Source organism: Oncorhynchus kisutch, linkage group LG22, assembly GCF_002021735.2.
Source record: "Oncorhynchus kisutch isolate 150728-3 linkage group LG22, Okis_V2, whole genome shotgun sequence".
NCBI classification, from domain to species: domain Eukaryota; kingdom Metazoa; phylum Chordata; class Actinopteri; order Salmoniformes; family Salmonidae; genus Oncorhynchus; species Oncorhynchus kisutch.
Window position 1 is genome coordinate 202,831 of NC_034195.2, and position 72,089 is coordinate 274,919.

General features: G+C 43.1%; 2 protein-coding genes across 2 annotated transcripts; both read right to left on the minus strand.

Annotated features, from left to right (window-relative positions):
• Positions 1 to 24,546: 24,546 nt before the first annotated feature.
• On the minus strand, positions 24,547 to 39,065 carry LOC109867625 (mucin-17). Its single transcript, XM_031801954.1, has 10 exons — positions 38,945 to 39,065; positions 37,083 to 37,145; positions 36,743 to 36,904; positions 36,338 to 36,427; positions 36,019 to 36,137; positions 35,706 to 35,856; positions 35,252 to 35,578; positions 25,934 to 30,454; positions 25,714 to 25,789; positions 24,547 to 25,583 (listed from the first exon to the last, which is right to left on the minus strand). Exons 3-10 carry the CDS (start codon positions 36,860 to 36,862, stop codon positions 25,477 to 25,479), a joined length of 5,511 nt encoding a protein of 1,836 aa, XP_031657814.1. The 5' UTR covers positions 36,863 to 36,904; positions 37,083 to 37,145; positions 38,945 to 39,065; the 3' UTR covers positions 24,547 to 25,476.
• A 7,242-nt stretch (positions 39,066 to 46,307) lies between these two features.
• LOC109867626 (formin-binding protein 4) lies at positions 46,308 to 59,305 on the minus strand. The gene is made up of 17 exons (XM_031801636.1): positions 59,111 to 59,305; positions 58,467 to 58,538; positions 57,293 to 57,414; positions 56,647 to 56,827; positions 56,351 to 56,501; positions 56,103 to 56,202; positions 55,679 to 56,005; positions 52,090 to 52,282; positions 51,778 to 51,887; positions 51,540 to 51,644; positions 50,967 to 51,100; positions 49,813 to 49,985; positions 49,219 to 49,490; positions 48,810 to 48,936; positions 48,379 to 48,578; positions 48,009 to 48,166; positions 46,308 to 47,525 (listed from the first exon to the last, which is right to left on the minus strand). Exons 1-17 carry the CDS (start codon positions 59,217 to 59,219, stop codon positions 47,432 to 47,434), a joined length of 2,628 nt encoding a protein of 875 aa, XP_031657496.1. The 5' UTR covers positions 59,220 to 59,305; the 3' UTR covers positions 46,308 to 47,431.
• Between the last annotated feature and the right edge of the window lie 12,784 nt (positions 59,306 to 72,089).

Genomic DNA, 72,089 nt, shown 5'->3' on the forward strand with positions numbered 1-72,089 from the left:
TGTGAAATAATGGAACATTTCTTTGCTGCTAATGAAATAACTGATGCCGCTATACAGAAATCCATACTCATAAGCGTTGTCGGTGCACAGACGTACAGCTTAATGAGAAACCTGTTGAGCCCAGATAAACCAGGAGAAAAGTCATTCATAGATTTAGTCGATCTATTAAAAAAATCACTTCAATCCCAAACCCAGTGAGATAGTACAAAGATTCAAGTTTGATTCACGCATGAGAGAACCTACCGAATCAGTGGGGGAATATGTGGCTGAGTTGAGAACTAGCATTGGACTGTAACTATGGGAATACATTATCGCAAATGCTACGCGATCGGCTGGTGTGTGGGATTAATGATGACAGGATACAAATACGATTGTTATCAGAGCCTAATCTCACATTTGAGAATGCACTCAAACTGGCCCAGGCCATGGAGTCCGCAAATAGAAATGCACTGGATTTGCAGGCAAGGGGCGCAACTGCGTGCCATACAGTAAAAGAGAGCAGCTCTGAGCGCGTTGAATTTCAAAGAACGGAAAGCCGTGGTGCAGCAGCCAATAGAGACTGTTATCATTGCAAAGGCAAACACACAGCGTTTGACTGTAAATTCAAACATGAAAAGTGTTATGCATGTAGGATAATAGGCCACATTGCGAGGGCGTGCAGCAATAAAAAAAAGCCATGGGCAGCAGAAAAGAGAAGGGACAGAAAACCGAATACCTCCAGACGCTCTAGCTATCGCTCTAATCAAGTGATAGAAAGTGAAAGTGAGGGCGCAGATGCAGAGCAAGCCTTCTCAATGTACAGTGTACAGGGGGCGAATATGAAGAAGGTGAAGCCTTTCATTGTGGAAATGGGAATAAATGGATTAAAGGTATCGTTTGAACTAGACACAGGCTGTAGTGTCACGCTGATGAACAGGTCCCAATTCTATAGCAAGTGGAAAACCGTTGAATTGCCTAAACTGAGAGACACCCCCATTAAACTCAAAACGTACACAGGGGAGAAGATAACTGATTGGAGTTGCTGATGTTCAAGTGGAATATCATGGACAAAAGAAAAGTCTGCCTCTCTCAGTAGTGGAAGGTACTGGTCCCAGCTTACTAGGAAGAGGGTGGTTAGAGGAAATAAAATTGAACTGGGATGAAATCAAACATGTCACCACAGAGACATTGACACTACAGCAGGTGCTTCCAAAGCATGAGGGTGTTTATAAAGAGGAGCTAGGGACATTAAAAGGGATCCAAGCTACCATTCATGTTGCTGCTGATGCTACTCCCAGATTCTATAGGCCAAGATCAGTTCCATATGCCATGAAGCCTAAAGTGGATGTGGAAATTGACAGACTCTTAGCAGAGGATTTAACTTGTACCTGTCAAGTTGAGTGGGCAGCACCAGTTGTACCCATACTAAAACCAGATGGTTCAATCAGATTATGCGGTGACTATAAACTGACTGTAAATAGAGTTTCCTCACTGGAGCAGTACCCCATACCCAAAGTGGAGGATTTGCTTTCAACGTTAACCGGAGGGCAACAGTTTACAAAACTGGACATGAGTCACGCATATCAGCAAGTGCTAATGGGTAAAGCTTCACAGAAGTACCTGACCATAAACACCCACAGAGGGATGTTTACCTATAAACGCTTACCTTTTGGGGTGTCTTCTGAATCAGCTATCTTCCAAAGAACTATGAAGGGAATTCTGCAGGGGATACCCAAGGTAGCGGTTTACCTCGACGACATTCTTGTCATGGGCGTCACAAAGGAAGAACATCTCAGAAACTTAGGTGAAGTTTGGAGGAGGATGGAGGATGCCGGTCTCTGGCTGAAGAGGGGCAAGTATACACTGTTAGCTGATGAAGTGCAGTACCTGGGTCACAAGGTGGATGCCAAGGGGTTACACACTGTCAAAGCTAAAGTGAGGGCTGTTGTGGAAGCTCCAGCTCCGACAAACGTTACAGAGCTGAAAGCCTATCTAGGCTTACTGAATTATTATAATCGCTTCCTCCCGAACCTCTCTACCCTCTTAACTCCTCTGCATCAACTTCTAAGGAAGGATGTGGCCTGGAAATGGTCAGAAAGACAGGAAGAAGCTTTTGCAAAGTCAAAGGTGTTACTGCAATCAGCTGAAGTGCTACTGCACTACTCAGCAGACAGAGATCTCATCTTATCGTGTGATGCCTCATCGTATGGTGTGGGGGCGGTGCTATCCCATCGGATGGAGAATGGTGTAGAGAAACCTATCGGGTTCATGTCAAGAACGTTGACAACAGCGGAGAAAAAGTACTGTCATATTCGGAATACAGAGATTCCACAAGTACTTGTACGGGAGAACATTCACTATCGTGACCGACCATAAGCCTCTGATCTCTCTGTTCCACGAACAAAAGCCAGTACCACAAATGGTCTCTCCAAGAGTTCAACGTTGGGCTGTGTGAAAATGACCAGGTTTTGATGATCGATGTGTTGGATGATGCACCGGTGAACACAGCCCAAATCAGGCAATGGACTTCAAAGGATGTGACGCTATCACAAGTACATGAATTTATCCTGAGAGGATGGCCTACAGTGACCGAGCCTCAGATCATGCCTTACTACACTCGCCGCTTGGCATTGAGTGTTCGAGATGGATGTGTTCTGTGGGGTTCAAGAGTAGTTATCCCACCACAAGGGCAGGGTTTGCTACTGAATTTGTTGCATCAGTCGCATCCAGGTATGTCGAGAATGAAAGGCCTAGCAAGGTCATATGTCTGGTGGCCAAAGATGGACCACGATGTGGAAAATGAGGTTAGCCGGTGTGCAGATTGTCAGAGTAACAGGAAGTCACCCCCCACCGCGCCATTACATCCATGGGAATGGGCAGAAAAAACATGGACACGACTACATGTGGACTATGCTGGACCTTACCTAGGAAAAATGTTCCTTGTGTTCATTGATTCTCATTCAAAGTGGATAGATGTTTACCTCATGAACACATCAACATCGTACGCTACGATTGAGAAGTTGAGACAAAGCTTCAGTGTTATGGGATTGCCGCAAATGTTGGTTAGTGACAATGCTACTTGTTTTACAAACACTGAATTCACAAGTTTAATGAAACAAAACGGAATTCAGCATGTAACGTCGGCCCCTTTTCACCCATCTTCAAACGGATTAGCAGAACGTGCGGTTCAGACCTTGAAGGAGGGGATGAGGAAGATGCAAGGGCCCAGCATTGAAACAAAGGTGTCAAGATTCTTGTTTAGCTACAGAATTACTCCTCAAGCAACAACTGGGTTGTCACCTGCAGAAATGTTGATGTCAAGGAAGTTAAGGTCAACCTTGGATCTCATCAGACCAGATCTGAAAATGAAAATACAACAAAAGCAATGAAATCAAAAATGTAATCATAACACCCGAGCCAAAATCAGAAGTTTCTCACTTGGAGATGATGTCTATACAAGAAACTATGGGTTTGGTCCTAAATGGATTCCAGCTAACATTGAGGATTGCTCAGGACCAGTATCTTATACTGTGATCATCGGAAGTGGACAAAGACTAAGGAGACACGTGGATCAGATCCGAGCTTGAATTCCAGTTCCATCCGGAGATTTGGATCAATTCTTAAACGAGCAGGACAGGACATTGGAACGTTCCCCAGAGTTGTAGTTGGACAATCCACCTGAGACCAACAATGCTCAACTTCCTGAGACCACCAGTCCGGCACGACCTCCTCCTGTGAAGTCTCCACAAAAGGACTTTGATTCACCATCAAGGGGTGAAGATCTGGAGGCACCAGCTACACCACCTCTGAGACGCTCTATTAGAGAGAGAGGTCCGCCAGACTTTTTCAGATCCTAAAGGAGGTCATTTTTGAAAAAAAAGTTTAAAAAAAAAATTTGCATAGCTCAGAATGGAATTACCGGTGTATATTATTGTTCATGTAGAGGCGGTGATGGATATCATTGTCCGGCTACGGTCTCTGATTGTTCCTCGGACCCAGGATAAACTGGCCAGCTGGACCCTAGTTGAGGATGTGACCAACAAGCTCAGTTGGTGCTGTCTGTGCATAGAAAGTTGATGCAACGCTATGGCACAGAGGAAGCCCTACAGAAGATACTGTGCCACAAGGCACCCAAGCTGCACAAGGACATTGTCTGTCTTGTCACGAACGGAATTATGGATGCACCATCCAAACTTCAAGGCACCAAAAATCTGGAATCTACACTCAACTTGAAAGAATTGACAGCCTTGTTTAATGAAATGACAACCCGTCAATCTTTGAATAAGAAAGCTGAGCAGAGCAGCATCAAGACTGAGATTGAACAGCCAGAGTGGTCCACTGTGGAACAAGTGACATCCGGTTCCACCAGCTTCATAAGGGAGCTTATATTAGAAGAAGTCCTGATGAAGCTTGTCAAGAAGATATGCCGTATGCCAAAAAGGACCAACAAGCGTCAGCGCATCCAGATCAGTGATCTGGAGACTGAGCTGATCCGATTGTTCGATGAGGAGGTGGCCAAATATCTGATTGAGGAAATGGAAAGCCAGCAAAAAAGTTTCAATTCTAAGATGACATCGTAGCTGGCAGATGCCATCTACACTGACCTTGGGAAGGTCAAGCGTTTGAAACACTCCTTGAAAATTTATGATTTATTTGAGGATCAGGAGATGCTTTCCATTGTCTCTGTCATTGTTTCCCACAAGCTACTGGCCATCTTAAAACCCTCAGTTTCCAACCCATATGACCGTGAGACCTCAGACCTTGAAGACTCATGCAGTGATGATGTGGAGGATTTGAAATCTGAGGGGGTGCATTATGCCACCGGCAGAAAGGTAAGACAAACTTTTTAATGGTTGTTTTAATAAAGCATTTGTATTGCAGATTTGGATTCATATTTTATCTTTCATAATTTTTAATTTAGGTATTCATTTGATGACATGGGACTAAAGCGTAGTTTATACCCTACATACATACACAAGAAATAACTACAAGCAGCTACACAAAAAAACCTTTACACAAGAACGCAGGATCAGCATTTTGTGAAGCGTTCTTGTGTTGCACACGAAGGGTATGACCTAGGCTTAGTCATTTTATGACTTCTATAAGGGTATATAATGGTATCCATAGTGCAGTATTAAGATATTCATTGTGGAGCTTTATATTATAGTAGAAATAATGTAAATGAATAAAAGTGAATTGATGTATGTCAACTTGATGGCGATATTTGCTTGCTCAACAAAAGCTATATTGGTGTTAGACGGTCTGAAGTTGCATGACATTCACGTATTTATTTATTTGGCACGGCCTTGAAAGGAGGTAGAAAAGGCCTCAATATGATGACAAATATCTTCTGTCAGACAATCTAATCAATGTATTTATCACATGCGCTGAGAAGAACAGGTGAAATGCATAAGGAGATCCAGACTGCATTTCAAATGGCACCCTATTCACTATACAATGCATTACTTTTGACCAGGGCCCATAGGGGTCTAGTCAAAAGTAGTGCACTGTATAGAGTGCCATTTGGAATGCAAGTTCAGACTCAGCTTTAATAAGGGGATTAGGTCTGCTAGCCAGTGTTCCGTCTCTCTCTCTCTCCTGCAGGCATGCTCATGTACAATAAGGTGTTTTCGGGGCATGATGACTCAGCTCATCGGTGACCAAACTCACCTTTTGTAGTGTGGTGTTTATACTGCTGCTACACCTTAATCAGGACCTCATCCCCCGGCTATTTAAGTATCTGGTGAACGAGATGACCTTAATCATAACTTGTGGGCCAGTATGTTGTGTGGCAACCCTGCCTGTTAGTAGTTTGACACACATAATGCTTTACTTGAAGGCCACCTACATTAGGACCTCATAACACATGAATCACCCATTTATACAACGGGTGCGAATAGTCCGGGAATGCTGATTGGTTAAAAGCCATTCCAGCCGGTGTCTATTCCACAAGTTACCACCAGCTAAATCTGACGTTAAAATGCTTATGCACTCCGTTCCATCTTTCTCATCAGCCCAGGCAGGGAAGTTATAAACTTGATCTCCACTATAAAAAGCATCTAGACATTATCTCACATTTCTTTAGACTAACATTTAGTTTTCAACAGCGGAGATTTGTATAAACATTAGTCTCTCTCCGACATCTGCAACATTGTTTCAAATATTCAAATTCAATCTCCAACTGTCCCATAGTAATGAACGTGCAGGGATCGGGAGTCGGACGAGAAAGAGAGATGCCAGTTTCTCAGCCAGTCGAAATCATGAATCAGCTGGCATAATTTTTTATGGATATATACAAAGAAAGGTCAATTGAAAAAAGGTAAAACGAAAGGAAGGACAACTAGTTTGCAGTCTTTCCAGCTCCAGTTTGAAGTTATTGTGTTAGCTGTGTTGTTGGCTAGCTCCTCTGAACAACAGTGTCCTAACAAGAGCAATTTTTTTTATGCCGGGTGAAATCGTAACTGATTAGCTCATTGTTATTGATGTATCCTCGAAGCCGGTGTTTGGAGGATATTGTCACGCCTGCTCCCACTCCCCCTCCGCGCCAGGCTACCTGTTTGTACATGCCCCTGTCACCATCACTACAATATCTCCAGCACAACGCTGGAAATGTGTCCCCATCCACAGAAACTAGTCCCATCATTCTATGACGAACACAGATGGTTTTATATCAAATTCAGAGAGAGAGGCAGAGAGACTCTGAAACAGATGTACTGCCAGTTCCTTGTTGGTTTGGCTGTACTCTGAGTATACAAAACATTAAGAACACCTTCCTAATCTTCCATTGCACCCCTTTTGCCCTCAGAACAACCTTGTCGAGGCATGGACTCTACAAGGTGTCAAAAGCGTCCCATAGGGATACTGGCCCATGTTGATTCCAATTCTTCCCACAGTTGTGTCCAGTTGGCTGGATGTGCTTTGGGTGGTACACACAGGAAACCATTAGCTCCTACTACCATACCTCGTTCAAAGGCAATTCAATCTTAAATCTGTTGTCTTGCCCATTCACCCTCTGAACGGCACACAATCCATGTATCAATTGTCTCTTCTTCTTCTGTATTATGGTGGTCCACAAATAAATGTCATAGGTGCATGCTGCTGTATTGGCTGTGTATCAGTCTACTATTCTATAGTATGAATTCATTACACTTTGTGAATAAAAAAACAACTAAATATAAAAACTAAAACTAAACTTACCAACTAACCAACTTTACATTCTATTCCTGCGGTACAATTGACAACCATGACCATGAACGGCAAAAAACAAACCTAGGAAGAAAACACATACACACTCGCACACCAAAGCTGGTGTTTGGAGGATACCCGTGCCAATATATCCTCCGAACACCGGCTTCTCTGACATTATCACTTAAATAAACCACATTCATATGCAATACATAAGCAAACAAAAATATTAACTTGGGGTTGTTGTGAAAAGCGGACAAGCATTTATGAAAATAAAATCTATTTATTATATATTTTGGTAATGAAGCACAGATTAGATGTTTTTGAGACAAGAATTTGGTGCAATGCCATAGGCCTATGTTTACTGGCCAGATTGAATAGGCAAAGGTACAGTATAACTATAAAATACTGTTAGATAAAAAACATTTCTCTCTCTCATGTATATATAAAGTCAGCAAAAAAAGAAACGTCCCTTTTTTAGGACCCCATCTTTCAAAGATAATTCATAAAAATCCAAGTAACTTCACAGATCTTCATTGTAAAGGGTTTAAACACTATTTCCCATGATTGTTAAATGAACCATACTGCCCTCCCAAGCAAAAAGGCAGTAACTGCTCATTTGGTCCAAAATGAGTTCATGTCATTTTTTGTTACATTTAATGCATGCTTAATCATGTGGACATGTTTGGCGAGTCAGTGGACAAGTATCCTGCCTCTATTGTACTGTGTTTTGGAGAAACTGGGGGTCGTATTAGCAGTAACTGCAAAAAGTTACTGTGAAACCAAGGTAAATGGCAGTAACTGAACTTCCTGCCTTTTAGCTTGGTTTCAACCTGCCCTTGGCTGCAGTTACTGCGTTTAACCTTTGTATCATATCATTCTATTCTGATAGTGATGCAATCGAACCTGTATGACACTGACTGACAGCTACACACACATACATTGCTAATCTAGGGATACAACACCATGGCACAGCATTCCCGGGGGGAAATGATGGTTTAACTTGCTCTGAAACGCTGACATCCAGACACTGGTAAGAACTAGCTAGCTAAGTACATCTGACATCAAAATAAATTAGCTAGCTAGCAAGCTAACTAGCTAGCGAGCATACACTAACAATGCTACCTGCTCTCATAAGAGATCTGCAATTGATACTAACGTCAATCTATTATCCATATAATCAATTATATTCTGAAATATCATCTGATGGTTTCTTTGAATCAGTACACCATACACACGATTACTAGCCAGTGACAGCCACCTCGCTAAAACTGACGTGCCCCTACCAAAACGTCAAAACCTACCTAGCTAGCATTAGCATGAAACAATAGATTTGTGCTACATGTTCCCATAAGAGACGATCAACAGTTTATACTAGCTTCAATCTATTATACCTGGATTTAATATTATCCTTTTAGTTGTATTCTGACATTCAATGGGTTATTTGAATCCGTAACGTTACACCACACACACGATCTCTAGCCATTTGACGGTCAGTTGGACGTGCACCCCATACTGAATTGTCAAAAGCCATGCACACTCGTTTTCCAGATGAGCGCACACACAGCATTGCTAGCTCATTAATAATATATTAATAATATATCTACTCACATGTTCAGGGTTTCTGGTTGTCTTTTATATTCCAGTATTGCGTGACTATACTGGTCAGGAAAGTTAAAATCCCAAATTGTATCCATCACCTTTGCTGAGCCCGTGGACACAACTCCAGAACACCTATCAAACAAGACATCCAAGATTCCACCAATGGGTAAGCCGTGTGGTCCCAAATGCAAGAGGCAATGTACTCAGAATATTTCAGAGGTTAGGTGATAGGAAATATGAGAAAAGTATTGGGAGATGAAGTATAAGGAGAAGAGGACATGGATCTTCCACACGGTGGCACAGCAATCTAAGAAAAATGTTACAGTTGGTGCTGACAGTCGACGCAGCAGGTCGTTTCTGTACCATCTTCTAAACCAGAGCGGTTCTGCACAACAGGTGTGCAAAGTGTTTTTTTCTGACAACATTGGGCTACCACCCCAAAAATTACAGGTTGATTGTCACAGTCACCACCAAACTGATTCCACCAAAGGATCAGAGGGGAAAGAAAGCTTCAGCGAGCAAATTGAACATGAATCCAATCCTGCAACACATTGAGTCCTTACATCCCCAAATCAGGCACTACAGACGAGAGCATGCCCCACATCGCCTCTACCTCCCTAGTGACGTCAATATTCGGTTCATGCATAATGACTACAAGGAGAAGAACAAAGATGCCAGCTGCGGTTATGAAACCTATTGCAAGGTAGTAAAGGGAAGGAACATCAGCTTTGTGAAGCTTGGAGAGGAGGAGGGCGAGCTCTGTTTGGTGTAGGGTCATCATCTGAAGATGGAGCACAGGGAGAATGAGGCCATGGAAACCCAAGCCTGCCAAGACAACAGCCATGCAGCACCTGAATTCACCATCACCAACCCAGACTGCATGCAATGTAGAAAATATGAGGAACATCAGAAGTCTGCAGGGCTGATGCACAGAAAGATTGGCCTGAGGACTGGTCTGTGAGGAGCGTTGATATGCCAGAAGTAAGCATGCTCCCTCACATGCCAGGTGTGAAAACAGCATTGTTCACAAGAAGAATCGTTGCCTATCACGAGACATTCGCCACCATTGGAAAGAAGTCTCAAAAGAAGAAGTAAACAATCTCAGTGGTATGGCAGGAAGGAACAGCTGTTCGGAAGGCAGAGGAGATTACTTCATCTTACGTAACAGCACTGGAGAGTGAGAGAGATGTCAAGCATGCAGTGTATTGGGTGGATAACTGCACTTCTCAAAACAAAAACTGGTGCCTCCTAACATCACTGGTGAGCGTTGTCAATGCTGTCTCAACTTTGATGGAGGACATCACCCTCAAGTTCTTCGAGCCAGGACGCACCTTCATAAGTGCAAACAGTTTCCACCATGGCGTGGAACAGGAAATGAAAGCTCGACCTGGAGGTGTGGTGTACGACCTCGGGGACTTCCTCCATGTGGTCTACTTCCAATGCAGGCAAGGTGGAGGTGGCCGGAATAAAAAAGGAAAACATCCTGGCATGGAAAGCTGGCCATTCCATCATCAAACTGAAGAAGGCAACAGCGCCAAAGCTGGCAGAGATGGCTGAGATCCAATTGAGGAGTGGATCCAGGAGCCTCTTCTACAAAGTCTCCCATGAAGAAAAGGACTTCACAGAGTTTGACTTCATCATGAAGAAAGTCACTCTAGAGACACCCTCGACACTACGTATACAGGATAAAGGGACAGAAGAGTCCAAGAAGATGGACATAATCACCAAGATGTGTGTCCTCTGATGCCTGCAAATCGAAGGCAGTTCTGCAATGACTTGGCTGTGAAGATCATTGCTGAGGATGAGGAGTGATATGGAAGAGCACTGAAGAAGTTTTACGTAAAAATGAAATGTTACTTAAAAATGAAATGTAACGAAAGCCCAAAACACACAGCACAGGTACTCACGCGCACCAACGGACATTGTAATAATAATCAAAAGTCCATTGTAAACCAAAGGGCACACTTATACAAGTCCTAATCAGTGGGAATAGGGGACAGGTGGGCGTAATGAAAGTTCCGGCGGGATCCCTGACATCCGCGAAGCGCAAGAAGCATGAATGCTCTGACTTCTGCGGCCAATGCAGAATTCAGATTGACCATGCAGAGTCCGTAATAATAATAGTAGTAATAATAGTAATAATAATAAGAGTAGGAATAATAACAACAGTAATAATAGTAATAATAATAATAGTAGGAATAATAACAACAGTAATAATAGTAATAATAATAAGAGTAGGAATAATAACAACAGTAATAATAGTAATAATAATACTAGTAATACTAATCAGAATAATAATAGTTATAATAGAAATGATTATCATAAAAATAGTAATAATAACAATAGTAATAATTATAATTATAGTAATAATAGTAGTAATAGTATTGATAATAATACTAGTAGTAGTAATAATACTAATATATGGCATTTCTGTAGCGCTTTTCATAGATTCTCAAAGCGCTTCAACAACAAAAAACAAACAAGCAATATATCAGGACAGGTCAACCAATAGAGGCCAAGTCTTTGAAAGCTGCATCCTCCGAAGATGGAGGGTCCGTTCATGGCTTGAGCGGAGAGAGCTGGTCAGAGAATGGTAGATGATGGTGATGGAGTTTGCTGATGATCTTGTAGAGGGCAAGTCTGGGAACCAGACTGAGTCTTATAGCCACTGGATTTCTCTTCCACTCTGGGTAGCACCCACTTGGGTGATGCCTCAGCGTTTCTGGGCACCAGAAAGCTCACCTCACAAAGTTCCAAATAGTAGCCAGTCATCCTTACTACGAAACACCCCACTGCACCTCTCTGATTCAGAGGGGTTGAGTTAAATGCAGGAGACACATTTCAGTTGAATGCATTCAGTTGTGCAACTGACTAGGTATCTTCTTTCTTTACCTTTCCATCCCAGCATGTTCTGTAGTATTCATAGTATATTCATAGTATATTCATAGTATATTCATAGTATACTCATAGTATATTCATAGTATATTGTGTAAATATTCCTACTACCCTTCCTCCTTTTTAAAATATGTTTCTATTACTTGGTTGTATTTATGTCTGTGTGTGTGTGTGTGTGTGTGTGTTGCATTGTTGAGGAGAGCCTGTGAGTAAGCATTTCGCTGCAACATTTACGTCCTGTATTCTGGGAATGTGACCAATATATTTTGATTTGATGATAGCCAGGCACTAATTAGCCAAATAAATATAAGGTATTATGAGCCAATGGTGACCTATTAGGCATTTATTCTGTATTTTTTCTTCTTTATCTAATACATTTGTTTATTCATTCACAACTAAGATGTTGCTGGGTCAGTATAGGCATTGTGGTCCCGTGGTCTACTGGTACCAGAGCTGAGAGAAAGTATGATAGGTCTAGCAGAGACGGCTCAGTGGGCGGTAGTGTCACGTCCTGACCTTAGATATCTCTGTTTTTATATATATTCTGGTTAAGTCAGGGTGTGATGAAGGTGGGTACTCTAGTTTTTTGTATGTCTAAAGGTTTTGTTTATCTTTGTTGGCCTGATATTGTTCCCAATCAGAGACCGCTGTTTATCGTTGTCTCTGATTGGGGATCATATTTAGGTAGCCCTTTTTCCCACTTTCTGGTGTGGGATCTTGACTATGTGTAGTTGCCTGTCTGCACTATATTGTATAGCTTCATGTTTAGTTTGTTATTTTGTTAGTTTGTTCGGTGTTAATTATTTTAATAAAGAGAATGTACGCATACCACGCTGCGCCTTGGTCTCCTTCATACGACGATCGTGACAGGTAGGTGCAGTGGCGGTAGGAAGAAAACAGAAAGAGACACACAAATGTAATGCCAATTCCATAATATGTAATAGTGATTACCACTAGGGTATGATGTGTTGCTAAATTGCCAGGGCTGAATTTTTGTCCCAGTCAGCCAATGCTTGCCATAACAAATGGGTGTCAATACTTTCTGAAAGCACTGTACATATTGGTATGTTTAATCACAGAAATACAGTAGATACATTCTATTATGGTTTTCTTTGTAGCCTATTGGTTTCGTGGTTGTAAATGGAATAGTACATATTGGAAACCTATTTATGGTAGGCTGGCATTGCTTAATTGATTATGTGGGTCTAATTTGATCCACAGAAGTGTATTGTATCATATCACAACGTGTTGCTGAACCCCTGAGCAGCACGACTTTCCATGTTTGAAGCGGGCCTGTTGTTTTGGCAAGACAGCTGTGCATGGCTGCATCTCACTGTAGCAGGCTGTAGACTTGGTTGTTTGCCTTTTGTTTGCTGCATTCGTCTACTGTTAATGTAACTAGCCTTAAAATTTTGTAGATTGTGTCATATCTTTATCAATCTTACATTTTGTTTACTAGTCATACTACTTGGTACCGCTGTTCACGTTTATTCGTTGCATTCACAGTTGTGTCAGTAGGCTATTCCAAGCCAAACTGCTTTTCAGTAGCCTATTTTTGTTTGCATGCATGAATAACTAGGCTACTAGGCTACTTTCAGTATTTTCTTTTGTATTATTTTGTACAGCTGCATTCACATAGGCTGTTTGTAATAAGTGAATTACCCTATCTATCTTGTAGCCTATATTCATTACCAAACGGCCTTGCTTTAGTGTGTAGGGCACTGTCCATGGTGCTGATACGCAGCGGAAATACTACAGATTTTGCACCAACCTACCTTACTTCAAATGCACTCAATGATCTCTGAGTCTCAGCATTTGAACTTTATGTTTGTGATATAAGCAGAATTCAATATAATTCCAATGCAAGAGCCCCCCCCCCCCCCCCCCCAAAAATGTGCTCCCTCATCGATTTCGACTGCCCGCTTAGTAAATGTTTCCTTGCACCGGGTGTGCGTGAGAGGCCTCGGGCATACGGGTCTGATTAGATGGCAATTCCTAACACACAATGATCTAAGCCAAATCGATCCATTTTATAGACTCCATGCTGTCGACAGGGGATTTACACATAACCTCAGACATGCACCGATCTTTTTGTGTCGGTAAAATTAATTATGCGAGAAATGGTGGTGGAAACGCCTTTATGCGCAAATATTTATATAATAACCATCATATCGAAGTAAACTTAGAGTCACGCAATGATATTGTGTGGTCCTCCCACTATGACTCGAGAAAGCATGCAGTTTATTAGGCTACAGATGAAATAAGTTACGATGAACTTGATGATCTTGATGCTCCTTTCCAATAAATATCAAGGGTCTTATTCTGATGGCATGATGATCGATGCTTGGCTGCCGTTTGACAAGTAAAATCATTCTGTATAGGCTATACCCGCAAATTATCAGCGAGCTGTGCAGGCCACACAGTGCAGAATGATTTTCCAGTGGTTGTAAATTAATAATGTAATTTATATTTTAGCACAGTGGTCACATCACAATGTCAGGTGTCATCAGATAAAATAAAATGTTATTTGTCACATGCGCTGAATACAACTGGTGTAGTTGACCTTACAGTGAAATGCTTACTTACCCCAACTTGACTCCAACTTTATATAGTTGTATTGCTATTTAGGAAGGGGCACACTTGGATCTTCTTTAACCCTCATTTTAAGATGGAATTCAGTCAAGACTACCTCTGACTGAAATGAAAGATTGTCTGCTCAGAATAATTTTGAGGCAAAATCCTTTCTAAAACATTTCAAAGCCTTATCAGTGCCCCTTTCCAGTTTAATTTGGTTTGTTTTTGTGCTGTTCATTTCTCTCTCTCTCTCTCTCTCTCTCTCTCTCTCTCTCTCTCTCTCTCTCTCTCTCTCTCTCTCTCTCTCTCTCTCTCTGTTGACAATGAGTTCAGCAAGGCCTGCTACTACAATTAATACGTCTGTCTGGCACTGACAGGAAGTTTCCAAATTGTCATCAGTGGCACTGTTATCAAGTGATTGAGTCTCTCATAACTCACTAGGTTGTCTTATTGGGACATTTGTGCATATCTCAAACTGTCTTATCTGTGGTTACATCCCAAATGCACCCTATTCCCTGTATAGTGCTCTACCCTGGTCGAAGGTAGTGCACAATATAGGGAATAGGGTGCCATTTGCGATGCTCAATGCAACCTGTGAGTATGGCTCTATTGGAGGATTCATGTCAAATCTTCCCATTTGATCTCAATTTCAAATAGAATCCCACCCTGGTAGGAATATCAGATTGAAAGGGCTTCATTGTTGTTTATTCATTCATCATCACAGGGACGGTTTTCAGAAAGTTGGGGAATCTATTGATAACAATTCAGACAAATCCTGTTCACTGCATCAGCAGAAGTGTGATAGTCATTTACTGTGAGACATATTGTTTTATTTGACATAATTACATCATAATAGAATATATAAAGGAAAAGACAAAGGTTAAGAAAAAGGCTAATAGGATTTTAGGGTCATTTAGATTATGTGCTTTACTGTTCTAAACTACTGTAACACAGTTAGTAACACTATATTACCATTTAGAGCCCACTGCTGTGGGAGTCTGTTCTTAAGTCTGACTTTAAGCCCCTTTCATCCCATTTTCTACTTGCCTCAATAAACATACCATATCTCATATCACTGACTTTACCCGACAATGAATAATGTCACAGTATAATTGTAGTCCGCTTATATACAATAGGCAGCTTAATTCAATACATTCCTTCTGGTCATTAGTGTCATATGACATAATATTAATCTCTTTCCTTAAATCATGTTTATTCATGCTTTCCAGACATGAAGGAGACATCAGCTTTCTAATGCTTACCCGCTGAAGCAGAAAGCAATTTAGAGCCACTGTGCTCTAGTGGAGTAATAGGTTCACATATGGATTTTTCTCAGTTGGGCTCTGGAGTGTGTGTTCAGACTATAGCTGAATCTCCTCTATCTCTCATTAGGTGCTGTGAGGCAGATGAGGGAGAAAAAAGAGCCACAAGTTCTCAGGGAATACATGTACAGTATTTGTAACCCTGACCCATGACACATACATATAGGGAGATGTACACTTGTCAGTCACATCTCTAACTATACTGCATTCAACACATGCATTTGTCTGGCAAGGAGACTGCTCTCTTTGTGATGTAGCATTGGTTAAAACATGACAACAGACAATGAAAAAGGAATCTTGAACCTCTTTTCAACCTTTGGATAAAAGCGTCTGCTAAATGGCGTACTTGATATTGAGCAACTCAGGGTATAGAATGACAAAAGGAACAGAGGTGGCTTTGTACACTGACCATCAGTGCCGGTTCCAGGCATAAGCAACATAAGCAGTTGCATAGGGCCCCCGACTGCTAGAGGGCTCCCCGACCAAAAATAAAGAAATAAACGTACCCCCCAAAACTTTAACTCAGTAAAATGTGGTTGTGCATATACATGAAGTATGTGGACACCCCTTCAAATTAGTGGATTCGGCTATTTCAGCCACACCTGTTGCTGACAGGTATATAAAATCAAGCACACAGCCATTTCCATAGGCCTTACTGAAGAGCTCAGTGACTTTCAACATGGCATCGTTATAGAATGCCACCTTTCCAACAAGTCAGTTTGTAAAATTTCAGCCCTGCTAGAGCTGCCCTAGTCAACTGTAAGTGCTGTTATTGTGAAGTGCAAATGTTCAGGAGAAACAACGGCTCAACCGCAATGTGGTAGGTCACACAATCTCACAGAACGGGACCGCCGAGTGCTGAAGAGTGTAACTCGTAAATATTTTCTGTCCTCAGTTGCAACACTCACTACCGCATTCCAAACTGAGTCTGGGAGCAACGTCAGGACAAGAACTGGTTGTCGGGAGCCTCATGAAATGGGTTTCCATGGCCGAGCAGCCGCACACAAGGCTTAAATCCACATGCACAATGTCAAGCCTCGGCTAGAGTGGTGTAAAGCTCGCCGCAGTGGAAACACTTTCTCTGGAGTGGACAAAACAGAGATGCTTGTTCTAGGTCCCAAGAAACAAAGAGATCTTCTGTTGAATCTGACAATTAATCTTAATGGTTGTACAGTCGTCTCAAATAAAACTGTGAAGGACCTCGGCGTTACTCTGGACCCTGATCTTTCTTTTGAAGAACATATCAAGACCATTTCAAGGACAGCTTTTTTCCATCTACGTAACATTGCAAAAATCAGAAACTTTCTGTCCAAAAATGATGCAGAAAAATGTATCCATGCTTTTGTCACTTCTAGGTTAGACTACTGCAATGCTCTACTTTCCGGCTACCCGGATAAAGCACTAAATAAACTTCAGTTGGTGCTAAATACGGCTGCTAGAATCCTGACTAGAACCAAAAAATTTGATCATATTACTCCAGTGCTAGCCTCTCTACACTGGCTTCCTGTCAAAGCAAGGGCTGGTTTCAAGGTTTTACTGCTAACCTACAAAGCATTACATGGGCTTGCTCCTACCTATCTCTCTGATTTGGTCCTGCCGTACATACCTACACGTACGCTACGGTCACAAGACGCAGGCCTCCTAATTGTCCCTAGAATTTCTAAGCAAACAGCTGGAGGCAGGGCTTTCTCCTATAAAGCTCCATTTTTATGGAACGGTCTGCCTACCCATGTCAGAGACGTAAACTCGGTCTCCACCTTTAAGTCTTTACTGAAGACTCATCTCTTCAGTGGGTCATATGATTGAGTGTAGTCTGGCCCAGGAGTGGGAAGGTGAACGGAAAGGCTCTGGAGCAACGAACCGCCCTTGCTGTCTCTGCCTGGCCGGTTCCGCTCTTTCCACTGGGATTCTCTGCCTCTAACCCTATTACAGGGGCTGAGTCACTGGCTTACTGGGGCTCTCTCATGCCGTCCCTGGAAGGGGTGCGTCACCTGAGTGGGTTGATTCACTGATGTGGTCATCCTGTCTGGGTTGGCGCCCCCCCTTGGGTTGTGCTATGGCGGAGATCTTTGTGGGCTATACTCGGCCCTGTCTCAGGATGGTAAGTTGGTGGTTGAAGATATCCCTCTAGTGGTGTGGGGGCTGTGCTTTGGCAAAGTGGGTGGGGTTATATCCTTCCTGTTTGGCCCTGTCCGGGGGTGTCCTCGGATGGGTCCACAGTGTCTCCTGACCCCTCCTGTCTCAGCCTCTAGTATTTATGCTGCAGTAGTTTATGTGTCGGGGGGCTAGGGTCAGTTTGTTATATCTGGAGTACTTCTCCTGTCCTATTCGGTGTCCTGTGTGAATCTAAGTGTGCGTTCTCTAATTCTCTCATTCTCTCTCTCGGAGGACCTGAGCCCTAGGACCATGCCCCAGGACTACCTAACATGATGACTCCTTGCTGTCCCCAGTCCATCTGACCGTGCTGCTGCTCCAGTTTCAACTGTCCTGCCTTATTATTATATGACCATGCTTGTCATTTATGAACATTTGAACATCTTGGCCATGTTCTGTTATAATCTCCACCCGGCACAGCCAGAAGAGGACTGGCCACCCCACATAGCCTGGTTCCTCTCTAGGTTTCTTCCTAGGTTTTGGCCTTTCTAGGGAGTTTTTCCTAGCCACCGTGCTTCTACACCTGCATTGCTTGCTGTTTGGGGTTTTAGGCTGGGTTTCTGTACAGCACTTTGAGATATCACCTGATGTACGAAGGGCTATATAAATAAATTTGATTTGATTTGATTTGGAGTGATGATTCAAGCCTCACCATCTGGAACGACAGATGATTCTGGGTCTGGCGAATGCCAGGAGAATGCTACCTGCCCCAATGCATACTGCCAACTGCAAAGTTTGTTAGAGGAGGAATAATCGTTCAGGCTGGGCCCCTTAGTTCCAGTGAAAGGAAATCTTAACACTACAGCATACAATGCCATTCTAGATGATTCTGTGCTTTTAACTTTGTGACAACAGTGTGGGGAAGGTCCTGTTTCAGCTTGACAATTCCCCCATGCACAAATCGAGGTCTATACAGAAATGGTTTGTCGAGATCGGTGTGGAAGAACTTGACTCACCTGAACAGAGCCCTGACCTCAACCCCATCGAACACCTTTGGGATGAATTGGAACGCTGACAGCGAGCCAGGCCTAATCGCCCTGACCTCCAGAGGGCACCCATTAATTTTGTTAGTCATTCACACTCAGATATCTTATTAAGATGGCATAAGTCATTACAAAATGTGTAGAATTGCAGGAAATTTGCTTTAAATCTGCAAACATTTCTATCCACCCCATGGCAAAATGTGTAAAATTGAAGGAAAAAAACTGTAAAACTGCACATTTTTTATCTGTGCCCCAAGGCATACTGAGTATAATTGCATGACATTTGTTATAAAAAGTTCTCGCTGTCCCATAGCAAAATATGTAGAAATGCGGAGTTACAAGATGTTTTGAATGATGATATCCCATCCTCCCAGGCTGCTGGCCTGGAGTAGTATCAGATAGGGCCAAAGTAGTGGAATTGTGGTGAGGTTTTAATGGGATCAGGGTTAGTTGGTAAAGCAATTGTTTTTGTATTTAGTTTTAGTTTTTATATTTCTGGTTTTTTATTCACAAAGTGTAATGAATTCATACTATAGAATAGTAGACTGATACACAGCCAATACAGCAGCATGCACCTATGACATTTATTTGTGGACCACCATAATACAGAAGAAGAAGAGACAATTGATACATGGATTGTGTGCCGTTCAGAGGGTGAATGGGCAAGACAACAGATTTAAGATTGAATTGCCTTTGAACGAGGTATGGTAGTAGGAGCTAATGGTTTCCTGTGTGTACCACCCAAAGCACATCCAGCCAACTGGACACAACTGTGGGAAGAATTGGAATCAACATGGGCCAGTATCCCTATGGGACGCTTTTGACACCTTGTAGAGTCCATGCCTCGACAAGGTTGTTCTGAGGGCAAAAGGGGTGCAATGGAAGATTAGGAAGGTGTTCTTAGGTGTTCCCATAGCAACGATTAAAACATTCCCAAACCAGAAACCGTGGATTGATGGCAGCATTCGCGTGAAACTTAAAGCTTTTAATCAGGGCAAGGTGACTGGAAACATGACCGAATACAAACAGTGTAACTATTCCCTCCGCAAGGCAATCAAACAAGCTAAGCGTCAGTATAGAGACAAAGTAGAATCTCAATTCAACGGCTCAGACACAAGAGGTATGTGGCAGGGTCTACAGTCAATCACGGATTACAAAAAGAAAACCAGCACCGTCACGGACCAGGATGTCTTGCTCCCAGGCAGACTAAATAACTTTTTTGCCCGCTTTGAGGACAATACAGTGCCACTTGCACTGCCCGCAACTAAAAAATGCGGACTCTCCTTCACTGCAGCCGACGTGAGGAAAACATTTAAACGTGTCAACCCTCGCAAGGCTGCAGGCCCAGACGGCATCCCCAGCCGCGCCCTCAGAGCATGCGCAGACCAGCTGGCTGGTGTGTTTACGGACATATTCAATCAATCCCTATCCCAGTCTGTTGTTCCCACATGCTTCAAGAGGGCCACCATTGTTCCTGTTCCCAAGAAAGCTAAGGTAACTGAGCTAAACGACTCAATTCTGTCATCATGAAGTGCTTTGAGAGACTAGTCAAGGACCATATCACCTCCACCCTACCTGACACCCTAGACCCACTCCAATTTGCTTACCGCCCAAATAGGTCCACAGACGATGCAATCTCAACCACACTGCACACTGCCCTAACCCATCTGAACAAGAGGAATACCTATGTGAGAATGCTGTTCATCGACTACAGCTCGGCATTTAACACCATAGTGCCCTCCAAGCTCGTTATCAAGCAGGGTCTCGACCCCGCCCTGTGCAACTGGGTACTGGACTTCCTGACGGGCCGCCCCCAGGTGGTGAGGGTAGGCAACAACATCTCCACCCCGCTGATCCTCAACACTGGGGCCCCACAAGGGTGCGTTCTGAGCCCTCTCCTGTACTCCCTGTTCACCCACGACTGCGTGGCCACGCACGCCTCCAACTCAATCATCAAGTTTGCGGACGACACAACAGTGGTAGGCTTGATTACCAACAACGACGAGACGGCCTACAGGGAGGAGGTGAGGGCCCTCGGAGTGTGGTGTCAGGAAAATAACCTCACACTCAACGTCAACAAAACTAAGGAGATGATTGTGGACTTCAGGAAACAGCAGAGGGAACACCCCCCTATCCACATCGATGGAACTGTAGTGGAGAGGGTAGTAAGTTTTAAGTTCCTCGGCGTACACATCACAGTCAAACTGAATTGGTCCACCCACACAGACAGCATCGTGAAGAAGGCGCAGCAGCGCCTCTTCAACCTCAGGAGGCTGAAGAAATTTGGCTTGTCACCAAAAGCACTCACAAACTTCTACAGATGCACAATCGAGAGCATCCTGTCGGGCTGTATCACCGCCTGGTACGGCAACTGCTCCGCCCACAACCGTAAGGCTCTCCAGAGGGTAGTGAGGTCTGCACAACGCATCACCGGGGGCAAACTACCTGCCCTCCAGGACACCTACACCACCCGATATCACAGGAAGGCCATAAAGATCATCAAGGACAACAACCACCCGAGCCACTGCATGGTCACCCCGCTATCATCCAGAAGGCGAAGTCAGTACAGGTGCATCAAAGCTGGGACCGAGAGACTGAAAAATAGCTTCTATCTCAAGGCCATCAGACTGTTAAACAGCCACCACTAACATTGAGTGGCTGCTGCCAACACACTGACTCAACTCCAGCCACTTTAATAATGGGAATTGATGGGAAATGATGTAAAATATATCACTAGCCACTTTAAACAATGCTACCTAATATAATGTTTACATACCCTACATTATTCATCTCATATGTATACGTATATACTGTACTCTATATCATCTACTGCATCCTTATGTAATACATGTATCACTAGCCACTTTAACTATGCCACTTTGTTTACATACTCATCTCATATGTATATACTGCACTCAATACCATCTACTGTATCTTGCCTATGCCGCTCTGTACCATCACTCATTCATATATCTTATGTACATATTCTTTATCCCCTTACACTTGTGTCTATAAGGTAGTAGTTTTGGAATTGTTAGCTAGATTACTTGTTGGTTATTACTGCATTGTCGGAACTAGAAGCACAAGCATTTCGCTACACTCGCACTAACATCTGCTAACCATGTGTATGTGACAAATAAAATTTGATTTGATGTTTTGTATACTCAGAGTACAGCCAAACCAACAAGGAACTGGCAGTACATCTGTGTCAGAGTCTCTCTACCGCTCTCTGTGAATTTGATATAAAACCATCTGTGTTTGTCATAGAACGATGGGAGTAGTTTCTGTGGATGCAGACAGATTTCCAGCGTTGTGCTTTGTTTGAAGCAAGCAGTGACGGGCCCTCTGATGAGCAAATTCAATTTTAGGTGGGACTTTCCAGCCTCCAATGGCTGTGGATATTTAAGTGGTAATGCCGGAGAAGCTGGTGTTTGGAGGATATATTGGCACGGGTGTTTATAGGCCTGAGACGAAGTGCCAATACAGGTACAGGGAGTGAAGGTTTAATAACTGAAAGACATTAAACAGAACAGGAACAGCGTCTGGACAGGAACACACAACACCAAGTAAAGCGTACACAGGGAACACCACGAGGAACAGATAGATATACAGGGGCAATCAACCACGTGAAGGAGTCCATGTGAGTCCACTGATTCGCTCAATGTTAATGATGTATCCTCGAAGCCGGTGTTTGGAGGATACATCATTAACATTGAGCGAATCAGTTACGATTTCACCCGGCATAAAAAAAATGTGCTCTTGTTAGGACACTATTGTTCAGAGGAGCTAGCCAACAACACAGCTAACACAATAACTTCAAACTGGAGCTGGAAAGACTGCAAGCTAGCTGCCCTTCCTTTCGTTTTACCTTTTTTCAATTGACATTTCTTTGTATATATCCATAAAAATCATGTCAGCTGATTCATGATTTCGACTGGCTGAGAAACTGGCATCTCTCTTTCTCGTCCGACTCCCGATCCCTGCACGTTCATTACTATGGGACAGTTGGAGATTGAATTTGAATATTTGAAACAATGTTGCAGATGTCGGAGAGAGACTCATGTTTATACAAATCTCCGCTGTTGAAAACGAAATGTTAGTCTAAAGAAATGTGAGATAATGTCTAGATGCTTTTTATAGTGGAGATCAAGTTTATAACTTCCCTGCCTGGGCTGATGAGAAAGATGGAACGGAGTGCATAAGCATTTTAACGTCAGATTTAGCTGGTGGTAACTTGTGGAAAAGACACCGGCTGGAATGACCTTTTAACCAATCAGCATTCCGGATTATACCCACCCGTTGTATAAATTTGTGATTCATGTGTTATGAGGTCTTAATGTAGGTAGCCCTCAAGTAAAGCATTATGTGTGTCAAACTACTAACAGGCAGGGTTGCCACACAACATACTGGCCCACAAGTTATGATTAAGGTAATCTCGTTCACCAGATACTTAATTAGCTGGGGGATGAGGTCCTGATTAAGGTGTAGCAGCAGTATAAACACCACACTACAAAAGGTGAGTTAGGTCACCGATGAGCTGAGTCATCATGCCCCGAAAACACCTTATTGTACATGGGCATGCCTGCAGGAGAGGGAGAGAGAGAGAGAGAGACGGAACACTAGCTAGCAGACCTAATCCCCTTATTAAAGCTGAGTCTGAACTTGCATCCCAAATGGCACTCTATACAGTGCACTACTTTTGACTAGACCCCTATGGGCCCTGTTCAAAAGTAATATATTGTATAGTGAATAAGGTGCCATTTGAAATTCAGTCTGGATCTCATCAACACAATTATACAGATGAGTTTCCCCCGTTCCACTGTGCCTGAGGTTACGGTAAAGCCACTCACATGGAGTGGGCTTACGACTGCTCCTCTTTGCCTCAGCCTCTTAGAGAGGGGCTTCCCTGCTAGTATGAATGGGCCATGATAAAGTCTTCTTTTTCAATATGTGTAAATCCTCTTCTGAAAGTAAGTATTACTTTCTTTGTCTCCCCAAGTTAGGCAAACAGAGTAGTCACACAAACATGTGGTGCATAAATATCATATGTCAAATCATACTAAACTCGCTTGCCAGGCTTCACGGTTCCGGATGCAGAATACATGCAAGAATATGGCAGCTGGCCGTAAGACTCGCATGCTCCGGTAACTTCAAATATATACAACCTGAAGTATATACACTGAGTGCACAAAACATCAGGAACACCTTCCTAATATTTAGTTGCACCCTTTTCCCCCCTCAGATCAGCCTCAATTCGTCGGGGCATGGACTCAAAGTGTCAAAAGCATTCCACTGGGATGCTGGTCCATGTTGACTCCAATGCTTCCCACAGTTGTGTCAAGTTGGCTGGGTGTCCTTTGGTTGGTGGACCATTATTGATACACACGGGACACTGTTGCGTGTCAAAAACCCAGCAACTACACTGTGACATCAATAAAGGATCATAGCTTTCACCTGGATTCACCTGGGCCATCTATGTCATGGGAAGAGCACTCATGTTTTGTACACTCAGTGTATATTACACTGCTTTAATACTGCTAATTATTTTGGCAGACAGCAATGTTGTATTTCACACTAGAAACTCTGAATTCAATATACTGTAAATGATTCATCAAGCCCTTCTCTGTCAAGGCAGAGTTAGAGGAAGATGTAAGTATGCATTTCACCTATTCGACTCAGCGCATGTGATAAATACATTGATAGGATTTGACAGAAGATATTTGTCGCCATCTTGAGGCCTTTTCTACCTCTTTCAGGGCCGTGACAATTAAATAAATAAGTGAAAGTCATACAACTTCAGACCGTCTAACACCAATATAGCTTTTGTTGAGCAAGCAAATATCGCCATCAAGTTGACATACATCAATTCACTTTTATTCATTTACATTATTTCTACTATAATATAAAGCTCCACAATGAATATCTTAATACTGCACTATGGATACCATTATATACCCTTATAGAAGTCATAAAATGACTAAGCCTAGGTCATACCCTTCGTGTGCAACACAAGAACGCTTCACAAAATGCTGATCCTGCGTTCTTGTGTAAAGGTTTTTTTGTGTAGCTGCTTGTAGTTATTTCTTGTGTATGTATGTAGGGTATAAACTACGCTTTAGTCCCATGTCATCAAATGAATACCTAAATTAAAATGAAAAATTATGAAAGATAAAATATGAATCCAAATCTGCAATACAAATGCTTTATTAAAACAACCATTAAAAAGTATGTAAGTGATTGAAAAATAAAATGCATAGTTCCTCAAAGCCCAAAAAGTTTAGCACCACTTTCCTAATCGTAAGAGTAGAAGCTGCTGTTGGCCTTCCCTCCTTGTCATTTTTTAATTTAGGCTAAATATCTACATCCAATTTAGAGGCTGCAATGGATGTGGATCAATGATTACAATAGGGAGAGGGCATCAGATGTACAGCACATCTAGTCAATTGGTTGGGCTTCTTAGCTTATCTTCCTAGTCACAGGAGAAGCTGTAGATGTCTGAATGACATTTAGAAGCTCACATTCCTAGTTACAGGAGTGGGAGCTAATAAGGGATCAAAAGACCCAGATGGAATTTTGGTGTTGACTAGCCTATAGTGGATCTTCCTTAAGGAGTATAAACTAATGGTAAGCTAGTCCACTGACAGCCTGGTTCAAATATAGCAGCATTAAGGGACTCAAAATTCAATGAACTAAAATACAAATGTTGTATTGAGGCCAGTTGTGGTGTCCTCCTCAGATGTAGCCTGGCAAAAGCAATTGACATGGGCTGCACGTCATCCAGGCTACCCATCAGAGGACCCAGAGGACTTGCAGGTGACCAAGCGTTTCCAGGCCTTCTGGACTCCCCAGAAGAAGTCCCGGATGCCTTTCCTCATCTTGGATAATTTAACTGGCAAGAAGATGAAAATATGTAAGAATTTCAGATGGACAATTGTCTGATAAAACAATAATTTATTACTTCTATATATATATATATAAATAATTGTCCCATAAGAACATTTCCCCCCAGGAATACTCACTCATAGGTGGAGAATCCACAGCAATGTACATCTCTGGCTGGTTTGTAGTGTCTGTAAGGACGATGCTCACGTTGGACTGTGATCAGAATTCAAGAATGCACAATTAAACTTCAATTTCACTTCCTTTACATATTCCTATAATTATACAACTATACTTACTGGTACCGATATCAAAAAGCACAACCAATGACCATTCAAGAGTAATCTGAGCTTGTCTTACCTTTCTGCCGGTGGCATAATGCACCCCCTCAGATTCCGCATCCTCCAAATCATTACTGCATGAGTCTTCAAGGTCTGAGGTCTCACGGTCATATGGGTTGGAAACTGAGGGTTTCAAGATGGCCAGTAGCTTGTGGGAAACAATGACAGAGACAACGGAAAGCATCTCCTGATCCTCAAATAAATCGTCAATTTTCAAGGAGCGTTTCAAACGCTTGACCTTCCCAAGGTCAGTGTAGATGGCATCTGCCAGCTTCGATGTCATCTTAGAATTGAAACTTTTTTGCTGGCTTTCCATTTCCTCAATCAGATATTTGGCCACCTCATCGTCGAACAATCGGATCAGCTCAGTCACCAGATCACTGATCTGGATGTGCTGACGCTTGTTGGTCCTTTTTGGCATACGGCATATCTTCTTGACAAGCTTCATCAGGACTTCTTCTAAAATAAGCTCCCTAATGAAGCTGGTGGAACCGGATGTCACTTGTTCCACAGTGGACCACTCTGGCTGTTCAATCTCAATCTTGATGCTGCTCTGCTTAGCTTTCTTATTCAAAGATTGACGGGTTGTCATTTCATTAAACAAGGCTGTCAATTCTTTCAAGTTGAGTGTAGATTCCAGATTTTTGGTGTCTTGAAGTTTGGATGGTGCATCCATAATTCCGTTCGTGACAAGACAGACAATGTCCTTGTGCAGCTTGGGTGCCTTGTGGCACAGTATCTTCTGTAGGGCTTCCTCTGTGCCATAGCGTTGCATCAACTTTCTATGCACAGACAGCACCAACTGAAAGATGTCTGTTGCCTTCAGGCAGACATTTGCTTCCCTCCACCTGTTAGTCACCCTCACCCACAGAGCACTGGACAGCTTGTTGGTCACATCCTCAACTAGGGTCCAGCTGGCCAGTTTATCCTGGGTCCGAGGAACAATCAGAGACCGCAGCCGGACAATGATATCCATCACCGCCTCTACATGAACAATAATATACACCGGTTGGGATGCCTTCACCTCAGCCGAGCCACATCGGCTCTTAACCATGACCTTGTCCTGGTCTGTCCTAAGGCAGATGTCTGAGGAGAGCGGCCTGACAGAGACTTTGGGTACGATTGAACCCAGACGGTTGACTTCCCTGGTGACTGCACTCGCAATGGCTGTTGTCATCTCCCCGCGGCTCAAAGCTCGCCTCAGAGCATCAGGAGAGCCCATGCACTCCTCCAGCTCTCTGCAGAGGGCACTTACAATCCTTGCACTTGAGGGGCGGGAGTACGGCGTCTTGAGATCCTTGGTCATTTCCAATGCTGATGTAACGTCTGGGGAATCGGACATGTCCCGAAGGACAGAAACCACCATGTCCATTGCCACATCAGAGAGAGTGGTGGTTGGGGATGACACAGGTGATGCAAAGTCCTCTGAGTCAAGCTCATACCCATGAAGCAGCTTGGTGATCAGGTCTACAACCACCTCTGGTGTGGAATGTAGACTGGGAGAGTCCTTGTCGGAGGTCTCAATCATACAGGATTCAATTTCACTCAAAGCCCCTCTGACCATGATGTTTGTCTCAGAGTCATCGGGTACATGGTTCTCTTTGAGGTGTTTGATACCTGCCTCACACAGCTCTTTCACATGGATGTTCTCGGAAGACATCACTGCTTCTTGAGTAGTAGGTGGTTGATTGTCTATGGTTGTAGCCATGATTGTCCTTACCATCAGAGGACAAAGCTTTGCAACCAGTTCATACTGTAGCTTAAAGTTCTCAGAGCGGCTGTAGTTCATGGGTACCTCAGGGATGTCAAGGCCCTGAAATAGCATCCTCCGTACCAGTTTGCCCACTACACCCTCCAGTAGGCAATTAGTAGGGCTCAGGGTCTCATTCCCTCTGCCACTGGTGCTGGAAGGTAACTCTTGCTTCTTGTGAAGTCCATGAATGGCCTCACTTTGCGCAATACAACCCTCAACAGGCAACTCCTCCACTGCAATCGTGTGCATAACCACATTGACGTCGTTGGTGTGGGGTCCAATCAAATGCTTCTTATAGGTTGGGTCTGTGACATATTGTAAAACACCTCCGCCTGTCTTTAAGTTCTGAGCTTTATCTCCAAATGTTCTATCCAGGAGACACAATACTGACTCAGATAGTGGGTCAGTGAACTCCTGGAGCTCTAGGCTGCTCTCAACTTTGAAGGGGCTGAGGCTACAGATGATCTGGGAGCTGTAATAAGAAGCCTGCAGCTCTCTCTTGGACTCCAGTCTGTCATGCAGCTTCGGATATAAGGCATCTGCAATGGAGTCTGTGAGCCGCTCATCCAAATTAACAGGGAAAATTTTATTCAGGCTTTTGTTGAAAGCCTCCTCTTTGGTTTTCCTCAGGATGTCCCGCACAGCTTCCCTTGGGGCAGATTCAGAAGTGCAAACATGTCCATTGGATGGTGTCTGGGTGCCAGTAAGGGATTCCTTGATCAAGAAACACTGGAGTTCGGTGGCCACTTCCTTAGACATCTCCCTTCTGATCTTCAGAACAGCAGGTGTCAGTGTAGCTTTCTCCGAGGTCAAAGGTGTCAGACCTCTGGTCAAAGTTGAGGGGCATCTGAGATGATCACCCAGACCCTCTAAGTCATCAGAGCAGGACACCGTGGCAACTTTAAATAAAACCAAACTAATAAGGTTCTGAGCCACAGCAGATGATTTTGCTGATGCTGCCTGGAGTGTCTCTGAACTAACCTGATTGGAGGCAGCCATCTTTGTTGTTGCCCTGGTAATGATGTTACTCACAGGCTTGATGGAGTAGCTCATAAACTGGGATCTCAGGCTTTCAAAGACTCCCCTCACTCGTTCTGCCTTCAGGTCTTTGTCAGTGGCAAATACACACGACTGAACAGCATAGAGAGATAGAGGGAGAGGAATGCCCACGGGTGAAGCCACATCTGTGATATGGATGGAGGACTCTGAGGGTGTCCCCTCAAGGCGCCTCTGCAGCAACTTTATCATCTCCAGGACTCTGGCATTGTCCTGTGGTGAGGTGGAACACTCTCCTGAGAGGTTCTCACTGTCTAGTGTGTTCTGGATTCCAAGCAGTGTTGTGCTGAGTATCCTTCTGTCATGGGGAAGCACTCCCCTCAGTGCAGAAGAGGACCGGCTCTGTGGTGCTGGTGTGTTGCATGGTGTTGATGCACCAGAGACGTCACTTCCACTGTCATCATCTTTTTTGGTCCTCATTATAGTAAGGATTTCGTCAATAATCTCATCACTGTAGACTTCTAAGTCCTCTGTGGTATCATGGGCCGTTGGGGTGGCGATACTCAGAGTACGACCCCCAAGAAGTTTGAAGGACGTCTCCGACCCACTGCCAAGAGGGCCAACAGACACACATTGCAGTGTTTCGCTTGATGACGAAGAACAACTGGAGGAGAGATCAAGCAGCTCCTCCTCCAAAGTCGGAGAGGAGGAAAGAATTCCCTCCATTTTCAGGACAGAGATAACATCCGCAAGTGTTGAATCTACAAGGTCCTCACCTAGTGGGCTACTCCTTAAGTGGCTGACATACACCCTTGTAGGAGAATGGGAGACTGTGGTGGGAGATGGAGAGCCCTCCTCACCATTCACACTTGACCGCGCCTCCACAATTGCTAAAGACTGGGAGATGACGGAACATACAAGTCCGCCAGCCCGCTCAATAATGGAGGGGAGGGAAACATCCAAAGGGGCTGGAGGTGTCACACTCCCTCTTTGGCCATTTCTATCTTGGCTGAGGCAGATCGACGAGACCTCAGTAGCAAATTGATTCTCCCGCACAGGGCTGCTGCTAGAGTCAGGTCCAGGAACATTTGAAATGGAGCTTACAGTCAGGGAGCAAGGAATTACACTCCTACTGTCTGAAAGCTTAATGGAGCAGGAGGAGGGGAGGCTGCTGGAGGAGAAGTTGGTGTTGGTCTCTTCGCTGGAGATTAAGGAGGAGAAAGGGGCCAATGTCAGTTTGACAGGGATGACATGCCCACGACCTACCACAGCAGATAAGGTTCCAGAGTAGTCAGTGGCAATAGGTGGTTTCGCAGAATCTGGTTTAGCAGATTGTAGTTTAGCAGGTGGTGGTGTCGCAGATTGTGGTTTATCACATGGTAGTTTAGCAGATGGTGGATTGGCAGAACGTGGCCTAGCAGCCAGGAGGTTCTTAGTAGAGATCTGACTGGAGAAAGAGTGTGCTCGTTCCTCACTGGACAGAGAACTGCTGCTACAATAAGTCTGGACAGCAGTGACTGGTACATCAATGGAGATTGGGGAGGACCTACTGTCAGGACTCTGAGTGAGACAGATGACATTGACTTTGGAGAGTAGGGAGGTACAGCTGACAGAGCCCTGGGTTGAATCTTCGTTGGTGTCTTTGCTCATGGGGAGCATATTCTCTGCAGCACTTTCTGAAGCTCTCAGCCTTATAAGGTCAACCAAGGCAGGGATCAGGATGCTATTTACCTCCTCCAATACTGAGCTCGTTATGTGCCCAATCATGAGCAGCAAGTCCCTAATAGTAATCTGTATATATGAACATCAACAGAATTGATTCAGATTTACAGTATGTTGGAAATCAAAACACATGTTAATACATATTAAATTATTTTAAAAAGTTAACATAAAGAGTTTACCTTTCTTTCTCTAGCAATTACTCTATATCAAATGTGCTGTCTCCATTGTTGCAACTTAATCATCTTCCTCATCTAGACTTTTTACATTTACCAAAGTGGCAAACGCATATCATATCATCCAAATACAGTGGCAAGACAAAGTATATGAACCCTATTGGAATTATCTGAATGTCTGCGTAAATTTGTCATAAAATTAGATTTAATCTTCATCTAAGTCACAACAACAGATTAACACATTCCGCTTAAACTAATAACACACAAATGATTGTATTTTTATTGTCTATACTGAATACATAATTTAAACATTCACAGTGTAAGTTGAAAAAAGTATTTGAACCCCTAAGCTAATTACTTCTCCAAAACCTAACCTGGAGTACAATCATTGAGACGAGATTGGAGATGTTGGTTAGAGCTGTGTGCCCTAAAAATACTCACAAAATGTGAGTTTGCTATTCACAAGAAGCATTGCCTGATGTGAACCATGCCTCAAACAAAAGAGATCTCAGAAGACCCAATATATGAAGAATTGTTGACTTGCATAAAGCTGGAAAGGGTTACAAAAGTATCTCTAAAAGCCTTGATGTTCATCACTCCACGGTTAGACAAATTGTATATAAATGGAGAAAGTTCAGCACTGTCGCTACTCTCCCTAGGAGTGGCCGTCCTGCAAAGATGACTGCAAGAGCACAGCGCAGAATGCTCAATGAGGTTAAGAAGAATCTTAAAGTGTTAGCTGAAGACTTAAAGAAATCTCTGGAACATCCTAACATCTCTGTTGACGAGTCTACTATACGTAAAACACTAAACAAGAAATGGTGTTCATGGGAGGACACCACGGAAGAAGCCACCAAATAAAAACATTGCTGCACGTTTGAAGTTCGCAAAAGAGTATCAAAATGTTGCAGATTCTGTGGAGAGATTAAACTAAAGTTCAGTTGTTTGAAAGGAACACACAACACTGTGTGGAGAAAAAAAAGCACAGCACACCAATATCAAAACCTCATCCCAACTGTAAAGTATGGTGAAGGGAGCATGGTATCATGGTTTGGAGCTGCTTTGCTGCCTCAGGGTCTGGACAGCTAGCTATCATCGATGGAAAAATGAATTGCCAATGAATTGCCAAGTTAATCAAGACATTTTGCAGGAGAATGTAAAGCTGTTCGCCAATTGAAGCTCAAGAGAAGTTGGGTAATGCAACAGGACAACGACCCAAAACACCGAAGTAAATCAACAACAGAAGAAAATATGCCATCTGGAGTGGCCCAGTCAGAGTAGGGAACCTCAACCCGATTGAGATTCTGTGGCAGGGCCTCTCGAGAGTTCGGTTCACACCAGACATCCCAAGAATATTGCTAAACTGAAACTGTTTTGTAAAGAGGAATGGTATAAAATTACTCCTGACCGTTCCTCAGGTCTGATCTGCAACTACAGAAAATGTTGAGGTTATTGCTGCCAAAGTAGGGCAAACCGTTTATTAAAACCAAGGGTTCACATAAACTCAGCAAAAAAAGAAAGTACACCATACGATTATGTTAGGTCTAGTCACAGAAAAACATACAGCCATTTTCCAGCCAAAGAGAGGAGTCACAAAAAGCAGAAATAGAGATCAAATTAATCACTAACCTATGTTTTGTTCGATAAACTTCATATTTATTTCCAAAAATCTCAGTTTACATTGGCGCGTTATGTTCAGTAATGTTGTGCCTCAAACATCCGAATTTGCAGAGAGCCACAACAATTTACAGAAATACTCATCATAAACTTTGATCAAAGATACAAGTGTTATGCACAGAATTAAATATATACTTCTCCTTAATGCAACCGCTGTGTCAGATTTTGAAAAAGCTTTACGGAAAAAGCACACCATGCAATAATCTGAGTACAGCGCTCAGACACAAAAACAAGCCATACAGATGGCATGTTGTGGAGTCAGTAAAAGTCAGAAATAGCATTATAAATATTCACTTACCTTTGATGATCTTCATTAGAATGCATTTCCAGGAATCCCAGTTCCACAATAAATGTTTGTTTTGTTCGATAAAGTTCATCTTTATGTCCAAATACCTCCTTTTTGTTAGCGTGTTTAGTTCACCAATCGAAATTCACAAGGCGAGGTCAAGTCCAGATGAAAGTCCAGACGAAAAGTCAAAACAGTTCTATTACAGTTCGTAGAAACATGTCAAACGATGTATAGAATCAATCTTTAGGATGTTTTTATCATAAATCTTCAACAATGTTTCAACCGGACAATTCCTTTGTCTTTAGAAATGAAAAGGAACGCAGCTCGCTCTCACGGCCACGTGCATGACTTAGCTCATGGTCTTCTGCCAGACCTCTTAGTCAAACAGCTCTTATTCGCTCCCCCTACATAGTAGAAGCCAGAAACATGGTTCTAAAGACTGTTGACATCTAGTGGAAGCCTTAGTAAGTGCAATATGACCCCATTTACACTGTATAGTAGAAAGGCAATGAGTTGAAAAACTACAAACCTCATATTCCCCACTTCTTGGTGGATTATTCTCCGGTTTTCGCCTGCCATATGAGTTCTGTTATACTCACAGACATCATTCAAACAGTTTTAGAAAGGTCAGAGTGTTTCCTATCCAAATCTACTAATACTATGCATATATTAGCTTCTGGGCCTGAGTAGCAGGCAGTTTACTTTGGGCACGCTTTTCATCCGAACGTGAAAATACTGCCCCCTAACTGAACATGTGGCTAACAGAAATGGAATAATGTGTCCCTGAACAAAAAGGGGGTTCAAAATCAAACGTATTTGCCAGTTCTTGCTGTGAGATGTTACCCCACTCTTCCACCAAGGCACCTGTAAGTTCCCAGACATTTCTGGGGGGGGGGGGGTGGCCCTAGCCCTCACCCTCCGATCCAACAGGTCCCAGACGTGCTCAATGGGATTGAGATACGGGCTCTTCGCTGGCCATGGCAGAACACGGACATTCCTTTTTTTGTGTGTGAATTTTACCCCGTTTTCTCTCCAAGAGACGAAGGTTGAAAGTCATGCGTCCTCCGATACACAACCCTACCAAGCCGCACTGCTTCTTAACACAGCGCACACCCAACCCAGCCAACCCGGAAGCCAGCCGCACCAATATGTCACAGGAAACACCGTGCACCTGGCAACCTTGGTTACTGCGCACTGCGCCCAGCCCGCCACAGGAGTCGCTGGTGCGCTATGAGACAAGGATATCCCTACCGGCCAGCCCCTCCCTAAACCGGACGACGCTAGGCCAATTGTGCATCGCCCCACGGACCTCCCGGTCGCGGCCGGTTACGACAGAGCCTGGGTGCAAACCCAGAGTCTCTGGTGGCACAGCTGGCACTGCAGTACAGAGCCCTTAAGCACTGCGCCACCCGGGAGGCGCAGTGGACATTCCTGTCTTGCAGGAAATCTCGCACAGAACGGGCAGTATGGCTGGTGGCATTGTCATGCTGGAGGGTCATGTCAGGATGAGCCTGCAGGAAGGATACCACATGAGGGAGGAGGTTGTCTTCCCTGTAACGCACAGTGTTGAGACTGCCTGCAATGACAACAAGCTCAGTCCGATGATGCTGTGACACATCGCCCAAGACCATGATGAACCCTCCAACCCCAAATCGATACCGCTCCAGAGTACAGGCCTCGGTATAACGCTCATTCCTTCGACGATAAACGCGAATCCGACCATCACCCCTGGTGAAACAAAACCATGACTCGTCAGTGAAAGGCACTTTTTGACAGTCCTGTCTGGTCCAGCGATGGTCGGTTTGTGCCCATTGGCGACGTTGTGCCGGTTTCCTTACAACAGGCCTACAAGCCCTCAGTCCAGCCTCTCTCAGCCTATTGCGGACAGTCTGAGCAGGGATTGTGCATTCCTGGTGAAACTCGGGCAGCTGTTGTTGCCATCCTGTACCTGTCCCGCAGGTGTGATGTTCGGATGTACCGATCCTGTGCAGGTGTTGTTACACGAGGTCTGCCACTGCGGGAACAAACAGCTGTCCGTCCTGTCTCCCTGTAGCGCTGTCTTAGGCGTCTCACAGAACGGACATTGCAATTTATTGCCCTGGCCACATCTGCAGTCCTCATGCGTCCTTGCAGCATGCCAAAGGCACGTTCACGCAGATGAGCAGGAACCCTGGGCATCTTTCTTTTGAGGTTAGTATAAAGGCCTCTTTAGTTTCCTAAGTTTTCATAACTGTGACCTTAATTGCCTATCGTCTGTAAGCTGTTAGTGTTTTAACGACCGTTCCACAAATGCATGTTCATTAATTGTTCATGGTTCATTGAACAAGCATGGGAAACAGTGTTTATACCCTTTAAAATGAAGATCTGTGAAGTTATTTGGATATATATGAATTATCTTTGAAAGACAGGATCCTGAAAAGGGGAAGTTTTTTTTGTTGCTGAGTGTACTTTTTCCACCCTGCACTGTGAATGTTTACACCGTGTGTTCAATAAAGACATGAACAAGTATCATTGTTTGTCTATTGTTGTGACTTAGATGAAGATCAGATAACATTTTATGACCAATTTACGCAGAAGTCCAGGTAATTCCAAAGGTTTCACATACTTTTTCTTGCCACTGTACTTGGATATGGATTTCCCAGTAGATGGGAGACAGGGAAGCAGTAATATGCCTGCAGCCCCCAAAGAGTGAAAGCTGGGAACATGTTCATGACCAAAATGACCTACCACTGACGGGCTAGCTGAATGTGGTGAGCAGGTCATCACAGAAGACAAGGTTCCAGAGTGATCAGAGTCACTGCTAGGTCTTTCAGTTGGTGGTCTGGCAGAATGTGGTCTGGTAGTTTGTGGTCTGGTAGTTTGTGGTCTGGTAGTTTGTGGTCTGGCAATATGTGGTCTGGTAGTATGTAGCCTAGCAACCTCGAGTTTCTCAGTCGAGATCTGACTGGAAAGAGTGTCTATCGAGGAGGTGGAGTGTCTGAAGGGAGAGTCCATTTCCAGAGGTGTGTGTGTCTCCATGCCCAGGGGTCTCCAATCTCCCATCTGGCTACCAGGCTAAGAGAGACGGGTGAGAAAGAGAGGCAAATGGATGAAGATACCAACAGAAACACTGAGGTCCTACTGCTGCTTAAGCAACTGTGTGTTGATATCAGCCCTAGGAGTGCCGCTGTTCCATCCTTACCTGTCCAATCACCGACCAGCGGATTTGGCGCTCCAGGCGCAGCTCCCTGCACACTTCTCTTTCCAGTTCCTTAAGCCTGAGGCGTCGTTTCACATCCCAAGCCAGTTCGGCCAAGTGAAGGTTCTTCCCCTCTTCCATTTCACTCTGAAAACTTCACATACAAGGGAACATAAAACATGATTAACCTTAATACTCAAACTGTCCACCATATCTATTTCTTAAGTTATTGCTAGATAGGAGGTCAACGTGATTCCACACCTATGCTTATGTTTTTTTTAAACAAATTTGAGTAAAAGATTCTAATAACACTCACGTGTTCTTGAAGTAGTTTCTACCCTTGGCAATGAGCCAATCTCTAACATCCGTCAGTGAGATGTGGGACGGAACCTCCCCTTGCTGCTGCAAGACTAGGAACTGCTTCAAAAGCGTTTTCTGAGAGAGAGAGAGATTCATTTGCACCCTTGCCTTCCACAAGTTTTTCCTGGTCTTGTCACGTGATCAGAAAACCCTTTCCCGATCCATGAGCGACAGCAAGTTACATACACAGTTGGAATAAAACGCATGGAAAGATGTCGAACAATATAGCATTTGTGTTTTTATAATTATGCATCTAGAAAGCAGACCACTCTAACCTGCTGGGCACAGCACTGCTTCTCCCATAGCAACTGAACTGACTTGATGTAGCTACTGTAGCGATTGTACTCTTTACACGTACACAGCACCTGAAAGGGAGGAGCCACAAAAGAGCCATTTTTAGAGGAAGTTCATGTGTACAAACACCCAATCCCAAATCTACCTCTACCCGAAACCCCAATATTGATTGATTTTGCCTTTATTTAACCAGGTAAGACATTAAGAACACATTCTCTTTTACAACCTGCACTATCAATGACCATATGTAGATTTGGATTTGTGTAAACTAAGCAAAATGGCAAACATTTCACCTAGCCATCATATTGCTTACACCTGTCCAATTTTCTCAGTTCCATATAAGTGTCACTTTTAGATTTTGGAAAGAAAAGGGAGGTCTGCCTTGCCTTCTCATTTGAGGTGATGAGTCCTTGCTTAACCAGCCGCTTCTTCCTTGCCGGATGGCGGAAAAAACTCTTCAGGTGTTTGTCGTGGAGGCAGTTATAACTAACATCTATGACTCTCATGTTGGGGTCCAACAGGTCAAATCCTGGGGTCTCCTGATGGAGCTGTGGATTGTGTTTTAACAAACCTCAATGTCAGGGCAATGGATACTACAGTGGGAATGGTTTTGGAATTAGGACTGGAAATGGAAGGAAGTCATTAAAAATATATAATTAGGTAACATTTCATTTGAAAGAAATTGAGGATCTCAGATCATTTGGAATGTCATACTATCACACTAACCTTCTCCCCCAGTTTTCCTCTGAAGAATACAGGGAATGTCCTTTCTGGAGCTTCCTGTAACCCCTACAAAGACAGAGACAATCATGACAAAACTTTTTAGACGTGGGGTTTTGGTAATGGTTTTGATAGTAGACCCCATCCCTGTCACTTGGTTTGCAATAATTCCACCTTTTGCCAATTCACTTGCATGAAAAATGTTGAACCAAGCTTATCTCTAAAACAAATTTGTTTGATCCATTTACATTGTTAAACTATCTTTAAACTAGTCAACTAGCCGTAGGCCTACATGATGACTGATTCTGTAGGCTACATATTCATCTCATAGACTTTCATCGTCCATCTTTAGAATTATACAAATGTGAAGCTACATTATTATGAAGAGCGAACAAAGCATTATCCTAGGCCTACTCACATTTTCTTCTTCTTTGCCCGCACTTTTTGACATAGTAGGTATATTGACTAATATTGTAAACAAGTGATGTCCTAACTGAAACTTGATTATCCTGTGTCTCCAGAAAAGGTATGCCCGATGCCCTCAAGTAAACGTGACCTAGACCTATGTTGTTGTACTGATATAAACACTATGAAAGGATATTGTAGCCTTAACCTACTGATATAGTCTACAGGCTTATTTATGGTGTGCCCGCTCCATAAAGCACACCTCCAGTTGTGACTGGGTTTGCTGCAACACATGCACTCTGTTGCCAAGCCTTCCACAGAATCATATCTCAACCCTAAAATGTGATCCACATGTATTCGATGTCGAAATTGTCAGTCATTTGCAGTGATGGATTTAAAGCATTACCACGACTACGTCTATATTATTCAATTATTGCACCCACACTGGTTGGGCTGCCAACGAGCGTCTGCATAGCAAAGGGCTAAAATAGAAGACAGTTCTATTTCTGATGCAGATCCCACTGCAAGTCCTGCCTCTCCCATCTCCTCATTGGCTTATAGGAGCAGGTACCCACTTGCCATCTCCTCATTGGTTATACCCACATGGGTGACTGAAAAACCAAAGAGGTTTGTAGTTTTTCAGTGGCGGTAAGGCACCTAATTTATGAAAGTTGCCAATTGCAATATAGAATCAAGAGAAGAAAAAGCCTGGAAGGAGGAGAGATGCCTAGAAACGATTCGGTTGACCGTTTTATGTGTGGATTAATTGGTGGTGTAAAGGACCTTGGTTCACACAGGGTCATGTTTGGCGAGTCAGTGGACAAGTATCCTGCCTCTATTGTACTGTGTTTTGGAGAAACTGGGGGTCGTATTAGCAGTAACTGCAAAAAGTTACTGTGAAACCAAGGTAAATGGCAGTAACTGAACTTCCTGCCTTTTAGCTTGGTTTCAACCTGCCCTTGGCTGCAGTTACTGCGTTTAACCTTTGTATCATATCATTCTATTCTGATAGAGATGCAATCGAACCTGTATGACACTGACTGACAGCTACACACACATACATTGCTAATCTAGGGATACAACACCATGGCACAGCATTCCCGGGGGGAAATGATGGTTTAACTTGCTCTGAAACGCCGACATCCAGACACTGGTAAGAACTAGCTAACTAAGTACATCTGACATCAAAATAAATTAGCTAGCTAGCATAGACTAACAATGCTCCCTGCTCTCATAAGAGATCTGCAATTGATACTAACGTCAATCTATTAGCCATATAATCAATTATATTCTGAAATATCATCTGCTGGTTTCTTTGAATCAGTACACCATACACACGATTTCTAGCCAGTGACAGCCACTTAGCTAAAAATGACGCTAGCATTAGCATGAAGCAATAGATTTGTGCTACATGTTCCCATAAGAGACGATCAACAGTTTATACTAGCTTCAATCTATTATACCTGGATTTAATATCATCCTTTTAGTTGTATTCAGACATTCAATGGGTTATTTCAATCCGTAACGTTACACCACACACACGATCTTTAGCCAGCTGACGGTCAGTTGGACGTGCACCCCATACTGAATTGTCAAAAGCCACGCACACTCTTTTTCCGGATGAGCGCACACACAGCATTGCTAGCTCATTAATAATATATCCACTCACATGTTTAGGGTTTCTGGTTTTCTTTTATATTCCAGTATTGCTTGACTGTCCTGGTCAGGGAAGTTACAATCCCAAATTGTATCCATCACCTTTGTTGGTGGCATATGTAATTAGTACAACAAGCTTTGACATGCCAAACGTGTGCTCAATGTGTCTGCTTCAGTGCCATTTACATGAATGCGGTAAAAACAGTTTTGCATGACTTCCACCAATCCCTGTGGCCTAGATGATTAGTATCAATGCGGATCAAAGTTGCCATGTGAGGATGTATTAGACAGTACAACCACGTCAATACTAGGTTTTATTCCTGTCAATGTCCATCCATGCAATATTTTTGTATTATATATAAAAATGAAAATGTAAGAGCCTTTTTGGGAGCAGGTATGAAATTAATTGTCACGTTTTATCAAGGTGGGTGGAATCAGGCGCAGAGAGCAGGTTTCAGTGATTCGACAGTTTATTCTCCGGCGCACAAAAACACGGTCAACCCAACATACAGGGCGAATAATCCAACACAGGATCAAAAATAGACCGGAGAATAAAACACAAGTGGTACACCAAATGACATGAATTCAAAAACAATCCCCCACAAAACAAGGGCGGGACAACCTACTACATATAAGGACGTAATTAAACTAAAATACACACAGGTGAAACTAATAAGACAAAACCAACAGACAAACGAAAAAGGGATCGGTAGTGGCTCGTAGGACGGTGACGAAGACCGCCGAGCACCGCCCGAACAGGCAGGAGAGCCAACTTCGGCGGAAGTCGTGACATTAATAGATGAACTGACTTTTGACAGTGAAAATTAATAAGATAATGTTTGCACAAGATCAAATCAACATTGATTATATCCTATATTAAAGAATAACATGAATGGATTACGATCATATGTTTGCTCACCAGAAAATGTCACTTTTAATTATTATCATCCATGACAGATTAGAATCATTAGGATGCATGTCCCTGATTCTTTGCTCTATTTATTTCAGTTGATTTTGAGGGCCACATTTCAACAAAGATTCCTGATCTACCCCCTTTAACTGAAGTCACAGTGTCAACACTATTTGAAGAAATAGAGAACCAGTGGGTGGTCTCTGACTCATTAGACATCAGACTATCAGAAGATAAATAAATTGTCAATGATGATGATGATGAAGATTATCATCCACCTTTAGAGTTGGATGTTCCAGCACAAGTGGCAGCTGAGCCCGTGGACACAACTCCAGAACACCTATCAAATAAGAAATCCAAGATTCCACCAATGGGTAAGCCATGTGGTCCCAAATGCAAGAGGCAATGTACTCAGAATATTTAGGCGAAAGGAAATATGGGAAAATTAATGGGAGATTAATTATAAGGAGAAGAGGACATGGATCTTCCACACGGTGGCACAGCAATCTAAGAAAAATGTTACAGTTGGTGCTTACAGTCGACGCAGCAGGTTGTTTCTGTACGACTTCGGGGACTTCCTCCATGTGGTCACTACTTCCAATGCAGGCAAGGTGGAGGTGGCCGGAATAAAAAAGGAAAACATCCTGGCATGGAAAGCTGGCCATTCCATCATCAAACTGAAGAAGGCAACAGCGCCAAAGCTGGCAGAGATCCAATTGAGGAGTGGATCCAGGAGCCTCTTCTACAAAGTCTCCCATGAAGAAAAGGACTTCACAGAGTTTGACTTCATCATGAAGAAAGTCACTCAAGAGACACCCTCGACACTACGTATACAGGATAAAGGGACAGAAGAGTCCAAGAAGATGGACATAATCACCAAGATGTGTCCTCTGATGCCTCCTGCAAATCGAAGGCAGTTCTGGAATGACTTGGCTGTGAACAGCATTACTGAGGATGAGGAGTGATATGGAAGAGCACTGAAGAAGTTTTACTTAAAAATGAAATGTTACTTAAAAATGAAATGTAACGATTCAGCGTTTTATCAATTGTGGCTAAATGTCATTTGGGTCCTCTTGTGAATATGAACATGTGAATATGTTTAAAATGTCATCTTAAATCTGTTATTTATTCAATCAAAAATGTTATTTGAAAAATACAAATAAAATGTTTTTATTAGCAAACTCATGGTCATTTTTATCATTTGTATTACCCTTCATCATATGATTAACACACGGGACGAGACCCGTAATCATCTGCGCAATCCATAAGCGCACGAAAGCCCAAAACACACAGCACAGGTACTCACGCGCACCAACGGACATTGTAATAATAATCAAAAGTCCATTGTAAACCAAAGGGCACACTTATACAAGTCCTAATCAGTGGGAATAGGGGACAGGTGGGCGTAATGAAAGTTCCGGCGGGATCCCTGACATCCGCGAAGCGCAAGAAGCATGAATGCTCTGACTTCTGCGGCCAATGCAGAATTCAGATTGACCATGCAGAGTCCGTAATAATAATAGTAGTAATAATAGTAATAATAATAAGAGTAGGAATAATAACAACAGTAATAATAGGAATAATAATAATAGTAGGAATAATAACAACAGTAATAATAGTAATAATAATAAGAGTAGGAATAATAACAACAGTAATAATAGTAATAATAATAGTAATAATAATCAGAATAATAATAGTTATAATAGAAATAATCATCATAAAAATAGTAATAATAACAATAGTAATAATTATAATTATAGTAATAATAGTAGTAATAGTATTGATTATAATACTAGTAGTAGTAATAATAATAATATATGGCATTTCTGTAGCGCTTTTCATAGATTCTCAAAGCGCTTCAACAACAAAAAACAAACAAGCAATATATCAGGACAGGTCAACCAATAGAGGCCAAGTCTTTGAAAGCTGCATCCTCCGAAGATGGAGGGTCCGTTCATGGCTTGAGCGGAGAGAGCTGGTCAGAGAATGGTAGATGATGGTGATGGAGTTTGCTGATGATCTTGTAGAGGGCAAGTCTGGGAACCAGCCTGAGTCTTATAGCCACTGGATTTCTCTTCCACTCTGGGTAGCACCCACTTGGGTGATGCCTCAGCGTTTCTAGGCACCAGAAAGCTAACCTCACAAAGTTCCAAATAGTAGCCAGTCATCCTTACTACGAAACACCCCACTGCACCTCTCTGATTCAGAGGGGTTGAGTTAAATGCAGGAGACACATTTCAGTTGAATGCATTCAGTTGTGCAACTGACTAGGTATCTTCTTTCTTTACCTTTCCATCCCAGCATGTTCTGTAGTATTCATAGTATATTCATAGTATACTCATAGTATATTCATAGTGTATTGTGTAAATATTCCTACTACCCTTCCTCCTTTTTAAAATATGTTTCTATTACTTGGTTGTATTTATGTCTGTGTGTGTGTGTGTGTGTGTGTTGCATTGTTGAGGAGAGCCTGTGAGTAAGCATTTCGCTGCAACATTTACGTCCTGTATTCTGGGAATGTGACCAATATATTTTCATTTGATCATAGCCAGGCACTAATTAGCCAAATAAATATAAGGTATTATGAGCCAATGGTGACCTATTAGGCATTTATTCAGTATTTCTTCTTCTTTATCTAATACATTTGTTTATTCATTCACAACTAAAATGTTGCTGGGTCAGTATAGGCATTGAGGTGCAGTGGCGATAGGAAGAAAACAGAAAGAGACACACAAATGTAATGCCAATTCCATAATATGTAATAGTGATTACCACTAAGGTATGATGTGTTGCTAAATTGCCAGGGCTGAATTTTTGTCCCAGTCAGCCAATGCTTGCCATAACAAAGGGGTTGAATACTTTTTGACTCAAGATATTTCAGCTTTTAATTGATTATTAATTAGTAAAAATGTCTAAAAAAATTAATTCCACTTTTACATTATGGGGTATTATGTGAAGATCAGTGGCACAAAAACTCAATTTAATAAATGTTATATTCAGGCTGTAACACAACAAAATGTGGAAAAAGTCAAGGGGTGTGAATACTTGTTGTAAATGGAATAGTACATATTGGAAACCTATTTATGGTAGGCTGGCATTGCTTAATTGATTATGTGGGTCTAATTTGATCCACAGAAGTGTATTGTATCATATCACAACGTGTTGCTGAACCCCTGAGCAGCACGACTTTCCATGTTTGAAGCGGGCCTGTTGTTTTGGCAAGACAGCTGTGCATGGCTGCATCTCACTGTAGCAGGCTGTAGACTTGGTTGTTTGCCTTTTGTTTGCTGCATTCGTTTACTGTTAATGTAACTAGCCTTAAAATATTGTAGATTGTGTCATATCTTTATCAATCTTACATTTAGTTTACTAGTCATACTACTTGGTACCGCTGTTCACGTTTATTCGTTGCATTCACAGTTGTGTCAGTAGGCTATTCCAAGCCAAACTGCTTTTCAGTAGCCTATTTTTGTTTGCATGCATGAATAACTAGGCTACTAGGCTACTTTCAGTATTTTCTTTTGTATTATTTTGTACAGCTGCATTCACATAGGCTGTTTGTAATAAGTGAATTACCCTATCTATCATGTAGCCTATATTCATTACCAAACGGCCTTGCTTTAGTGTGTAGGGCACTGTCCATGGTGCTGATACGCAGCGGAAATACTACAGATTTTGCACCAACCTACCTTACTTCAAATGCACTCAATGATCTCTGAGTCTCAGCATTTGAACTTTATGTTTGTGATATAAGCAGAATTCAATATAATTCCAATGCAAGAGCCCCCCCCCCCAAAATGTGCTCCCTCATCGATTTCGACTGCCCGCTTAGTAAATGTTTCCTTGCGCCGGGTGTGCGTGAGCGGCCTTGGGCATACGGGTCTGATTAGATGGCAATTCCTAACACACAATGATCTAAGCCAAATCGATCCATTTTATAGACTCCATGCTGTCGACAGGGGATTTACACATAACCTCAGACATGCACCCGTTTCCATACATTTATCAGTGTAATCAATACAAAAACTGTCTACAGTCAATAATTTCAAGGTAGGCCTATAGCGATAGAAATGGACTTACTTTTCGGGCCTCGTCGCCGTCCATGCTACAGGCCTAATTCGTTCTCCAAAATGAGCCGGTAAAACATCGTACTTCATCTGAGGTTGCCAAAGCTTGAACGCTACTGAATATTAAACTGGCTTATAAATAAGAATGAATAGAAATTCCAAAAAAACATTGAAATTATTGCGTCACAATACCAGGCAGCCATTGGGAGTGTACCCATGAAGTTACCAGTCAATTTCCAGGGTTAGAGTTCCAAGCCCATTCTATTCATTCTTATTTCTGTGAGCCCAGGCCTACTTCCATCATGATGTAATTTGCAGTCCACATCATTAAGCATAAATCTTAGACCACAGATGCTGAGATGCACTATTAAGCTCAAAATATATAGCTTTTACCCTTTGGTGTAAGCTATATAGTACCATTCAGAAGTTTGGATGCACCCACACCTTCAAGGGTTTTTCTTTATTTTTTACTATTTTCTACATTGTAGAATAGTGAAGACATCAGAACTATGAAACACATATGGAATCATGTAGTAACCAAAAAAGTGTTAAACAAATCCAAATATATTTTATATTTGAGATTCTTCAAAGTAGCCACCCTTTGCCATGATAACAGCTTTGCACACTCTTGGCATGAGCCAGCTTCACCTGGACTGCTTTTCCAATTTTTCTTTAAAGAGTTCCTACACATGCTGAGCAATTGTTGGCTGCTTTTCCTTCACTCTGTGGTCCAATTAATCTCAAACCATCTTAATTGGGTTGAGGCCAGGTCATCTGGTGCATCACTCCATCACTCATCTTGGTCAAATAGCCCTTACACAGCCTGGAGGTGGGTTAGGTTATTGTCCTGTTGAAAAACAAATGACACCAACACTAAACACAAACCAGATGGGCTGGCGAATCGCTGCAGAATGCTGTGGTAGCCATGCTGGTTAAGTGTGCCTTGAATTCTAAATAAAGCAAAGCACCATCACACCTCCTCCTCCATGCTTCACTGTGGAAATCACACATGCAGAAATCATCCGTTCACCTACTCTGCGTCTCACAAAGACACGGCCGTTGGATCCAAGAATCTCAAATCGCAGGCTGTCAAATCAAAAGGCACTCCTTCGATAAAGTTGTTTTTGACTAAAATAAAAACGTCATTTTCACAAGGTTGTGGAGTAACATGCTCAACTACTTATTATTGGCTCGAATTCGGGTTGTGCCTTTAGATTGACAAAATTAACAACCAATGCAAGAATTTTTCACTTGTCAAACCCCGCCCTGGTCTGCTTGGTTTGTTTCGTAAGCGTTCAAGAAAGTCTTGTGATGTTGCGCCTCTTGGTTCAGAAATTCTGATGGAACATTAAACCTGTTTGAAGAATAACATTTACAGGAAAAATATACAGGAATCCTAGTCTCTCTGCCTGTATCGTTGGTGCTAAGCTATCAATGCTAGTTAGCAAAGTATCTAAACCTGCTGCATCTGAAATAACTATCGTTTAACGTTAAATACAGCCTCAGTGACTGTTCAAGCAAACAACAACACTGGAGGCTTATTGGAACTACTAAAAAGTAATTAAATACAAAAAATAGACTATTATGAAAGGACACAATGGCTGCAACTTCGGTCAGTGATGGTGGGAGTGGTTTTGCCGAATGGACCCATAGGAGTTTGAGCCTTGAACAACAGAAAAATATTGAGTAACTACTCGCATTCTACAGGTTTTTAAGCATCTAGTTACAGACGTTAGACTAAGACATCCAGAGCAACACAGGAGGGAGCTCCAATATGATCAGGAAACTAGACCGGTTATATAGATCGCTGAAAATGACTGTCAATTTCTTGTATTAGTCACCTCAGGGATGGTACTTGAAAAATGTAGCAGAAGCAATTTCCGGTTTAGCTCCTCACTAAACAGTCTATAGACATGAAATCATAAAATTACACAACTGAGTAGGACAAAGTAAAACCAACTAAATCCGCAATCAAAAAAATACTGGCAGTGAAAGCAAAGATCCAAGGCAACTAACCAAAGGTAGTAACTGCAGGCAAGAGCGAAATGGATTCAATAGGGTTGGTTGTTTCAAAAGTTCAAATGAAAGACTATTTGTAAATTAGTTTCCAAATAATTTGTTCTGCTTTTAAATTAGTTTTGCTCCTTTTGTTTACAAATCTACAAACAATTCTCTCAACATCCATCACTTCTCTCATTCTTCACATTTCCATCTTTATTTCTGATGTTTACGATTTATTTTGTTTTGAATTCAATACTTAAGGCGTGAAATTGACCCCATATTTTTCCCCCAAACAATATTGTTGCATTCCCTCCCCACCACCATATCATAAACATCAAGGGCGTTTTTACTAAGACATATGTAATGTACACAACTGAAAACTGCTCCCCAAAAAAACAGGACGCTGTCCTTGCCACCAAACTATACTTGCCTTTCAGCACAAATTGAAAATATATTTCTGCAAATGGTATAATATGATAAATCAATTGGCACATATTTTTATTATTGGCATGTCATCATGTATTTGTCAACTCTGGACAAAGGGAAAAGACAAGACAAAAAATAGTGGGCTGGGAAATGGGTTGTTTGGTCATTTCACCTACTGGCTTTACTTCAAATTTGTGCAGAGAAAGTCTGCAATGAAGCGGTTTCCACTATTGGACCATGTGAAAACGCACTTGTATACACGGTTTAAAGACCATATCTTTAGTCAGACAACAAGAAAACTCTGACAGGATATGTTGAGGGTATACCATGAATAAACTAAAAGTACTGTCAGTCACTATAGTTGAAGCATCCAGCAGTCTTCTGCCCTGCCTGGATACTTTAGAGTAACAGCAGAGGGTGATACAGCAACATTAAAAACTGAATATGGACCAGAGTTATTAGGAAGGTGTCATTGATCACAGTTTATGAAAATGGGCAAAAGACATGGGGGAGGTCAAATCACAACTACATATAAAGAGTTGATCTCCACTATAAACAAAGGTTTAGAAACTCCAGCATTCCCAAACATTTCACAGAAAACTGAATTTATGCTTTAAAACAGGTCAAGCAGAGAGGGAGGCTTGGTAGGGGGAGTCTCCAAGGTAACATGTAAAAACAATAGTGGGTATTACAGCGAATAAAAAAAAGAACATTCAAACCCATCCAATGTATTCATCCAAGATATGAGGGGCTTTTCAAACCGTTTCAAAATGACAGTGAAAGCGTAAAAAGTGCACAGTCCACTGATTCTTCTCAGTAAGGGTTTAGGGGAGGATGGCGTGTGCACACACACACGCATATATGTGGAGGCAGGGAGAGGAGTGTGCGTGTTACGTGCTCTTCATCATCTTCCTCTTCTTCAACAGCCTCTCTCGCCAGTCATCAGGTAGCGCCTCAAAGTTTGCGTTCTTTCCAGCTTTTCCCCTGCAACCCAAAAGATAAAGGTAGTAAGAAAGATTATTTTCACAAAAAAACATATTAGAAGTTGTTAAAATATACAAAAAGTACGTTTGACATTCTCTACCGCACTGGCTATGAAAAGCCAACTGACATTTACTCCTGAGGTGCCGACTTGCTGCAGCCTCAACAACTACTGTGATTATTATTATACCCTGCTGGTCATCAATGAACATTTGAACATCTTGTACTGTAATCTCCACCCGGCACAGCCAGAAGAGGACTGGCCACTCCTCAGAGCCTGGTTCCTCTCGGTTTCTTCCTTGGGAGTTTTTCCTAGCCACTGTGCTTCTACATCTGCATTGCTTGCTGTTTGGTGTTTTAAGCTGGGTTTATGTTTAACACTGACATCGGCTGATGTAAAAAAGGGCTTTATTAGTAAGATTGATAGATAGTTGTCCTCGTCAGAAAAATTGCTTGGAATCACAGTAGTTCAGGGGAACCACTTACGTGAGTAGCTGCTGCTGTTTCCACTCCTCGATGCCCCTCTTGTTGAGCTGGTCCCTGTCCTCATCACTGGAACTAGACTTCTCCTCCTCGTCCAGTTCCTTCTGGATGCTCTGCCACTTCTTCACCAGGGACGGCATCTTCGTCTTGCTCTTCTTCGACTGGACACAGCAACCAGGGATGTGGGGAAGGGGAATAAAGGAGACAATGGGGGATTGTCATTTAAGAGCGTCACTGTGGTTCGATACAACTAGGAGAAATCTTTCAATTTAAATAGTTATTACATCGAATTAGACGGTGCCAATCTTGTACCATCCTTTCTCCTTATCAATGCATAGAACAGATGCCATTGTATAAGTCAAAGACGCCCAACCTTATCCTTCTTCAGTTTCTTGGTCTTGTCCGTGGGCAGTGTTTTAAGCCCTGTGGGGTCCAGGGTAGAGGGGGGCTGAGTGGGGGGTAGCGGGGGGCGAGTAGGGGGAGGTGGGAGAGGTGGGGCCGCAGGTTCAGAAGGCAGTGGAGGTGCAGCTACCGCAGACACTCCCCAGTAGGCAGCTCCTGACATCACAGGGGCTGAGGACACAGAAAGGCACACACAAAACTTCATGGTTTGCAATTAAACAGCCAAACACCTATACAGAGATACACTAGGGCCATACATCTCCAATCAGAAAAATCATTCAATCTCAGTAATTCAGTACAGGTCTGTGAAAGTTGTCATCATTGAGAGTCCTACTACTTTAAAGAATCATGTTTTCGTGAAAAAACCAGCCGGCACACCGACTCGATGATATAGCTTTTTACCTGCCGTGGCAGTGATCTGTGTATAGAGGATGGCACTGCTGCCGATTGTTACTGCCTTGGTCAGCTGACCTGCTCCTGAAGCTTTGCGTTTCTGACCCTTACCCAGGGAAGCTGTAGACTCCACAACCTGAGTGAAGACAAAAAGATTAGCATACGCTTTTACTGCCAGCTTATGTCCAACAAAATGCTCGCTATGCACATCTCCCATCAACAACAAATCACAGTAATTCAGTACAGGTCTGTGAAAGTTATCATTGAGAGTCATGTTAACATAAAAACCAGCAGGCCCACTGACTGGCACTTGACAACTGCTGGACTAGGCTGTCATCTAGAAAGTGTGCTTGGTTAGTCTATTCACAAGCCTACTGAGATGAGACTTGAGGTCTGGATGTGTAGAACGGTCCCATACCTTCATGCTGCCGACACCCAGGGGGAGGGGAGGCTCTGTTCCTGGTGCTGGAGGCTCACAGTCATCATCCTCCATCTCTACCTCCTCTATCTCACCATCATCCTCCAGGGGAGGAGGAGGGGGCGGGGGAGGCGACTCCGGGGGTGGAGGGGGGGGCAGGGGGATGTCGGACGGGGGAGGGGGCTGGTCAGGGGGAAGTGGGGGCTGAGGCATAGACCAACAGGAGGGAAGGCTAGGCTGAGGGGGGACGACGGGTGAGAAGACTGAAGCTCCTGCAATATGATAGAAAATGTATAAAAATGTACCCATTTTCTTTGCCAGAGGGGAAAAGTGAGTAAGGTTCACCAAATACTGACTTTTTAGTAACATATGACCGTGGCAGGTTCCATAGCGCAAGACCTGCTTGTTAGTTACTAAGCCTAATGCTCTATGCATCCCTCCTTCAGTACAGGTCTGCGAAAGTTCAAGTCATGCAACTACACAACTAGCGTGGTTTCAAGGCCAAGCGATAAATCTGGACCTAAAGATAGAGGCTGTCACTCAGGAGAAAATAAGGGAATTTTAAAAGAATGGTGAGGGGTCTTGAGAACTGACCTGCAACTGCGAGCCCACCAGCGGGTACGGGTGGGGGTTTGGGTTCCCCCTGTATGGACAACGTGGTTTCTGGTCCTTCCTCCTCCTCCTCCTCCTCCTCTTCCTCCTCAGCTGGGAAGTCCCACTGGGAGGCATTGGTGCGGTCATTGGTATAGAAATACCTCCTGTGCTCTCTAGGAGGGAGAACAGAGATACAAGGCAGAGTCTCAACAGCTGTCCTTATAACTAGCTGAGTCGCAGTATACCCTGAGGGGGGGGGGGACAATGCCCCGTTGGGGGGGAGGAGAGGGGGAATGTTGGGCTGGACAGCCAGGTTAGCCATCCAGGAGAAGAGCCAGATTGGATCATGATGGGGGACATTGATGGTGAACCCACTAACTTTCTTAAAACCAAATTAACAAACCAAAACCTATCAGCTCGGGTCCTGCAAAGTTGATCGTCAAAGCAGTGTTCAGACGTTCAGAATAATGGTCCACATAATGGTTGTTATGACAACATACAGAGATAGATGCAAAAGAGACAGTCATCAATTCAACAACTTTTTAAATTTTTTTTTTTTTACATCAGAACTATCTATACATTCAGTCAATCAAGGAATAAAAAAGTAAAAACAGGAAACATATGAAATAGAGTTGGTCTGACCTGCTGGGTCCTCGTCAACGCTCCGTCTTCGCTTTAACTGATGTTTTTGACACTCCTCGTTTCCGGGGCTTCAATCTGTCACTCATTTCGCCCAGCAATGCATTCTGGGGGCTGTAGTCCTGTAAAGTGCACACAACCACCTTCCTAGCTACGTACCCCCGTTCCACTGACTGGACCTCCCAAACAGTCTACAGAGGGCCCCCAAAGACAAGAGCCAGAGTCTGGGCTATGGGTGGACAGGACAGGGATCCCGTATCCGCATCTGGTGGTATAGTGTTAGGGGATCAAGCTGGCCTGTATGGCTGCTCCCATATCACCACTGACAGTGCCAGCATTGCATCACAGAAACCTTGAGGGTCTGTCTCGGTTTCATTTTATCCACTGGGACTGGTTAAGATCTCCCTCATATCAGGTTAAATAGATGGCAACCCCAGCTCTGAGGGGGTCGTGGTCACACTGGGTTTGGGGAGGTGGGGGGTGTTTAAGAGATGTTAAAGGTAAGGAGCGCGTACCTGTCCCAGTGGCAGGACCAGCCTTTAGGGGCGGCGTTAAGTTCGTAATGTTTTATGTGCTCGGCGGCTTCCTGCAGCCTACGGCGGAGATAGATCCCGTTCAGAGCCCCTTCCCGCCAGTCAGCGATCCGCGTCTGAGAGAAGCATGGGGGTAGGGGGAACAATGACGGTTAGGCATGTACATTTATTTTCTATAATGTTATAACATTAATTTAAAATAATAATAAACATCGCCCATCAGAATGATCAATTGCCGTCATTCAGTACAGATTGTTATATAAATAGGAGCTTTTTCTATTTACAGTATATTCTTGTTTTTTTATTACAATTTGTATTATTTTATTTGACTTAGTCCTGCATGTTGGTGCTCAAAGGTTGTACCCTGCAATCACACCTGCAAATGTGACTAGTAAACACAATCTGAAAGGTCTGTGAAAGTTCTCACCATTGAGAGTCATGCAGCTAGCTAACTAGTGTGGTTTCTAGGCCAGAATAATCTAATCTGGACCTAAAGATATAGGCTTTCACTGTGACTGGAGGTAAGCTATAATAAACAGGTCATGGTCATCTCACCTCAGTTTGTAACAGAAGCAGCTGGAAGTTAGAGATGGTTTTCTTGTTGATCCCTAAGAACTCCATCTTGCTGGTTAAGGTGTTGGCAAGTTCTCCGATCTGAAACTGATCATTCAAAAGACAACAATAATTTTAAAATGTTATCCACCAGTTATTTTATCACTCTGGATTTTTCCTGCTCAGGCTCTACTACTGAGAGTTAAAAATCGGTGTGGGAGTAGTTAAAAAGGTTCCATACCCTGAGCTCCGGAGTTTCCACCTCCTCTTTTGGTGGCACGTTGGTTAACGTTCTGTCCCCGGTCTCCTTCTCCTGCTCTTCTCCGGCCTTCTCTGGGACTTTGGAATGTGCTGCAAGACACACAAGAGGACTAGTATTAAGATGACGCCTACACATTACATTTGTATGACAATTGGTCTATGCAGCATATCAGAAGACCTTGAGAAGTGTTTACATTTTAGGATGAACCACATCAGAAAAATTGAATGATAAACTGACAAGAATTTGTATATCCGGACCAGATCGCACCCTAACTGTTCTCCAGACACTCACTTGTGTCGGGGTCTTCCCGTGTATCTGAGCCCCTGCTGTTTGAGTCGGGGCTGGCTGCTCTAAGGAAGGCCGTCTTCCACTTGGCCTTCTTCAGGAGCAGGCTACAGGGCTCGGGGGCCTCCTGACTTGCCTCAGAACAGGGGCTGGAGCCCCCCGCACTGCCATCACCCTCCTCCAATGCCCGTAACTCAGCCTAGGGGGCAGAATAACAAAAAGATAAAATGTTCATGTTCGAGTCATTGTAAACGATAACCTCTTATGGCTAGGGGTTTCGCTAGCCTCAACAACATTCCGCTGAAAAGGCAGCACTCGAAATTCAAAAATATTTCTTTGAAATATGAAACTTTCATACATTAACAAGTGCAATACACCAAATGAAAGAAACTTCTTGTTAATCTACCCATCGTGTCCGATTTCAAAAAGGCTTTACAGCAAAAGCACAACATATGATTATGTTAGGTCAGAGCCTAGTCACAAAAACACACAGCCATTTTCAAGCCAAAGAGAGGAGTCACAAAAGGCAGAAATAGATAAAATCACTAACCTTTGATGATCTTCATCAGATGACACTCCTAGGACTTCATGTTACACAATACATGCATGTTTTGTTCGATAAAGTGCATATTTATATCCAAAAATCTCAGTTTACATTGGCGCGTTACGTTCAGTAATGTTTTGCTTCCAAAACATCCGGTGATTTTGCAGAGAGCCACATCAATTTACAGAAATAGTCAAACTTTAATATAAGATACAAGTGTTAAGCACAGAATTAGAGATGTACATCTCCTTAATGCAACTGCTGTGTCAGATTCCAAAAAAACTTTACGGAAAAAGCAAACCATGCAATAAATCGGAGTACGGCGCTCAGACAACAAATCAACCCATACAGATATCCACCATGGAGTCAAAAGAAGTCAGAAATAGCATTATAAATATTCACTTACCTTTGATGATCCTCATCAGAATGCACTCCCAGGAATTCAAGTTCCACAATAAAATGTTTGATTTGTTCAGTAAAGTCCATAATTTATGCTCAATTGCTTAGTTCAGACGAAAAGTCAAAAAAGTTATTATAGTTCGTAGAAACATGTCAAACGAAGTATAGAATCAATCTTTAGGGTGTTTTTATTATTGAAGATTTATGATGTTCCAACCAGCGAATTCCTTTGTCTTCAGAAATGCAATGGAACTCAAGCTAACTCACGTGAACGCGTGTGACCAGCCCGTGGCACTCTGCCAGACCACCGACTTAACTACAAACCCCAGATTTCCCACGTCCGGGTTGGATTTTTATCAGGTTTTCGCCTGCCATATGAGTTCTGTTATACTCACAGACATCATTCAAACAGTTTTAGAAACTTCAGAGTGTTTTCTATGCAAATCTACTAATAATATGCATATATTAGCAACTGGAACTGAGTAGCAGGCAGTTTACTCTGGGCACGATTTTCATTCAAACGTGAAAATGCTGCACCCTATCCCGAAACAGGATAACTCCCAAAGGTACACTTAATTCTGCAAGTATTTAATTGTGTCAACATTCTGGTCTGACCTTTTCAAAATAATCACAACATACATAGTGCACAAAACATTTAGGACAAATTCATTATATTGAGTTGAACCCCCCTTTGCCCTCAGAACAGCCTCAATTCGTCAGGGCATGGACTCTACAAGGTCTCAAAAGCGTCCACAGAGATACTAGACATGTTGATTCCAATGCTTCCCACATTTGTGTCAAGTTGGCTGGATGTCCACCATACTTGATACACACGGGACACCGAGTGAAAACCCAGCAGCGTTGCAGTTCTTGACTCAAACCGTTGCATCTGGCACCTTTTTTTATTTATTTTTTATTTCACCTTTATTTAACCAGGTAGGCTAGTTGAGAACAAGTTCTCATTTGCAACTGCGACCTGGCCAAGATAAAGCATAGCAGTGTGAACAGACAACAACACAGAGTTACACATGGAGTAAACAATTAACAAGTCAATAACACAGTAGAAAAAAGGGGGAGTCTATATACAGTGTGTGCAAAAGGCATGAGGAGGTAGGCGAATAATTACAATTTTGCAGATTAACACTGGAGTGATAAATGATCAGATGGTCATGTACAGGTAGAGATATTGGTGTGCAAAAGAGCAGAAAAGTAAATAAATAAAAACAGTATGGGGATGAGGTAGGTGAAAATGGGTGGGCTATTTACCAATAGACTATGTACAGCTGCAGCGATCGGTTAGCTGCTCAGATAGCTGATGTTTGAAGTTGGTGAGGGAGATAAGTCTCCAACTTCAGCGATTTTTGCAATCCGTTCCAGTCACAGGCAGCAGAGTACTGGAACGAAAGGCGGCCAAATGAGGTGTTGGCTTTAGGGATGATCAGTGAGATACACCTGCTGGAGCGCGTGCTACGGATGGGTGTTGCCATCGTGACCAGTGAACTGAGATAAGGCGGAGCTTTACCTAGCATGGACTTGTAGATGACCTGGAGCCAGTGGGTCTGGCGACGAATATGTAGCGAGGGCCAGCCGACTAGAGCATACAAGTCGCAGTGGTGGGTGGTATAAGGTGCTTTAGTGACAAAACGGATGGCACTGTGATAGACTGCATCCAGTTTGCTGAGTAGAGTGTTGGAAGCCATTTTGTAGATGACATCGCCGAAGTCGAGGATCGGTAGGATAGTCAGTTTTACTAGGGTAAGCTTGGCAGCGTGAGTGAAGGAGGCTTTGTTGCGGAATAGAAAGCCGACTCTTGATTTGATTTTCGATTGGAGATGTTTGATACGAGTCTGGAAGGAGAGTTTGCAGTCTAGCCAGACACCTAGGTACTTATAGATGTCCACATATTCAAGGTCGGAACCATCCAGGGTGGTGATGCTAGTCGGGCATGCGGGTGCAGGCAGCGATTGGTTGAAAAGCATGCATTTGGTTTTACTAGCGTTTAAGAGCAGTTGGAGGCCACGGAAGGAGTGTTGTATGGCATTGAAGCTCGTTTGGAGGTTAGATAGCACAGTGTCCAATGACGGGCCAAAAGTATATAGAATGGTGTCGTCTGCGTAGAGGTGGATCAGGGAGTCGCCCGCAGCAAGAGCAACATCATTGATATATACAGAGAAAAGAGTCGGCCCGAGAATTGAACCCAGTGGCACCCCCATAGAGACTGCCAGAGGACCGGACAGCATGCCCTCCAATTTGACACACTGAACTAATTGGTGAAGTAATTGGTGAACCAGGCAAGGCAGTCATCCGAAAAACCGAGGCTACTGAGTCTGCCGATAAGAATATGGTGAGTCGAAACCTACTACATACCCCGTTCAAAGGCACTTAAAACTTGTGTCTTGCCCATTCACCCCCTAAATGGAACACGCACACAATCGATGTCTCAAGTTAAAATAATTTACATGTCCCCTCCACCTACATTAAATTAAGTAGATTTAACAGGTGGCATCATAGCTTTAACTTGGATTCATCTGGTCAGTCTATGTCATGGAAGGAGCATAATGTTTTGTACACTCAGTGTATAAACTCACTTGAAAGAGATGTCAATGTCAACATCCCTGGTTTAATAATGGATGAATAAAGACTTAAGCTGACCTTTTTCCTCTCCAGAGCCAGCTCCAGCTCCATGGTGTCCTCTTCCGTCTCCTCTTCCTCAGAGTTTTCCACAGACTGGTTCCTGCTGCGCTGGTCTCTCAGGGGGTGCGTGGGGGTGTCTGGCACATTCAGGGGAGGAGGGGGGGACCCTGGCAAGCTATCCTCCAGACTGTTCTCCTTCTCCTCCAGCCCTCCTACAAGCCTTTTCCTCCACTTCTCTTCCGCTTCTTTCACCTCTGCGGGGATGAGGGGACCGAGGAGGGAGGCGGCCACACCATGACGATCCTCATCTTCACTGGTCAGGGCAACCACGCTCTCCATCACCTCCTGTCAGAGGATAGACACAGAGTTAGACACACACAAATGGATAGTTGAGTACTATGTTTGGATTACAACTAAATCATTCAGCGCACAAATAACTCACCTTCTTTATTGTCTTAGGCGTCGGGGTACTGACGGCAGTGGAGTGTTGTTCATCATGGTAACCTGCACTCTGTGTAGTTCCGTTGCCATTGACTGTTGAGCTACAGGGGATGAAATAGAAAACAGGTGAAATCTTCAACTCCAAGTAGAAAATACACATTTCAGAGTCATGCTGTAAAATACAAAACCACTTGTGTATGACTAATATTTGTATATTATTATGTAGTACCATCTATTTTTACACTTCACCTGTCTGCGTACTGCTGCAGGCCTTGCACCTGGTGGGCCAGGTAGTAAGGCAGCTGCCAAGCCACCTCATTGGTTTGAGTGTTCCAGTAGTAGTAACAACCTGTGTTGTCATCCCACACCTCCTGCCAGTCACCCATCTCCAATCCTCCAACTGGTGGACAGGAAACACAAATAAGGAAGGAACTCCAGTCTTCAAAAACACACACTTAACATGTCACAATCCCAAACAATGGCTAGGCTAACTGCTACTTCTCAGGTAAGTTTATGCTGTTTATGAAATACAAAAAAACAGTCACCTCCAGCGAGTGAAGTATGGGTATCATACTGAAAGTCCGCCCCAGTGCTCTCCAGCTCTGTCCCAGTCTCTAAGGCATGTTGCTGGGCTTTGGGTTCTGGACGTGGTGGGGTGGGGGCTGGGGCCGACAGATCCCCTGTGGGTTCCTCTGAGCCCGGCTGTGTGGTGATGGCATCAATTTCCTATTGGGGGGGGGGGTGATTATATTAGGTTGTCGAAGGACACCACCTGTCTAAAGACATGAACAAAGCAGAGAAATACAGGCCTACACGAGACAATCGCAGGTATTTAGCATTCTAAGACAACAAGGAAGAGAGCCCTGATATCACCATAATATTGTAGAAAAAGAAAGATGTATTTCCATTTCTTTTGTTATAAATTTGAATTTCCCAAGTACCGGTTATAAAATTTACAACATAAAACAATGGGTTGAAAGTTAAAAGGATGTCAAGGCCTAAGGTATATTTTCTTCTGTGAGAAGCTATTTCAAGGCTGTGGTGTGCAGAGAAGGATTTACACTACCAACGTCAGTGACACAGCTTAATGGAAACAAACAGTTCATCACATCACTGACTGACTGAGGTAGGAACACAGCCGACTGAGAAAAGACTATGAAACTAACAGAAAAACAGCATTTTTATACTGACGGCCATGAAGTTGGCGAGTATGTCTGCAGACTGGTTGTGTTGGGTCTTGATGGTAGAAGGCTGTGAGTCTGTATCCTCTTCTTCATCACTGTCCTCATAGGCCCCCAGGAGGGACAGACCCTCTGGGAAGAAACACAACAAACTGGTGAGGTAATGTACTGTTTGTAGGCAAACATGCTTGTGTGTGATTAGTAACCTGAGACCTGAAGACATCTTGTGTTACCCCCCCCCAGATAATGCATAGGCTTGAGCTCAGCTTGCCAAGTACACCTCAACTCCACGATACCATATCCGCAGAGTTGAGTGCAGCTGAGAATTGAGTGAACCTCTGACTCACAGTGCAGTCAATAGTTAAAAAAGGTTCATTCTTACAACCTTATCTTGTACATATATGTTTGTCCTCTGTTGCGTGTCTTTGTTTACTGAAATCCAGAACTTTTAATAAAATGGTAATAAAATAAAGCCACTGACTGTTTCCTCTGAGATTAAATCGGAACATGCATTCACGCTCAGTTGCCATTAGAGCAAGAGCGACAATGAAACAGTTGGTAGTTATATTTTATTAACGTTTTGTTAAAAAGAAAGGATTTTAGCTAACAAAGAATAACCACGCAACAGATGACAAACATAGGTACTTGGTAAGGGTGTAAGAATATACATTTCTGAAATTGACTGCACAGCGACTCGAGTCAGAGGTTCACTCCAAAAACACTTGCGCTCAACTCCATGGACATGGTCTTGTGGAGTTGAGATAGCTACTTGGCTAGAGCTCAGCAGGATGACAGTCTCATGGCAGGATGACAGTCTCATGGCAGGATGACAGTCTCATGGCAGGATGACAGTCTCATGGCAGGATGACAGTCTCATGGCAGGATGACAGTCTCATGGCAGGATGACAGTCTCATGGCAGGATGACAGTCTCATGGCAGGATGACAGTCTCATGGCAGGATGACAGTCTCATGGCAGGATGACAGTCTCATGGCAGGATGACTGTCTCATGGCAGGATGACTGTCTCATGGCAGGATGACTGTCTCATGGCAGGATGACAGTCTCATGGCAGGATGACAGTCTCATGGCAGGAGACCCAGGTTTGAACCCAGTCGTTCACGAGTTCACACAAGCTTGCAAACAAACGGGTGCATTAACAAAGTTACACACAAGTTATATCTTACCTGTGGCCTTAACTGCTGGGATCCTCATTTCGGTTGTTACTTCTCTCAGAAAACTGTATCCATCACCTTCGTCTGCAGAAAAAGGCATCAATGCAATTGTCAAAGTAGGTGAATGAAAAAAAAAAATATATATATATATATATATATATATAGTCTGGATTGACCAGAGGCCTCAGTAGAGTGAGTCTATTAACTCGTAATCAACAGTAAGCTAACGTTACCATTGATATGCCTAGCTAGTTCGCTGGTGTCGCGGCGTTTGTTCGGGAAATACACAGGCCGCGCGCCACTACAAATCGTTATTTCACCAATATGCTAACATGCTAGCTGGCTAGGCTAACACTATTTAGAAACCGAAAAACACCAACATAAATAAATAGCATTGGCATACTTTGTTTCGAAAAGAGAAACCAGTTATTTAAATATAGTAACCAAGTCAAGCAATGCATATATTTCCGGAATATCGGTAACTAACGTAGCCAGCTACATTTTGAACAACTAGCTAGGCTACGTCACCAGCGAGGCCAATTAGTTAACGTTAGGCTAGCTAGTTTCTCTTGTGTTGATTAGTAGAAAAATGGGCCCGATTTTGTACGAATCATCCACCAACCATAAACTAAAACATAATATGATGGTGTTTTTACCTTCGGAACCTAAAGCGTCTTCTCTTCCACCGCCTGTCCCGCTTCGAGGTGGGGAAAGTTGCAGTATTGTTCTGCGCCCTCCTGTTCCTGTGCGAGTTTTCTTTCCCATCGCTGGTCTGTGTAGCGCCAATGCACTATCCCATGGAGCCAAGGTGTTGCTGCTTGTACAGTTGAAAAAAAAGAAGAAACTAGCCACATCCGGTGTCAAAGGGAGGGGAGGATTTATAAAAAATCGTATATATGTTTTTGTATCTTGCATAATATCACAGTTGCAATGCTGTTTTATAAGCCAATTTGTGTATTTCTTACATTTCTATTCCATGTGTATATGGAACATCATGTTGAACGAGGGATCATCATAAGGAAGTCCTGTAGGCATTCTCTAGTACACAGTAGTATATTTGATCAATTGAATTTATGAATATTTGATTGCATTAAAGGAATAGATTCACCATGAAGTACATTCATATGTTTGCAACATTTCAGTTCTCTTTATTTGGAAAGCCTGTCAAGATAAAAAATCATCATCTACAGCATGATTTGTTTAGGCTACATTTGTTTTTCTTGTTTTAGCCTACTACTCACTCTCAGGCAGTGTTGGGTAGATTCCTCTCTAAATGTAGGCCTATTCTATTACAGTTACTACGCAAATAGCACATTTGGTTCCTTGGAAGTTGTGGGAAGGTACGTTTTTGGTTTCCCATTGGTTCTTGGTACAAAGCTATTCATTTATTGATCTGTAAAACATCAAATCAAATGTATTTATAAAGCACTTCTTACATCAGCTGATGTCACAAAGTGCTGTACAGAAGCCCAGCCTAAAACCCCAAACAGCAAGCAATGCAGGTGTAGAAGCACGGTGGCTAGGAAATACTCCCTCGAAAGGCCAGAACCTAGGAAGAAAACTATAGAGGAACCAGGCTATGAGGGGTGGCCAGTCCTCTTCTGGCTGTGCCGGGTGGAGATTATAACAGAACATGGCCAAGAAGTTCAAATGTGCATAGATGACCAGCATGGTCAAGTAATAATAATCACAGTGGTTGTCGAGGGTGCAACCTCAGGAGTAAATGTCAGTTGGGTTTTCATAGCCGATCATTCAGAGTATCTCTACCGCTCCTGTTGTCTCTAGAGAGTTGAAAACAGCAAGTCTGGGACAGGTAGCACGTCTGGTGAACAGGTCAGGTTCCATTGCCGCAAGCAGAACAGTTGAAACTGGAGCAGCAGCACGGCCAGGTGGACTGGGGACAGCAAGGTGTCATCTGGCCAGGTCGTACTGAGGCATGGTCCTAGGGCTCAGGTCCTCCGAGAGAGAGAAAGAAAGAAAGAAAGAAAGAAAGAGAGAATACTTCAAATTCACACAGGACACCGGATAAGACAGGAGAAATACTCCAGATATAACAGACTGACCCTAGCCCCCCGACACATAAACTACTGCAGCATAAATACTGGAGGCTGAGACAGGAGGGGTCAGGAGACACTGTGTTCCCGTCCGACGATACCCCCAGACAGGGCCAAACAGGCAGGATATAACACCATCCACTTTGCCAAAGCACAGCCCCCACCTTCAACCACCAACTTACCATCCTGAGACAAGGCCGAGTATAGACCATGAAGATTTCCGCCATGGCACAACCCAAGGGGGGGCGCCAACCCGGACAGGAAGATCACGTCAGTGACTCAACCCACTCAAGTGATGCACCCCTCCTAGGGATGGCATGGAAGAGCACCAGTAAGTCAGTGACTCAGCCCCTGTAATAGGGTTAGAGGCGCAGAATCCCAGGGGAGAGAGGGGAACCGGCCAGGCAGAGACAGCAAGGGCGGTTCGTTGCTCCAGAGCCTTTCCGTTCACCTTCCCACTCCTGGGCCAGACTACACTCAATCATATGACCCACTGAAGAGATGAGTCTTCAGTAAAGACTTAAAGGTTGAGACCGAGTTTGCGTCTCTGACATGGGTAGGCAGACCGTTCCATAAAAATGGAGCTCTATAGGAGAAAGCCCTGCCTCTAGCTGTTTGCTTAGAAATTCTAGGGACAATTAGGAGGCCTGCATCTTGTGACCATAGCGTACGTGTAGGTATGTACGGCAGGACCAAATCAGAAGATAGGTAGGAGCAAGCACATGTAATGCTTTGTAGGTTAGCAGTAAAACCTTGAAATAATGTTGTAAATTTCGGTGTTCCTCAAGGTTCCGTTTTAGGACCACTATTGTTTTCACTATATATTTTACCTCTTGGGGATGTCATTCGAAAACATAATGTTAACTTTCACTGCTATGCGGATGACACACAGCTGTACATTTCAATGAAACATGGTGAAGCCCTAAAATTGCCCTCGCTAGAAGCCTGTGTTTCAGACATAAGGAAGTGGATGGCTGCAAACGTTCTACTTTTAAACTCGGACAAAACAGAGATGCTTGTTCTAGGTCCCAAGAAACAAAGAGATCTTCTGTTGAATCTGACAATTAATCTTGATGGTTGTACAGTCGTCTCAAAAAAAACTGTGAAGGACCTCGGTGTTACTCTGGACCCTGATCTCTCTTTTGACGAACATATCAAGACTGTTTCAAGGACAGCTTTTTTCCATCTACGTAACATTGCAAAAATCTGAAACTTTCTGTCCAAAAATGATGCAGAAAAATTAATCCATGCTTTTGTTACTTCTAGGTTAGACTACTGCAATGCTCTACTTTCCGGCTACCCGGATAAAGCACTAAATAAACTTCAGTTGGTGCTAAATACTGCTGCTAATGGAGCTGGTCGGTAATCACGCCTGGAGGTAATCACAGAGAACTCAACCAGCTGGTTTGAGCCACATAATTTTATAGCAAAGTCCATCCTCATTCAGTCTCATGACACACAACAGATGTATGTGTGAGTCACAAGGTTAAGATTTGTATGAAAGATACTTATAATTCACAGCATACAGAATCTGCTGTAAAAACAGTTCTCATTGTGTAGAGACCAGTGTCTGGCCCCCCAACTCCATACTGGAGCCATCTCACCCTTGGTTCGCCAGTACAGAAACATTAACTCATGCTCTAGAATGCGTATCCCCAAAGACATCGTAAATCTCCTGTCAGTGTTATCTCCCAGAGGCCCACTTTCAGTTCACACAGACACAAAAGAGTTATAAGAACCCTCTATTCTGTTGCATAAAACAACAATTTGATGCAATAAAAGTATTATAAAATAATCTTGTAATTTCCACCATAGTTGACAAAACAATCTATGACTCTGTCATACAGTACACACTTTTAGTTTGTTGTCCGAGGCTACCTGGTTAAAATGCTTGCTCTCTAGCCTAACTTCCTTTCATGGGCAATAATGAGCCAGCAACTTAACATTAGCCTACTACATCTAGCTACATATTGAACTTCCATCCTCTCAGGCCAGGGGCACAATAATGTAAGAATTTATGGTTGGATCAGAATCTCCGTTATAATAATTGGCCAGTACAGACAATTAAGTAAAACCACAAGTACAAATCCCTATCTCCATCCATGGCTAATTTAGGAAATATCAAGGCACATGCGAGACCCAAATGCAGACACAGAGGCAGATGGTTGGAGTCTTACAATGTTCATTAATTTTATTTATTTTATTTTACCTTTATTTAACCAGGTAGGCAAGTTGAGAACAAGTTCTCATTTACAATTGCGACCTGGCCAAGATAAAGCAAAGCAGTTCGACAGATACAACGACACAGAGTTACACATGGAGTAAAACAAACATACAGTCAATAAATCAAATCAAATCAAATTGTATTTGTCACATACACATGGTTAGCAGATGTTAATGCGAGTGTAGCGAAATGCTTGTGCTTCTAGTTCCGACAATGCAGTAATAACGAACAAGTAATCTAACTAACAATTCCAAAACTACTGTCTTATACACAGTGTAAGGGGATAAAGAATATGTACATAAGGATATATTTTTTTATTTTATTTATTTTATTTCACCTTTATTTAACCAGGTAGGCTAGTTGAGAACAAGTTCTCATTTGCAACTGCGACCTGGCCAAGATAAAGCATAGCAGTGTGAGCATACAACAAAGAGTTACACATGGAGTAAACAATTAACAAGTCAATAACACAGTAGAAAACGAAGGGGGGGTCTATATACAATGTGTGCAAAAGGCATGAGGAGGTAGGCAAATAATTACAATTTTGCAGATTAACACTGGAGTGATAAAAGATCAGATGGTCATGTACAGGTAGAGATATTGGTGTGCAGAAGAGCAGAAAAGTAAATAAATAGAAACAGTACGGGGATGAGGTAGGTGAAAAGGGTGGGCTATTTACCAATAGACTATGTACAGCTGCAGCGATCGGTTAGCTGCTCAGATAGCTGATGTTTGAAGTTGGTGAGGGAGATAAAAGTCTCCAACTTCAGCGATTTTTGCAATTCATATATGAATGAGTGATGGTACAGAGGAGCATAGGCAAGATACAGTAGATGGTATCGAGTACAGTATATACATATGAGATGAGTATGTAAACAAAGTGGCATAGTTAAAGTGGCTAGTGATACATGTATTACATAAGGATGCAGTCGATGATATAGAGTACAGTATCTACGTATGCATATGAGATGAATAATGTAGGGTAAGTAACATTATATAAGGTAGCATTGTTTAAAGTGGCTAGTGATATATTTACATCATTTCCCATCAATTCCCATTATTAAAGTGGCTGGAGTAGAGTCAGTGTCGTTGACAGTGTGTTGGCAGTAGCCACTCAATGTTAGTGGTGGCTGTTTAACAGTCTGATGGCCTTGAGATAGAAGCTGTTTTTCAGTCTCTCGGTCCCAGCTTTGATGCACCTGTACTGACCTCGCCTTCTGGATGACAGCGGGGTGAACAGGCAGTGGCTCGGGTGGTTGATGTCCTTGATGATCTTTATGGCCTTCCTGTAGCATCGGGTGGTGTAGGTGTCCTGGAGGGCAGGTAGTTTGCCCCCGGTGATGCGTTGTGCAGACCTCACTACCCTCTGGAGAGCCTTACGGTTGAGGGCGGTGCAGTTGCCATACCAGGCGGTGATACAGCCCGCCAGGATGCTCTCGATTGTGCATCTGTAGAAGTTTGTGAGTGCTTTTGGTGACAAGCCGAATTTCTTCAGCCTCCTGAGGTTGAAGAGGCGCTGCTGCGCCTTCCTCACGATGCTGTCTGTGTGAGTGGACCAATTCAGTTTGTCTGTGATGTGTATGCCGAGGAACTTAAAACTTGCTACCCTCTCCACTACTGTTCCATCGATGTGGATGGGGGGGGTGTTCCCTCTGCTGTTTCCTGAAGTCCACAATCATCTCCTTAGTTTTGTTGACGTTGAGTGTGAGGTTATTTTCCTGACACCACACTCCGAGGGCCCTCACCTCCTCCCTGTAGGCCGTCTCATCGTTGTTGGTAATCAAGCCTACCACTGTTGTGTCGTCCGCAAACTTGATGATTGAGTTGGAGGCGTGCGTGGCCATGCAGTCGTGGGTGAACAGGGAGTACAGGAGAGGGCTCAGAACGCACCCTTGTGGGGCCCCAGTGTTGAGGATCAGCGGGGAGGAGATGTTGTTGCCTACCCTCACCACCTGGGGGCGGCCCGTCAGGAAGTCCAGTACCCAGTTGCACAGGGCGGGGTCGAGACCCAGGGTCTCGAACTTGATGACGAGCTTGGAGGGTACAATGGTGTTGAATGCCGAGCTGTAGTCGATGAACAGCATTCTCACATAGGTATTCCTCTTGTCCAGATGGGTTAGGGCAGTGTGCAGTGTGGTTGAGATTGCATCGTCTGTGGACCTATTTGGGCGGTAAGCAAATTGGAGTGGGTCTAGGGTGTCAGGTAGGGTGGAGGTGATATGGTCCTTGACTAGTCTCTCAAAGCACTTCATGATGACGGATGTGAGTGCTACGGGGCGGTAGTCGTTTAGCTCAGTTACCTTAGCTTTCTTGGGAACAGGAACAATGGTGGCCCTCTTGAAGCATGTGGGAACAGCAGACTGGTATAGGGATTGATTGAATATGTCCGTAAACACACCGGCCAGCTGGTCTGCGCATGCTCTGAGGGCGCGGCTGGGGATGCCGTCTGGGCCTGCAGCCTTGCGAGGGTTAACACGTTTAAATGTCTTACTCACTTCGGCTGCAGTGAAGGAGAGACCGCATGTTTTCGTTGCAGGCCGTGTCAGTGGCACTGTATTGTTCTCAAAGCGGGCAAAAAAGTTATTTAGTCTGCCTGGGAGCAAGACATCCTGGTCCGTGACTGGGCTGGGTTTCTTCCTGTAGTCCGTGATTGACTGTAGACCCTGCCACATGCCTCTTGTGTCTGAGCCGTTGAATTGAGATTCTACTTTGTCTCTGTACTGGCGCTTAGCTTGTTTGATAGCCTTGCGGAGGGAATAGCTGCACTGTTTGTATTCAGTCATGTTACCAGACACCTTGCGCTGATTAAAAGCAGTGGTTCGCGCCTTCAGTTTCACACGAATGCTGCCATCAATCCACGGTTTCTGGTTAGGGAATGTTTTAATCGTTGCTATGGGAACGACATCTTCAACGCACGTTCTAATGAACTCGCACACCGAATCAGCGTATTCGTCAATGTTGTTGTCTGACGCAATACGTAACATCTCCCAGTCCACGTGATGGAAGCAGTCTTGGAGTGTGGAGTCAGCTTGGTCAGACCAGCGTTGGACAGACCTCAGCGTGGGAGCTTCTTGTTTTAGTTTCTGTCTGTAGGCAGGGATCAACAAAATGGAGTCGTGGTCAGCTTTACCGAAAGGGGGGCGGGGCAGGGCCTTATATGCATCGCGGAAGTTAGAGTAACAATGATCCAGGGTCTTTCCACCCCTGGTTGCGCAATCGATATGCTGATAAAATTTAGGGAGTCTTGTTTTCAGATTAGCCTTGTTAAAATCCCCAGCTACAATGAATGCAGCCTCCGGATAAATCGTTTCCAGTTTGCAGAGAGTTAAATAAAGTTCGTTCAGAGCCATCGATGTGTCTGCTTGGGGGGGATATATACGGCTGTGATTATAAATCGAAGAGAATTCTCTTGGTAGATAATGCGGTCTACATTTGATTGTGAGGAATTCTAAATCAGGTGAACAGAAGGATTTGAGTTCCTGTATGTTTCTTTCATCACACCATGTCACGTTAGTCATAAGGCATACGCCCCCGCCCCTCTTCTTACCAGAGAGATGTTTGTTTCTGTCGGCGCGATGCGTGGAGAAACCCGCTGGCTGCACCGCTTCGGATAGAGTCTCTCCAGTTAGCCATGTTTCCGTGAAGCAGAGAACGTTACAGTCTCTGATGTCCCTCTGGAATGCTACCCTTGCTCGGATTTCATCAACCTTGTTGTCAAGAGACTGGACATTGGCAAGAAGAATGCTAGGGAGTGGTGCACGGTGTGCCCGTCTCCGGAGTCTGACCAGAAGACCAATAATACAGTATAAACAAGTCTATATACAATGTGAGCAAATGTGGTGAGAAGGGAGGTAAAGGCAAAAAAGGCCATGATGGCAAAGTAAATACAATATAGCAAGTAAAACACTGGAATGGTAGTTTTGCAATGGAAGAATGTGCAAAGTAGAAATAAAAATAATGGGGTGCAAAGGAGCAAAATAAATAAATAGATTAAAATTAAATACAGTTGGGAAAGAGGTAGTTGTTTGGGCTAAGTTATAGGTGGGCTATGTACATGTGCAGTAATCTGTGAGCTGCTCTGACAGTTGGTGCTTAAAGCTAGTGAGGGAGATAAGTGTTTCCAGTTTCAGAGATTTTTGTAGTTCGTTCCAGTCATTGGCAGCAGAGAACTGGAAGGAGAGGCGGCCAAAGAAAGAATTGGTTTTGGGGGTGACTAGAGAGATATACCTGCTGGAGCGTGTGCTACAAGTGGGAGATGCTATGGTGATCAGCGAGCTGAGATAAGGGGGACTTTACCTAGCAGGGTCTTGTAGATGACATGGAGCCAGTGGGTTTGGCGACGAGTATGAAGCGAGGGCCAGACAACGAGAGCGTACAGGTTGCAATGGTGGGTAGTATATGGGGCTTTGGTGATAAAACGGATTGCACTGTGATAGACTGCATCCAATTTGTTGAGTAGGGTATTGGAGGCTATTTTGTAAATGACATCGCCAAAGTCGAGGATTGGTAGGATGGTCAGTTTTAATAAAAAGTTTTAATTAATTAATCCAAAGGGGTAGGCAAGAGAATGGTCATGGACAGGCAAAAAGGTCAAAACAAGAACAGAGTCCAGGAGGTACAGAGTGGCAGACAGGCTAGTGGTCAAGGCAGGCAGAATGGTCAGGCAGGCGGGTACAAAGTCCAGAAACAGGCAAGGGTCAAAACCGGGAGGACTAGAAAAAGGAGAATGCAAAAAGCAGGAGAACAGGAAAAATGCTGGTTGACTTGGAAAACTACAAAACGAACTGGCACAGAGAGACAGGAAACACAGGGATAAATACACTGGGGAAAATAAGCGACACCTGGAGGGGGTGGAAACAATCACAGGAACAGGTCAAACAGAACAGGGCGTGACAGGAAAGGGACAATTTTAGCTAGCTAGCTAGCTAGCAACCAGAGAACTACAATTCATTTTTTTTCTATCAATGACATTTTTTGTTGTTGATGTGATTGGTGTGAAGCCAACTACAAACTGGCTTCCCTTGACACTTTGTTTTTGGAGTACCAGCGCTATTCACACTATAGCTCACTCAGTTTACCTCAAAGCTGATTGGCTATTATTTTATGCTTTATTATGTAATACTCTTTTTGACCAGACAGCATCAGATAGATGGGCTACACATACAAAGACAGAGGGGCGCTGATTCCCTCGCTCAGATGCTTTCTCCGATGAGATATATTCAGCCTTTTGCGAATTGAAGGAAAATTACGAAACATTAATTATTTTATTCGTTTTTTTGTTGTTGTTTTTCTGTTGGTACATTTTTTGGGGATGCCTGGCTTCCCTTGGCATCCATGAATACATGCCACTGGGAAATTGGCCTATATGGATAGGGCCAAATTTAAATGTTTCTAACAGAAGCACTTTAAAAAGCATATAGGGGGACATCTATCCAACATATTAGCTCATCACATGATACATTTCTGCAATCCTCAAGATGTTTCCTAATCACACTACAAAAAAAGGCATGACAAACCCATTTGTGTACACTGAGACAAAACCATATTTTTAGTTTGCATTTGGTAGACTGGGAAGCAGGTTAGATAAACTTGGACTGTGTGACACCATTATTATAGTCCAAATTGTACCCCAATGAGAACTCAATTAAATGTTGTGTGACTCAGAAACATCTGATGTTTTCATAAATGCATCATGTGTTGGGCTAATATGTTGGATATGTCTGAAGAGGGTTACCAGGAGACGGAAATGCAAAAAGTGTCCCACTTTTTCTGAATTCACTCAAATAAACAGTACTAATAACAGAACTACAAGAAAAAGTACTACAAGAACCAGAGCCCTGCCTAACCTAAGTACAGGGGATCCCTAATGTAAACTGGATCTCTTTCCAATAAGACTGTCCTACTTTAGCTAGCTATGGTTGGTAAAGTGGGAAAACAAAAAACATTACTGATTTCCAACATTTTAAGATAATATTGGCAATTCTTTTTATGTATTTCGATGCAGCAGTACAGCTGTTTCACATTTACATCACAATGTGGCACAGTGCATTATTTATACATTTTATAACTTAAACATCAAAACTGAAAAACAGCTATGTCACAGATCTTACTGTGGGCTTGGGTGGTTAGCTTCCTGTTTGAAGCTTGCGCAGCCCCCCTCTATGTCACACCAATGAAGTGATGTGATTTTGAGATGTGGTTTCTCTTCATGGGTTTAGTAACAATATATTTTCTCTTGTCAGAAATAAACACATCAGGATTAAGCTGTCCCAGTTTATATGATGTCCCAATCTTTCTGAATTCACCCTATAACCATAGTAGCAATTGAAAGGGAACACTTTCGAGATGATGGGGAAATTATCAGACCAAAGGTGAGGACACAACAGTTCACCTGACACAAGACTGAATTCAAACATTCCACAGTTGATTTTATGAGCATTTTACATTTACTGTACCTTTCACAACATTTGTAAATAACTACATTTGAAAATACACTGGATACATTCAGTAACATAATAATAACATTCAGACAATTTTTAGAGTAGGTGCAAGATGAGAAAAAAAAACGATTACAAGGGTTTGAGTGAGAGGTCTAACTGGTGTCTCCAAGTGGCCACATACCTCTCCAAACTGTGCAAAGTGGCTAACACGGGAACCAAACCAGCTGCGCGCGTGCGCCATCGTGCATAAATGTATTTTGTCCCCCTACACCAAACGCAATCACGACACGCAGGTTAAAATATCAAAACAAACTCTGAACCAATTATATTAATTTGGGGTCGAAAAGCATTAAACATGTATGGCAATTTAGCTAGTTAGCTTGCACTTGCTAGCTAATTTGTCCTATTTAGCTAGCTTGCTGTTGCTAGCTAATTTGTCCTGGGATATAAACATTGAGTTGTTATTTTACCTGAAATGCACAAAGTCCTCTACTCCGCCAATTAATCCACACATAAACCAGTTGTTAGGAGTGTGTATTGGGGGCGAAGTCGGGTGCAGGAAAGCAGAGTGTAGTGAACATGCGCACTTTTTATTCCGGTCAAAATGACAGCACAAAATAACCTAAAATGTGCCCAAAACACGGAACATAGACAAAAAGTAATGCGCGTAACAATATCCACAATAACAAAATACACGTAACACAAACAATCCTACACAAAGACATGATGGGGGAACAGAGGAATAAATACATATGAAATGATTGGGGAATGTAAACCAGGCGTGCAGGGAACAAGACAAAACAAATGGATACATGAAAAATGGAGCGGCGATGACTAGAAAGCCGGTGACTTCGACAGCCCAACGCCGCCCAAACAAGGAGAGGAGCCGACTTCGGTGGAAGTCGTGACACCGGTCAACCGAATTGTTTCTAGTCATCTCTCTTCCTTCCAGGCTTTTTCTTCTTTTGGCTTTAGATTGAGATTGGAAACTTTTATAAATGAGGTGTATTACCGCCACTGACCTCATTTGTCTTTCAGTCACCCACGTGGGTATAACCAATGAGGAGATGGCACGTGGGTACCTGCTTCTATAAACCAATGAGGAGATGGGAGGCAGGACGTGCAGTGCGATCTGCATCAGAAATAGAACAGACTTCTATTTTAGCCCTTGGCAATGGAGACGTGCGAGCAGTGTGGGTGCAATAATTGAATAACATAGATTTCTACATTTATTTTACAATGCGGGTGGTGTAGTCAGCCTGTAAGTAATTCCAATGCACTAATATGACTCAAGGAAAGCTGCTTTTTATTTTTTAGCTCTCCTAGCTTTGCCATTGAGGAACTGAAGCAAGCAGTTTGTAATTTTTTGTTTGGAACACAGCCCTGAATCCCCACCACCACACAATTACTTTTGTGTTTACGCATTCCAAAAAAGTTCAATTATAAATCGCAGGGACAGGTGGGCATCATTTGACAGCTTATTCAATTGCCAACATGGCTAAGTTATAAAATATGATTTTACAGTGTTTGGCTTTCAAAAGCAAAACAGATTGTAATGGAGTCATGAGCGCATTCAAGTGTGAGTTCCATTCCTCTTTTTTGAAGCTAAAATAATAATACATTTAATTTGTATAGCACTTTTACTTAGTGTTATCTCAAAGCTCTAAGATTTGGCATTAGGATCTGGCTCACGTTCTGTACATGTTACAGACACATTAGTTTTTCTAATGCTGCTGCTCCCCCTCCCTTCACGTTTCGATATTTACCACCCTCTTCTGAACCATGATGATGTGTAGCCCATTGCCTTGATCACATCGATAGTGTACATTTTGGTACACAAGAAGTACATTACTTTCTAATGGAACGCTGCATTTGCCTTGCTGTGTTGCAAACAGAGTTGCAGTGCGTTCTGTGTGGTGCATATGTTGGATTTAACGAAGGTATGCCTCAAACTGTATAGTAATTTTGCAGTCTAACACTTCGAACACACTGACAGCATTTTTGCGCAAAATAATATGCAGCATCATCTTGATATGTATGCAATAAAAGTTCAACATTCACCTTCTGCTAACATTTATGTCAAGCCGTCTACACGTACAGTTTGACGCATGTGTTCGATAAATCCAATGTATGCACCACACCGAACGCACTGGAACTGCCTCTGCAACCAATGCTGCAAGGCAAAGGCAGCGTTTATTTGGAAATTAATGTAATTCTGGTGTACCAAAATGTAAGGCACTGTCGATGTGTTCGAAGCGTAACTGCAGTCACAGTGCAGTATATCTGCAGTTACTGTGTCCAAAATTGACTGCAGATACTGCAGTTTAAAAACAGCAATTTTCTTTGTAAGGGTATGCTTACTGAGGCATGGAATGCAATAGTTCGAACAGTTTTGTGTACAGCATGAAGTTTGTAGGCTAGACCAGTGACCAGACAGAGGCATCAAAGAGGGGGAAGCGGGGCACTCAGCACAGCAGCTACATAGAGCTGTGTAAAAAAACAAATACGTGTGTATCCTCCACTGAAATATCAGTATTTCAAAAAATTATGCAACGCCGTTTGGGTCTTTGTATGTCAAAAAAGATAAGTCAAATAACACTATTTGACGAGTCAAATAAGCTTTTCATTTGACACGTCAAATAACACAGTTCTATTATATAATGATGTATGTTCTGAATTTGCACGTGAAAGCCATGCGCAACCACTACTAGTAGCACTGTCAAAACTGTACATAAAAGTCTGCAAACAAGCTAACACCGGCAAAGAACGATGTGTTTACAATACCGCTTTTGTAATAAGGCATTATTTGTTCAAACGCAACTTCTGGGGTAGCTAGCTTTAGCTTTTACCTAGCTAGCACCAATACAACCAGCCTGAAAACAATGACAATTAGAAACTCCAGTCATTTTCATTATTC

Bases quoted from the DNA above. Each gene is read 5' to 3' on its own strand.
- LOC109867625 (XM_031801954.1), bottom strand. From the start codon at position 36,862: ATGAGAGTCATAGATGTTAGTTATAACTGCCTCCACGACAAACACCTG. The intron at 35,857-36,018 runs GTGAGTGTTATT...TTGTATGTGAAG, and splicing joins AGAAACTACTTCAAGAACAC to TTTTCAGAGTGAAATGGAAG. The intron at 25,584-25,713 runs GTGAGTATTCCT...TCTTCTTGCCAG, and splicing joins TGTGGATTCTCCACCTATGA to TTAAATTATCCAAGATGAGG.
- LOC109867626 (XM_031801636.1), bottom strand. From the start codon at position 59,219: ATGGGAAAGAAAACTCGCACAGGAACAGGAGGGCGCAGAACAATACTG. The intron at 52,283-55,678 runs GTCAGCTTAAGT...TCTGCCCCCTAG, and splicing joins TGGCTCTGGAGAGGAAAAAG to GCTGAGTTACGGGCATTGGA. The intron at 48,937-49,218 runs GTATGGGACCGT...GTCTTCACTCAG, and splicing joins TGGGTGTCGGCAGCATGAAG to GTTGTGGAGTCTACAGCTTC.